Source organism: Phyllobates terribilis, unplaced genomic scaffold (assembly GCF_046119375.1).
Source record: "Phyllobates terribilis strain yellow unplaced genomic scaffold, ASM4611937v1 Scaffold_759__1_contigs__length_708465, whole genome shotgun sequence".
Taxonomy (NCBI): domain Eukaryota; kingdom Metazoa; phylum Chordata; class Amphibia; order Anura; family Dendrobatidae; genus Phyllobates; species Phyllobates terribilis.
Window position 1 is genome coordinate 52398 of NW_027363519.1, and position 72089 is coordinate 124486.

Genomic DNA, 72089 nt, shown 5'->3' on the forward strand with positions numbered 1-72089 from the left:
ATCTGCTCCTCATAGCTGTTTGCTAGGCTTGGTGCTAATGCATTGGGCTGGCAGACGGTCGTGAGACACATTTCATGAGTCCGCAAGCCACATGTGTGCCCTCGAGCCACAGGTTGGGACACCTGCTGTAAAGAGAAAAAAATCCAAAAGCCAGAATTGTAATTTTTCGGCTACAGCAACTCTGTAAAAAAATGCAATAAGCGATCAAAACGTGATATCTACCCCAAATGGCATCAATAAACACGTCAGCTCGCCATGCAAAAATCAAGCTCTCACACAGCAATATTGACGGAAAAATGAAACTGTAACAGGTCTTGGAAAATGGGGACATAATCACATGTTTTTATGAATTTCCAATTTCTTTTTCTTTGAATAAAAAAAATATGCCGGTTGGGATTTGCTGAAAAGTATACAAATAGGGCAACACAAAAAATCAATACACCAGATGTGGACTTCTTATAAGGCTGGTTATTAGTGATGAGCGCGCGTGCTTGTTTAACCCTGTTTGTTAGGCAATCCCTGCATGTGCTGCAGCTATCTAACAGCCGTGACACATGCAGCCGCGGCAGATCAAACATAGATGCCAAGCACGCCGCAAATACTCGGCGAGCACCCGAGGGTGCTCAATTAATAGGTTAAACGAGCACGCTCGCTCATCAGTACTGGTTATCTATTAAGATACTTATGCTCATTTGCTTATTCTGTTTGGTGTCTTGATTTTTTGTGTTTCCCTATTGATATATTTTCCCTGACGACTCCTGATCATTTCTGCATATACTTATAGGGTCAGGGACTTAATAATTGATGCACACTTTGATGTATAACATCTTTGTCTTTTCAAACATGGGCAGTGAATTGCTGTGTATTTTGTTATATTGACACACATCCAGGATTTTGTGATTACTACTACCTGTGCTGCACTTTAGATTAGGGGTGTAATAGGGTCCTATATATCATATCCTGTCAATATATTATATATTTATTGTGGACCCTTATATATATTGGCTGTTAAATGTGTAATTGGATATACACATTATAATATATGTTTTTGTGAGTTTTTAACCTAATCATTAAAAGTTCTATTTTAGGGGTGTATTTTTTGGTGGTTATTGAATAACGGCCATAACTGGTGTAAAATGCTGGGATCAGATGAGTAATCAATAGGTTTTCTTCAGAAAGTGAACTAAGTCCGCACCTCTGACTTCATGGCGCAGGGGAATACAGATTTGTGCGTTGATCCTGTATATTGTACTTATGTGATTGGGCACTCAGATATTGTGTTCTCTCTTATATTCATTTACTCAGCACTTTTCTAGTCTTATGTTATGGTCTCACTTTGTAACTTTTTATTGGTGACTCTGGAATATGACATTCTCACATGTTTAAACATATTTCTAATCTCTGCCCAGGAGCCATCGATGTCCGGATCTACAGCCTCTGATAGCGCGATGGAGCCGCAGGCCGATGCCGAGAGCTACGTGTCCATGATTTCTGACCTGCTGGACAGCTTTATAGATGGTGTCAGTGCCAGGCTCTTTCATCTATTAGATACAGTATGTTTGATTTCATCCACAAAAACAGATGATTTTCATCTCCATTTTCATCCGTATGGCATTTACATGACCGAATACCATTTCCTATGTTAAAGAATTGTTTGTATCCATAAAAATCTTGCACTATTCAGATGATCCGTATTGGATCCAATTTTTTTGCGCACACATAGACTTACATAGGCAAGTCTCATCTGACCTACAGAAGAAACTAACGCATGCTAAGATGTGTTTTTGCATGCAGATTCGGTCCATGAAAAACAAAAAAACCCATGCTCCTATCAACTAATTGAACTGCATTGGTCCTCGTGCCGTCCGTGTGATGTCAGTTATTTCATGGACAGCACTCAGACCGAAAATAAAATTGTGTGAACTTGGCCTTACGTTCAAAGGCGGAGACTGTTTTGCCAGAGTGCTCTGCTAGTTTTGCTGTCAAAATGGCAGAAACTCTGTAGATCGGAGCAAGTCCTTAAAAGGGTTGTCCGGTACTTTTAAAAAAAATGCCAGTGTGTTTTAATGATAAATACAAGCTTCTTTCTAAGTACCTTGTGCTGCTGATGCTGCCTGTGGGCGGCGCTATCGGTGGCCGCTCACAGGCAGCACGTGACACAGGCAGTGTGAGGACCATGAGTGGAGGCAGATCTGCTGTGTTCAAGTCAGTTAGTCAGCGGAAATATCACATATTTGGTCAGTTAATGAGAGTTAAATCATTATAGTTCACCGAGGTCACTCTGCTCCGTGAGACATGTACACAAAGAAATATTCAGAAAAAGTAAAACTGTATGACTAGCGTATTAAGCAACTGACTAAAAGGGCACAAAATCATAGATATTTGTGTGTCTACAATTTTTGTTAAATGAAGCATAAAACTGCATCAAAACTAGAATATCGAAAAAACACAAATACACAGAGAAAAACCCCAATAATACAGTGCAGATCTGAGAGTGCACTAACATTTTACCTATACAATTTGTAATTTTCCTCTTTTCTTCTATTAGGATCAGGATGCGGTGGGTATGACGATGATGACAGGGTAAGAGCCTCATTGCCACCATAGTCTATATAAGTGCTCCCTTACCTATGGCCCTGCAGGCATCTCTAAGCTAGAAGTCCTAGTATGCAATAATATGAGGAATTTATTAAATGACTGAATCAAAGGGGTTGTTCAGCCCTGATGTAATTTTCGACAGAATACAAGCAGTATGTAATGTTCTACTGATAGGACCACTTGTATGAAAATTGCATACTTTTGGTCACATGGCAACTGCTGGAACCGACAGGCGAAAGCCGAATCCTGACAGTGTGTTAGGATACAATGCTTTATGAAAATTCCACCAAGGCTACACAACTCCTTTATGATATTAAAAAAAATAAATACAAACTAATTCTTATCTGTTGTATTGCAGATCATCTACATGAAGCTGGATGATGGCATCAGGATCCCAGAGGATGAGGTAAGTGATGGTGGTGTTTGGCCAGCGTTTATCTTCATACTGAACTGAAAGGACATGATTTACATTAGCATCATGTAGAGGAAGAAAACTTTGCGCCTTTTTTTAAGTTTATTCTTTATGTGCTTGCCTGGTTGTTTTTATTTTGTTTTCCGTTTTGTGGGCAAAGTCTAGTAATTCCAGATGTTTTATTCTGATTCATCAATTGAAACCATTTTAAAATTTGACACCACTTTACTCCAGTCCAACCCTGCTGTATTTTTCAATAAGCCACTATTGGGGGCAATTTTTGCAATTTTTGGTGCCAAAATTTACCAAACATAGTTCAAGACAGAGAAAGACCATTTTTTACTTAATGCCAAATTCATAAACCTGGTGCACCGTTTTGTCAGCACCCGGCGCACCTCGGTAAGTGCCGGGGCCCTGAGCAGGTGGAGGGGACCATTCGCCGTTGGGCACCCCGGCACTCTATGGGACCCATGAGCGGAGGAGAGTAGTGTCAGCGCCCACTCCCCCCCAACTTGCTCAGGGCCCCGGCAGCCAGTGAAACAATACTTACCTCTCCCCGTGCCTCCGCAGCAGCTCCGGTGTCTTCCGCGTCCTCTGACTGTGACATCTCAGGTCAGAGGGCGCAGTGATGTCTTTACACCGCGCTCTCTCCTGAGCCGTCACAGCGCAGAGCGGGAAGACGTTGGCGATGCTGGAGCCCAGAGCAGCGGCAGCAGGTAAAGAGTGAGGTGAGTATTTGATTTTTCTTTTTTTAATGTATGGGGGCATGGGGCATTATAAGGAAGGGGGGAAAAGTGACATCCTGCATGGGGCATTATAAGGGGGGAAAGTGACATACTGCATGGGGCATTATAAGGGAGGGGGGGTGTGATATCCTGCATGGTGCATTATAAGGGAGAGGAGGTGTGTGTGACATCCTGCATGGGGCATTATAAGGGGGGAAGGGACATCCTGCGTGGGGCATTATAAGGGAGGGGAGGTGTGTGTGACATCCTGCATGGGGAATTATAAGGGGGGAAGTGACATCCTGAATGGGGCATTATAAAGGGGGGGTGACATCCTGCATAGGGCATTATAAAGGGGGGGTGTGACATCCTGCATGGGGCATTATAAGGGAGGGTGACATCCTGCGTGGGGCATTATAAGGGGGGGAGTTTATCCTGCATGGGGCATTATAAGGGAGGGTGACAGCCTGCATGGGTCATTATAAGGGGGGAAAGTGACATACTGCATGGGGCATTATAAGGAAGGGGGGGAGAGGTGACATCCTGCATGGGGTATTAAAAGGGGGGGAAGTGACATCCTGCATGGGGCATTAAAAGGGGGGGAATTGACATCCTGCATGGGGCATTATAAGGGAGGTGGGGTGTGACATACTGCATGGGGCGTTAAAAGGGGGGACGTGACATCCTCCATGGGGCATTAAAAGGGGGGGAGTGACATCCTGCATGGGGCATTATATGGGGGGTTGACATCCTGCATAGGGCATTAAAAGGGGGGAAGTGACATCCTGCATGGGGCATTTTAAGGGGGGGTGACATCCTGCATGGAGTGTTATATGGGGGCCAGTATTCTGTATGGAGCATTATATGGGGGCCAGTATTCTGTATGGAGCATTATATGGGGGCCAATATCCTGCATGGAGCGTTATAAGGGGGTCAGTATTCTCTATGGAGCGTTATATGGGGGCCAGTATCCTGTATGGAGCATTTTATGGGGGCCAGTATTCTGTATGGAGCGTTATATGGGGACCAGTATCCTGTATGGAGCATTTTATGAGGGCCAGTATTCTGTATGGAGCGATTCGCCGGTTTCTGAGCTATTGAGCTATTGTGGAATTTACAATAGATATCGATCATGTAATGTAAGAAGTGAAATCTTTGGCATTGTGCTATATATATATTTCTCTGCGGTATCTATGCATCATGAATTGTGGTATGTGTTAAAGGGGCCCACTGAGACTCTTTTGCCAAGAGCCCACAAAAACCTGGAGCCGGCCCTGCTTTGTAGCTCACACATCCCCAAAACATCATCGATCCACCTGACTGGATGAAAGATGCAAGAGTCTGTCTGGATCCCAGAAACTCACTCAGCTTTTATGCACACACATTGATTACAAGCAAACAGGTCACAGGTGAGGATGTTACCTTTAGCAGCCATTCAAACCCATTTGTGTCAAATTATGTGCATGTTATCAGGCCAAAATCACCTGGGTATGTGAACTTTTGATCAGGGTCATTTGGATGCCTTTGGTTGTCATTAAGATTTAAAAAGAGAAAACACAGTAGTTTGACAATAAATGTTCAGTCCTGTTTTTTTTCTGTATTGTGGTTTGGAGAGGCAAGGTCTCCAGACTGGGAGAGCTTCAGCTCAAGACAGAGCTGAAGGCTTGAACTACAACTTGTGTGGGCAAATCCCATACTCATATGGACTCTGCTATCGTTTATTCTTTTGTTTTGTCGTTTTGCCAGTAAGGCCGTGTTTAGTTTGCTGGAGTGCAGAGCTTTATGCCATTTAATAAAGCCTGCAGAGAAAACTGAGTCTACTTCCAGAAGCGGACGAGCGAGTCGTCTAGGACCTGCGGTCTTGTGACCGCGGGCAGGAAGAGGGATATCGGCGGCAGGGCGCCGCAGCCAGTGCCTGCACATGGGACCCGGCGGCCAGCACTGGATTCTGCAGGGGGCAAGGCGCAGCCCCCACTATGCTCCTCCATAACCCATACCATGGGCCTGTCTCTGCCTCCACCTCCCGGCCACTAACAATCACAGCCCGCCCCATTCCCCGGCAGAGCCCCCTACAATGTGAAGCACTCCTCATGCTATCCCCACCTCACCCTGCAGTTTGCACAGGATCCTGTTGCCCCTTTGCTGGCCAATTTGCCTGCTAGTCATATGCAGGTCATGGCAGCCCTCACAATGACCCCCCCGCTAGCCCCAATCTACCCCCTAGACTCACCCAGGGCCTGCCTAGCGCATTTATCACCAGGGATGCCTCCTCAGCGTCAGGAACTCCAGGAAGGACAACACCGTGCGACCAGGGAGGACGACTGGACGCGGGATGTCCGGCCGGTGTGGCGGGAACGCCCACGCGGCCCCGTGAGTATGACTCTTTGTCGTGTCCGTTTACACCCATACTAATGTCGGAGGGCACGGAGCACAGTCAGAGGGCAGGAGAGGTAGATCAGGTAGTAAGGGTAGGGGGGAACCCGGAAGGGGCAGGTATGCAGAACATGACTATCATGACTATCCTAAAAATTGCATAGCCTCTCTGGAGGCGCACAACCTGCCACCAGCTACAGCGTCAGCCTGGGTCCCATTGGGTGATGAGGTGGTGCGGAGCGAAGGGGTAGGGCAGGGAGAGGGGGATCAGCAGCCAGCGGCGACAAGTATGTCACCGGTAGCAGAGCAGACTACGAAAGGGAAAGGGGATAAGATTCACCTGGATGATATGGGGCGAAGTTTACGTCTGCTACGAGGGTTCCCTGGGGGCACACTTAAAGAAGGAGGTAAAAGAGCAAATTTGAAGGGATGAGTACGTCGAAATTTTTTCCCTACTGCTGAGAAATTTAATTTAGACAAAAATAAGAACCACGATAATAGAAAGGAGGATGAAAAGAAATGGAAGTGGCGATTAATCCCACAAACATTCTCGAATTGGTTGCAGGCTTTCTCTATCCTAGCAAGTATCATAGGCGAGAGGGCACGGGAGAACTGCTCGGCACTATTTTGCTACCAAGACGCTATTGGGGAAGCGTATAGAGTGAATGGTGGGCAAACATGGCTGAGATACGACAAACAATTTAGTCAAAGAAAGGCAGAAAAAGAAAGCGAGGTTCGGGCAGCCCTTTCCAAGCAGGGCCGGGTCATCCGGCCACCACGGAAGTAGAGGAAGAGATAGGGGAGAAGGGGGGCAAGCGAGCGGGCAGAGGTCAGGATTATGCTGGTAGTTCAATGAGAGCCAGTGCAAATTCGCCGCCAACTGTAAATACAGGCATGCTTGCTCCTTCTGTAATGGGTCATCACACCGGGCAGATAAATGTTTTAAAAAAGGAAGATGAGGGGGCCACTACCAGCTATTCCCAAAGGGGTGACGCCAGTGAAACTAACAGAAATGCTTACCTTCCGAAATAGGTTCCCAGACAGGAAAATAGCAGAGCTGCTGGCGGCAGGTTTTGAGGTGTGCTTTCAGATCCCCTCCATCACAGTCGAGGTCTCTGTTACCAATAGGATCCTGAAATCAGCCTACCAGTACCCGGTGGTAATGGCGGAAAAGGTAAAAAAGGAGGTTTCGTTTGGAAGAATGGCAGAGCCATTCAAGGAGTTAACATGAAAAAATGTTGTGGTGTCCCCACTCGGGGTTGTCCCCAAAAAAGAACCCAATAAACCAATAAATTTAAATTAATACACCATCTATCGTACCCAAGGTGTAGTTCAGTGAACGACGGTATCGCCGAAGAATTAAGTTCGGTGGTTTATACCTCCTTTGACAAAGCGCTCAAGTGGGTCAAAAAATTAGGGAAGGGTACGCTGATGGCCAAAACAGATATTGAAGGGGCGTTTAGGCTACTGCCGGTACACCCGGATAGTGTTCGATTACTAGGTTGCTTTGGGGAAGGAGCATACTATATAGATCGCTGGTTGCTAGTGTTGAGCATTCCGATACTGAAATATCGGGTATCGGCCTATATTCGCGGTATCGGAATTCCGATACTTAATTCCGATACTTTTGCAATATCGTATACCGGAATCGGAAGTTCCCATAATGCAATGAGCCATTTTCATTTTAATCAGCCAATGAGGATCCTAAGAAGTGTGGGCACATCCTGTTAGGCATGTAGGCATCTTAACTAATGGCATGGCTGTGATTGGCTGCTGAAATGATGTCATGATGCACTATAAAAGCCGCCGCCGCCATTTTGAGCTCACTCTGCTGTGAATTCAGTTAGGGATAGGACGCTGTTGTTCTGAGGGACAGTTTTAGCTACCTATTTGGTCTATTCTGCTTTACCCAAGCTACTTTATAAATCGCTGTGCCTTGCAGTGCTAGTGCACAGTTCTCTGTGCTGTTCACTGCTTTCTGCAAGGTCTCTGTGTGTGAGTGCAGCTCACCCTGTAGTGTGTGCTTCAACCACGTCTGGTTGTAGTGCACTCAGTGTGTGTCACTGCCTCATACATTGTCCTTTTTTGCCAATTCATAATTTTTCCTGATATCTCCTATTAGTGTGGTGGTTCCATCCGTATTCAGCTAAATTGGTTCCAAACACACTATATAGGAGTAGATAGAGAAATTTTTTTGGTCTTGCAGCGCTAGTGCATAGTGCTCTGCATCTGTACTGTTCACCGCTGTCTGCAAGGTCTGGTGTGTGAGTGCAGCTCACCCTGTAGTGTGTGCTTCAACCACGTCTGGTTGTAGTGCACTCAGTGTGTGTCACTGCCTCATACATTGTCCTTTTTTGCCAATTCATAATTTTTCCTCATTTCTCCTATTAGTGTGGTGGTTCCATCCGTATTCAGCTAAATTGGTTCCAAACACACTTTATAGGAGTAGTTAGAGGAGCCTCTCTGCAGCATTGGGCCCTGCAGCCCCAGCCAGATTAGTATTAGCCTATTTTTTGCAGCCTCATCTATTGCATTGTAGGTTACCTTCCTACATTGTAATAGCTACAAAAAGTTTGTGATACTATCGTTATTACATCTTTAGGCACATACAGTGTCTTTTTGTGACAAAAAAAACCTAAATAAAGTTCACCAAACACTCCACTTTACAGTTGTGTAGGCCACATTAGCTCATATTAAAGTCTAGTCCACACTTTATAAAATTAGTGTTTCTTATACCTGTTAGCAGCTGTTCAGGAATAAGCACACTAAGCCCTTAGTACTTTTCTGCCTATCTTTATCAGTCTACCAAGATGAAGAAGGCAGGGAGTAAGGCATGTGGTCGTGGGCGTGGGCGTGGGCGTGGAGTTTCTGCAGGGAGAGGACGTGAGGATTCTGTGCCTGCAGGGAGAGGACGTGGGGATTCTGTGCCTGCTGCGGGCACCAGTGACTCAGCATCCCCCAGTTTTACCAGGGAACAGTCCTTTATGTGCAGCTTTGTGGGAGCTAGCCGTACCCCACTGCTGCGCGAGGACCAAATTGAAGCCGTTGTCGGATTAGTTCCAGATCCTCTCAGGTCCTGAGCACTGAAGAGCACCCATCTGTCTCTTCACCACCTGCCAAATTGCCCAGGCAGTCAGAGAGCCCTGGACAGGAGCCATCTCTACTTCTGTTCTCTGAATCTCTTGGCTTGGAAAGAGGGGGCCAGCCAAGCAGAATTCGAGAATTTGAAGAAGAGGTAGTATGCAGTGATGCGCAACCGTTTTGTCTCTCTGAATCTGAAGAGGCGGGTGGGCCAGTGCCTATGGTCAGCAGCACACCTCAGTACGCATCTGATGATGAGACTCAGGTGCCACTTTCTGGTGTGTACTGTGCTGTCGAGACTACTCAGGAGAAGCTGTTGTTTGAAGAGGGTGGTGTAGATGATGAGGTCCTTGACCCATCATGGCGTGAGGGACAGGAAGGTGGTGGGAGCAGCTCTGAGGAAGAGATTCCCCGAACAGCCCAAAAAGGAGGGAGAGGGAGGGGGCAGACTTGGTTGCCTGTAGCCTCCACTTCGGCACCCATTAGGAGCATGGCTCTTCCAAAATCCAAAGCGGGCGCTCCCAAGACTTGCAGTGCCTGGTCCTTTTTTGACACAGTTGCAGATGACATTTGCTTTGTCAAATGCAAGCTGTGTAATCTGAAGGTGAAAAGAGGGAAAAGTGTCAGCAACCTCAATACCACAAATATGTGGAAACATGTGCGGACCAAGCACATGGTGGAGTTACAAAAACACACTGAAGACCTAGGCCAACCTACAGCGCCACCTACCACCTCTTCAACTCGTGTTGTAGCCTCTTCCTCCAGCTCACACACAGCTGGTTCGGCTTCCTCACAGGATCGCCATGGAAGAATCTCTGGCACTGTTGTACAGAGACACAGTGTAATTCCACCCACAGCACCACTTTCCCAGTCATCCTCACACTCCCAGGCCAGTCTGCAGCCATCGTTAGCACAGGCATGGGAGAAAAGGCGCCCATACTCGGCAAACCACCCCCGAGCACAGGCTCTGAATGCTGGCATTGCTAAAGTACTGGCCCTTGAAATGCTATCATTCAGGCTGGTGGAGACTGACACATTCCGTAACTTTATGGCATTGGCAGTCCCACAATACAACGTGCCCAGCCGATTTTATTTCAGCAGGCAAGCAGTCCCTGCCTTGCAACATCATGTGGAGGGAAAAATTAAACATGCGCTACAAAACGCCGTCAGTAGCAAGGTCCACCTGACCACCGATGCGTGGACCAGTAAGCATGGACAGAGACGATACCTTTCCCTCACTGCCCATTGGGTAAATGTTGTGGAGCCAGGTACAGATCTTGAGTGTGGCGCTGTACGTGTTCTGCCAACTCCAAGGATTACAGGAATCCAGTCTGTACACATTGACTCCTCCTCATACTCCAGTTCCTCTGAATCAGCGCTGCAGGAGCCGTCACGGTCTACCTCCACATCGACCCGTGAACGGTTATCTGTTATGGTGACCAATATGAGCACAGCCGTGGCCAAACGTCAACAGGCCGTATTAAAATTAATTTCTTTGGGGAATCGAAGCCACACAGCGCAGGAGCTCTGGAATGCCATCAAGCAGCAGAGCGACGTGTGGTTTGTGCCAGCGAATCTCCAGCCAGGCATGGTAGTGTGTGACAATGGCCGAAATCTGGTGGCAGCTCTGGGCCTAGGCAACCTCACTCACATCCCATGTCTGGCACATATGCTCAACTTGGTCGTGCAGAGTTTTTTGAGGGACTATCCGGATCTTGATGCACTGCTTCACAAGGTCCGCATAGAGTGCGCTCACTTGCGGCGTTCCAGCAATGCAAGATCACGCATTGCAGCTCTGCAGCGCCGATTACGTCTTCCGGAACATCGCATCATATGTGACCTACCCACCAGGTGGAATTCAACGTTACATATGTTGGAGAGGTTGTGTGAGCAGCAGGCAGCAGTAATGGAGTACCAGCTGCAGCAGGCGCAAACAAGTCGCAGTGCGCGCCGTTCACACTTCACCACCACTGAGTGGGCCTCTATGAAGGACATTTGCCACGTTTTGCATGCCTTCGATTATTCCACGCGGATGGTGAGTGCAGATGATGCACTAGTCAGCATGACTATCCCCCATATCTGCCTGCTTGAAAAAACACTGCAAGCACTAAGGGACGAGGTTTTGGAAGAGGTGGAGGATGAGGAGTCACAAATGCCATCTGCTTCTCTACAGTTTGCGCAACGTGGTTCCTCACAAAGGCCTAGGCAGGGGACACTCTGTGAGGAGGATGAGGAGGAGTCAATGGATGAGGAAGACATCTGTCCAGAGGAGGGAGGTACACAATGCTCTAGTAGTCAGTATCTAGAGCGAGGGTGGGGTGATGCAGAGCAGGCAGAGATCACGCCTCAAGCAGGGGACAGCGTTTCTTGGCCAGTTGGCAGTCTGCAGCACTGTCACGCTGTCTCTGTATACTGGAGGTAGGGGGCCTAAGCTGACCCTAAGCTGGGGCCCTGACTAATCCCTCAACCTGGAGGTACTGTTAAAGGTACAGAGGTCCAGGCCGCCAACGTAACCCCTACCTCCTGAGGATCCCTGCACCTAAGTAATCTAGTCCTGAGAAGGACCCCGATCACAACAAAAGGGGACAAGTAATAATATGCCCACACACAGTACTTAGACGAACGAGACAGTACAAGGGAAAAACCAAAACCACCTTGCATACAAAAACTACACAACTACAACAGAGGGAACACCAACGGGAAAGGAGATAAATGATAAAGCGAGGAAGGGAAAAAACACTCCAAATACACTTATCTCTGAAACTCCAAAAACCACGATCCGCTCTGTTAGTCTGCATGAAATGCTTTCACCGACACTTCCCTAACAGACCAGCAGGCATTTGAAGGAGTCTCACTACAGCAGCATTGATTGCAGCTGGGCGAGGCTGGACCTCGTCTAGCACAGAGAGAGAGAGAATTAACTCCCTCACTGCCGAAAAACACAAAGCACCAAAAAGTCAGCTGCGAGAAGTCAGGCTGTGTAATCGTGACGATCTTCGTGACGACACACCCGTGACAGTACCCCCCCTTCTACGAGGGGCCTCCGGACCCTCAGGGCCAGGTTTATCCGGGTGAGTCGTGTGGAAGGCCCGAACTAATCGGTCTGCGTTAATATCCGATGCAGGAACCCACATCCTCTCCTCAGGACCATACCCTTTCCAATGAACCAGGTACTGAAGGGACCGGCGATTAAAGCGTGAATCGATGACCCTCGATACCTGGAACTCCAAGTTACCCTTGACCACCACTGGAGGGGGAGGTAAAGGTGACGGTACCACCGGCGCCACATACCTCTTAAGCAACGATCTGTGGAACACGTTGTGAATTTTAAACGTAGGGGGGAGGTCAAGACGGAATGCCACCGGATTAATAATAGAACTGATTCTGTACAGCCCGATGGACCTGGGACCCAGTTTCCAGGAGGGAACCTTAAGTTTTATATTCCTGGTAGACAACCATACCCGATCGTTCACACTTAGGTCCGGACCAGACACTCTCCTCCTATCAGCCATACGTTTGTATCGGTTCCCCATAGTATTCAGATTCTTCAGCACCCCTCTCCATACTGAAGCGAGTGATGAGGAAAATCGTTCCTCCTCAGGAACCCCCGAAGAGCCCCCCCTACTGAAAGAACAAAACTGGGGGTGAAAACCATATGCCCCAAAAAACGGGGACTTACCAGTGGACTCGCTCCGCCTATTATTAAGAGCAAACTCTGCCAGAGGTAAGAAAGAAGCCCAGTCCTCCTGGTTCTCTGACACAAAACACCGGAGATATGTCTCCAAGCTCTGGTTCATACGTTCCGTCTGACCATTGGTCTGAGGATGAAAAGCCGCTGAGAACGACAAATGCATCCCCCGCCGTGCACAAAACGCCTTCCAGAACTTGGACACAAACTGAGACCCCCGATCAGACACCACATCAGAGGGTACCCCGTGAAGCCTCACAATCTCCCCAATGAACACCTGCGCAAGAGTTTTAGCATTAGGGAGAGCCGGAAGAGCGATAAAATGTGCCATCTTGCTGAACCTGTCCACTACAACGAGTATGACCGTTTTACCCGAAGATGGAGGGAGGTCCGTAATAAAGTCCATAGACAGATGAGTCCAAGGACGCTCCGGGATCTTCAAAGGTAAGAGGGCCCCAGACGGACGGGTATGTGAGGTCTTAGAGCGCGCACAAACCCCACAGGACGCGACAAAAGTTACCACCTCCTTATGTAAGTTAGGCCACCAAAACCGACGCGAGAGGAGATCCACAGTTGCTCTACTCCCCGAGTGTCCTGCAAAAACTGAGTTATGGTGTGCCTCGATCACCTTTTGTCGCAACTGATCTGGAACAAACAGTCTCCCCGGAGGTCCAACAGGGGCGTCCCCCTGAGCCTCCAATACCTCCTCCTCCAGCTCAGAGCATACTGCCGAAACCACCACCCCCTCCTGAAGGATAGGAACCGGGTCGTCCGTATTCCCGGCCCCAGGGAAACTACGAGATAAGGCATCCGCCTTTACATTTTTTGACCCAGGACGATATGTAACGACAAAATTAAACCTGGTAAAAAACAATGACCACCTAGCTTGTCTGGGATTCAGACGTTTCGCGGACTCCAGATATAGCAGGTTCTTGTGATCGGTGATGACGGTGACCGGATGGACTGCCCCCTCCAAAAAATGGCGCCACTCCTCAAAAGCTAACTTAATGGCCAAGAGTTCCCTATTGCCGACATCGTAATTCCTCTCAGCGGACGACAATTTTTTAGAGAAAAAGGCGCATGGATGCCACTTACCAGGGGACGAACCTTGTGACAATACTGCTCCCACCCCTACCTCGGAAGCGTCTACCTCTACAATGAATGGCTGTGACGCATCAGGTTGAATGAGTATGGGTGCCGAGGCAAAACATTTTTTCAAGGAGGAGAATGCTTGACAAGTCTTGTCAGACCACCTAGAAAAATCCGTCCCCTTTTTAGTCATGTCTGTGAGAGGCTTAACTATGGACGAGAAATTACGAATGAACTTCCGGTAATAATTAGCAAACCCCAAGAAACGTTGTAGTGCCTTAAGATTCTCTGGCCGATCCCACTCAAGAACTGCCCGCACTTTCCCAGGGTCCATACGAAAACCGGACGCTGAAACCAGGAAGCCTAAAAACTGGAGTTCCTGTACGGCGAACACACACTTTTCCCATTTGGCATACAATTTATTATCCCGCAAGATCTGTAACACCTGCCTAACGTGCTCCTGATGAGACACCAGATCCGGCGAGTAAATTAAGATATCATCCAGATATATGACAACAAACTGTCCCACCAGGCGGCGAAAAATGTCATTAACAAAGTGTTGGAACACCGCCGGGGCATTAGTCAGACCGAATGGCATGACAAGGTTCTCATAATGCCCCTCCGGAGTGTTAAACGCCGTCTTCCACTCATCCCCCTCCTTCATCCTAATCAGATTGTACGCCCCCCTGAGATCCAACTTAGAGAACCATTTGGCGCCCACGATCTGATTAAAGAGATCGGGAATAAGTGGGAGCGGATACGGATCTCGGACCGCAATCCGATTAAGTTCACGGAAATCCAGGCAAGGGCGTAGGCCTCCATCTTTCTTCTTAACAAAGAAGAACCCCGCAGCCACCGGTGAAGATGAAGGTCTAATATGCCCCTTAGCCAGACTTTCTGAAATATAATCCTTCATGGCCTGCCTCTCAGGACCAGAAAGGTTATACAACCTAGCTTTAGGTAACTTGGCCTCAGGGAGCAGTTTTACAGAACAGTCATACTCGCGATGAGGAGGTAGTTCCTGACACCCTTTCTCAGAGAATACATCCTCAAAGTCCGCCAGAAATGGAGGTAAGACCCAAGGAGTAACCGCACCGATGACCGTGTTCATGCAGTTTTTATTACAGAATTTACTCCATTGGCTTATCTCTCTGGTTTGCCAATTAATAACCGGGTTATGCTTAGTTAACCAAGGAAGGCCCAACACTATAGGAGTGGGAAGACCCTCCAACACGTAGCAAGACAACAGTTCTTTATGTATCACCCCCACTTGAAGTTTTACGTCATGAACAGCTTGCAAAAAACTTCCCTGACCGAGAGGCTTGGCATCGATCGAGAATATGGGGATGGGTTTAGCCAACTCACTCAATCGCATACCTTGAACCCGGGCAAACCGAGCATCAACCAGATTAGCCCCGGCCCCACTATCCAGAAGAACAGATATCCTCTCAGTTCTCGTACCCACCACCACCTCCGCCGGTACGAGAAACTGAGACGAACCTAGGGACGAAATACCTACTCCCAGATTGCCGTCCACCACACAACCTGGGATCAACAGTTTTCCGACGACTCTTCACTCTGCAAGGGACGGGATGGACACCCACCAATAAAATGTCCCTTTCTCCCGCAGAAGAAACACCTTCCTGTCTTATGGCGCACCACCGGTCCCCTCCCCCGAAATGATGTCCCTCCTAATTGCATAGGCTCCTCTGGACTGACCAGGGGAACCACCATATGAGGGGACCTTGTAGGAGGTGGAGTCATCACAGGGGGTAGAGTTATCCCGCACCTCTCCCGAAGCTGTCTGTCAACGCGAATAGCAAGGGCCATAACGGCTTCCAGTGACGCGGGAGAGTCATACTGTGCCAACACATCCTGTAATTTGTCAGATAAACCTTGACAAAACTGGCTCCTAAGAGCCGGGTCATTCCACTGGGTGTCCGTGGCCCACCTACGGAACTCCGAACAGAATTCCTCCGCCGGACGATCTCCCTGCTGGATCCTACGTAACTTAGACTCAGCAAGGGAGATCCGATCTGGGTCATCATATACGAGTCCCAGAGCAGCGAAAAACCTATCCACTGACTGGAGAGTCGGGGAGCCCGGGGGAAGAGAGAACGCCCAAGATTGTGGGTCCCCTTGTAGGAGCGAGATGACAATTCCCACCCTTTGTTCTTCACTCCCCAATGACCGAGGCCGCAGCCGAAAGTACAACTTGCATGCCTCCCGGAAAACATAAAACTTGTCCCGCCCCCCAGTGAACCTGTCAGGGAGAGCTACTTTAGGTTCTGGTCCGGCTTGCTCCTGAGGATACAAAACCTTGGACCTAACGTCCGCCAGCTCCATGGACAAACTCTGCAACTGCCGAGCTAGACCGGCTACTGGATCCATGGTAGCTGGAGAAAAACTAAGGGGTCGGTGAAAATGTCACGCTGTCTCTGTATACTGGAGGTAGGGGGCCTAAGCTGACCCTAAGCTGGGGCCCTGACTAATCCCTCAACCTGGAGGTACTGTTAAAGGTACAGAGGTCCAGGCCGCCAACGTAACCCCTACCTCCTGAGGATCCCTGCACCTAAGTAATCTAGTCCTGAGAAGGACCCCGATCACAACAAAAGGGGACAAGTAATAATATGCCCACACACAGTACTTAGACGAACGAGACAGTACAAGGGAAAAACCAAAACCACCTTGCATACAAAAACTACACAACTACAACAGAGGGAACACCAACGGGAAAGGAGATAAATGATAAAGCGAGGAAGGGAAAAAACACTCCAAATACACTTATCTCTGAAACTCCAAAAACCACGATCCGCTCAGTTAGTCTGCATGAAATGCTTTCACCGACACTTCCCTAACAGACCAGCAGGCATTTGAAGGAGTCTCACTACAGCAGCATTGATTGCAGCTGGGCGAGGCTGGACCTCGTCTAGCACAGAGAGAGAGAGAATTAACTCCCTCACTGCCGAAAAACACAAAGCACCAAAAAGTCAGCTGCGAGAAGTCAGGCTGTGTAATCGTGACGATCTTCGTGGCGACACACCCGTGACAAGCACATGGTTGATTTCATGCTGCAGTGCCTGAGAAACGACCGCCGCATCGCCCACATTCTCAACACGGCTGATTATTGGGTGTCCACCCTCCTAGATCCTCGCTACCGGGACAACTTACAAAGCCTCATAACACCGTTGAACCAGGAGCGTAAAATGCGGGAGTACCAAGTCGCACTGGTGCATTCCATCATGTTCTCCATTCCAACCGAGAGCAGTGCTGCTAGTGCTTTACAAAGCAGCTCAGTGCGTCGAGGCAGTGGAGGAAGCTCTGCACAAAGAGGGAGCAGAAGCAGCGCCTCAGCACAAGGCAAGACCAGTAAGGCCGAAATGTGGCAAAGTTTTGTGTCCCCGCCGCCACAAATGTCTACACCATCACAGACGGCTCCAGTCAGCAGGAGGCAACGTTTCCGTCAGATGGTGACAGACTACATGTCTTGCCCTCTTTGTGTACTCCCAGACGGCTCTTCTCCCTTCAAGTTTTGGGTCTGTAAGCTGGATACATGGCCAGAGCTTAGTCAGTATGCATTGGAGGTACTAGCTTGCCCTGCTGCTAGTGTATTATCGGAACGCGTCTTTAGTGCCGCAGGTGGTGTACTAACAGACCGTCGCATGCGACTATCCTCCGATAACGTTGACCGGCTTACTTTTCTCAAAATGAACAAGGCCTGGATCTCTCATGAATTTGCCAGTCCTCTTCCAGAATAAATAATTAGTTGGCAACAGTATCCAGGTCTCCTGTTCTGTTCATGTTTCTACCACCTGAACTGTAATCCCTGAGCTCCAACACCGCCAGTTGGCGCTTGGAAGTGCCGTCTGCACAGTCAACACTTGCTGCCGTGTTATTGGGGTTCAGTAACGTCAGCTGTTCCCCTGCTGTGCGGACGGCAATTTCTCCTGCTCTGTCCACATCCACTGTACTACTGATTTAAAACCTCCTCCAAATACACCTCTGGCTCCTCTGTTTTCAGTATTATCCCTGAGCTCCAACACCGCCAGTTGGCGCTCGGAAGTGCCGTCTGAACAGTCAACACTTGCTGCCATGTTATAGGGGTTCAGTAACGTCAGCTGTTCCCCTGCTGTGCGGACGGCAATTTCTCCTGCTCTGTCCACATTCTCACTACTACAAATTTTAAAGTTGCTCCAATTACACCTCTGGCTCCTCTGTTTTCAGTATTATCCCTGAGCTCCAACACCGCCAGTTGGCGCTTGGAAGTGCCGTCTGCACAGTCAACACTTGCTGCCATGTTATAGGGGTTCAGTAACGTCAGCTGTTCCCCTGCTGTGCGGACGGCAATTTCTCCTGCTCTGTCCACATTCTCACTACTACAGATTTTAAAGTTGCTCCAATTACACCTCTGGCTCCTCTGTTTTCAGTATTATCCCTGAGCTCCAACACCGCCAGTTGGCGCTCGGAAGTGCCGTCTGCACAGTCAACACTTGCTGCCGTGTTATTGGGGTTCAGTAACGTCAGCTGTTCCCCTGCTGTGCGGACGGCAATTTCTCCTGCTCTGTCCACATTCTCACTACTACAGATTTTAAAGTTGCTCCAATTACACCTCTGGCTCCTCTGTTTTCAGTATTATCCCTGAGCTCCAACACCGCCAGTTGGCGCTCGGAAGTGCCGTCTGCACAGTCAACACTTGCTGCCGTGTCATTGGGGTTCAGTAACGTCAGCTGTTCCCCTGCTGTGCGGACGGCAATTTCTCCTGCTCTGTCCACATTCTCACTACTACAGATTTTAAAGTTGCTCCAATTACACCTCTGGCTCCTCTGTTTTCAGTATTATCCCTGAGCTCCAACACCGCCAGTTGGCGCTCGGAAGTGCCGTCTGCACAGTCAACACTTGCTGCCGTGTTATTGAGGTTCAGTAACGTCAGCTGTTCCCCTGCTGTGCGGACGGCAATTTCTCCTGCTCTGTCCACATTCTCACTACTACAGATTTTAAAGTTGCTCCAATTACACCTCTGGCTCCTCTGTTTTTAGTATTTACCCTGGGCTCCAATACCGCTAGTTGCTGCTCAGAAGTGCCGTCTGCACAGTCAACGCTTGCTCCAGTGTTATTGGGGTTCAGTAACGTCAGCTGTTCCCCTGCTGTGTGTCCGGCAAATTCTCCTGCTTTGTCCACATCCACTTTACTACTGATTTAAAACTTGCTCCAATTACACCTCTGGCTCCACTCTGTTTTTAGTATTTACCCTGGGTTCCAGCACCGCCAGCTGGTTCTCGGCAGTGCCTTTGGATTAGGTGCCTCCTTCTCGGTATCCAAGTTCCACCAACGTCTGCTGGTCCTTGGTAGTGCTTTCTGGCACAGGTACCTCCTGCTTAGTAACCGAGTTCCAGTACCGTCAGCTGGTCTTCGGCAGTTCCATTGGCTCTTGTACCTTCTGCTACCCATCCGGGTTCCAGTACCGTCAGCTGGTCCTCGGTAGTTCCATTTGCTCTTGTACCTTCTACTACCCATCCGGGTTCCAGTACCGTCAGCTGGTTCTCGGCAGTGCCTTTGGATTAGGTGCCTCCTTCTCGGTATCCAAGTTCCACCAACGTCTGCTGGTCCTTGGTAGTGCTTTCTGGCACAGGTACCTCCTGCTTAGTAACCGAGTTCCAGTACCGTCAGCTGGTCTTCGGCAGTTCCATTGGCTCTTGTACCTTCTGCTACCCATCCGGGTTCCAGTACCGTCAGCTGGTCCTCGGTAGTTCCATTTGCTCTTGTACCTTCTACTACCCATCCGGGTTCCAGTACCGTCAGCTGGTTCTCGGCAGTGCCTTTGGATTAGGTGCCTCCTTCTCGGTATCCAAGTTCCACCAACGTCTGCTGGTCCTTGGTAGTGCTTTCTGGCACAGGTACCTCCTGCTTAGTAACCGAGTTCCAGTACCGTCAGCTGGTCTTCGGCAGTTCCATTGGCTCTTGTACCTTCTGCTACCCATCCGGGTTCCAGTACCGTCAGCTGGTCCTCGGTAGTTCCATTTGCTCTTGTACCTTCTACTACCCATCCGGGTTCCAGTACCGTCAGCTGGTTCTCGGCAGTGCCTTTGGATTAGGTGCCTCCTTCTCGGTATCCAAGTTCCACCAACGTCTGCTGGTCCTTGGTAGTGCTTTCTGGCACAGGTACCTCCTGCTTAGTAACCGAGTTCCAGTACCGTCAGCTGGTCTTCGGCAGTTCCATTGGCTCTTGTACCTTCTGCTACCCATCCGGGTTCCAGTACCGTCAGCTGGTCCTCGGTAGTTCCATTTGCTCTTGTACCTTCTACTACCCATCCGGGTTCCAGTACCGTCAGCTGGTTCTCGGCAGTGACTTTGGCATGGGTACTCCCTCCTGCCCAGCCTGGTTCCAGCACGCCAGCTGTTTCCGGGTAGTGTCAACGTCACTTTGCCTCCAATGCGTTGTCCTGTCGTACTGCGGTCGGGTTAGCCGACTCTATGGTGCCTGCAGTTTAGGTGACTCCTATGTGGGCTGCGGGATCTGGCAATGAAGGCTGGTTCCATAGTGCCAATAGGACAAGCACCCCCTGTAGGACTGTGGGTTTTGGTAACTGCGGCCGGCTCGCGGCCTTGAACTTTTTTTTACATGGGTACCTTCTGCTACCCATCCGGGTTCCAGTACCGTCAGCTGGTTCTCGGCAGTGCCTTTGGATTAGGTGCCTCCTTCTCGGTATCCAAGTTCCATCAACGTCTGCTGGTCCTTGGTAGTGCTTTCTGGCACAGGTACCTCCTGCTTAGTAACCGAGTTCCAGTACCGTCAGCTGGTCTTCGGCAGTTCCATTGGCTCTTGTACCTTCTGCTACCCATCCGGGTTCCAGTACCGTCAGCTGGTTATCGGCAGTGACTTTGGCATGGGTACTCCCTCCTGCCCAGCCTGGTTCCAGCACGCCAGCTGTTTCCGGGTAGTGTCAACGTCACTTTGCCTCCAATGCGTTGTCCTGTCGTGTTGCGGTCGGGTTAGCCGACTCTATGGTGCCTGCAGTTTAGGTGACTCCTATGTGGGCTGCGGGATCTGGCAATGAAGGCTGGTTCCATAGTGCCAATAGGACAAGCACCCCCTGTAGGACTGTGGGTTGTGGTAACTGCGGCCGGTTCGCGGCTTTGAATTTTTTTTTACATGGGTACCTTCTGCTACCCATCAGGGTTCCAGTACCGTCAGCTGGTTCTCGGCAGTGCCTTTGGATTAGGTGCCTCCTTCTCGGTATCCAAGTTCCACCAATGTCTGCTGGTCCTTGGTAGTGCTTTCTGGCACAGGTACCTCCTGCTTAGTAACCGAGTTCCAGTACCGTCAGCTGGTCTTCGGCAGTTCCATTGGCTCTTGTACCTTCTGCTACCCATCCGGGTTCCAGTACCGTCAGCTGGTCCTCGGTAGTTCCATTTGCTCTTGTACCTTCTACTACCCATCCGGGTTCCAGTACCGTCAACTGGTTCTCGACAGTGCCTTTGGATTAGGTGCCTCCTTCTCTGTATCCAAGTTCCACCAACGTCTGCTGGTCCTTGGTAGTGCTTTCTGGCACAGGTACCTCCTGCTTAGTAACCGAGTTCCAGTACCGTCAGCTGGTCTTCGGCAGTTCCATTGGCTCTTGTACCTTCTGCTACCCATCCGGGTTCCAGTACCGTCAGCTGGTCCTCGGTAGTTCCATTTGCTCTTGTACCTTCTACTACCCATCCGGGTTCCAGTACCGTCAGCTGGTTCTCGGCAGTGACTTTGGCATGGGTACTCCCTCCTGCCCAGCCTGGTTCCAGCACGCCAGCTGTTTCCGGGTAGTGTCAACGTCACTTTGCCTCCAATGCGTTGTCCTGTCGTATTGCGGTCGGGTTAGCCGACTCTATGGTGCCTGCAGTTTAGGTGACTCCTATGTGGGCTGCGGGATCTGGCAATGAAGGCTGGTTCCATAGTGCCAATAGGACAAGCACCCCCTGTAGGACTGTGGGTTTTGGTAACTGCGGCCGGCTCGCGGCCTTGAACTTTTTTTTACATGGGTACCTTCTGCTACCCATCCGGGTTCCAGTACCGTCAGCTGGTTCTCGGCAGTGCCTTTGGATTAGGTGCCTCCTTCTCGGTATCCAAGTTCCATCAACGTCTGCTGGTCCTTGGTAGTGCTTTCTGGCACAGGTACCTCCTGCTTAGTAACCGAGTTCCAGTACCGTCAGCTGGTCTTCGGCAGTTCCATTGGCTCTTGTACCTTCTGCTACCCATCCGGGTTCCAGTACCGTCAGCTGGTTATCGGCAGTGACTTTGGCATGGGTACTCCCTCCTGCCCAGCCTGGTTCCAGCACGCCAGCTGTTTCCGGGTAGTGTCAACGTCACTTTGCCTCCAATGCGTTGTCCTGTCGTGTTGCGGTCGGGTTAGCCGACTCTATGGTGCCTGCAGTTTAGGTGACTCCTATGTGGGCTGCGGGATCTGGCAATGAAGGCTGGTTCCATAGTGCCAATAGGACAAGCACCCCCTGTAGGACTGTGGGTTGTGGTAACTGCGGCCGGTTCGCGGCCTTGAATTTTTTTTTACATGGGTACCTTCTGCTACCCATCCGGGTTCCAGTACCGTCAGCTGGTTCTCGGCAGTGCCTTTGGATTAGGTGCCTCCTTCTCGGTATCCAAGTTCCACCAATGTCTGCTGGTCCTTGGTAGTGCTTTCTGGCACAGGTACCTCCTGCTTAGTAACCGAGTTCCAGTACCGTCAGCTGGTCTTCGGCAGTTCCATTGGCTCTTGTACCTTCTGCTACCCATCCGGGTTCCAGTACCGTCAGCTGGTCCTCGGTAGTTCCATTTGCTCTTGTACCTTCTACTACCCATCCGGGTTCCAGTACCGTCAACTGGTTCTCGACAGTGCCTTTGGATTAGGTGCCTCCTTCTCGGTATCCAAGTTCCACCAACGTCTGCTGGTCCTTGGTAGTGCTTTCTGGCACAGGTACCTCCTGCTTAGTAACCGAGTTCCAGTACCGTCAGCTGGTCTTCGGCAGTTCCATTGGCTCTTGTACCTTCTGCTACCCATCCGGGTTCCAGTACCGTCAGCTGGTCCTCGGTAGTTCCTCAGCTTTCTTGTACCTTCTGCTACATTTCCAAGTTCAAGCTTTTTGAAATGGTTCTTGGTAATCACTCTAGATCTCCCTGACGAGGACCCTGAAGACGAGGACCCTGAAGACCAACCCTAAGAAGACGAGGACCCCGAAGACGACGACCCTGAAGACGAGGACCCTGAAGACCACCCCGAAGAAGACGAGGGCCCTGAAGACCACCCCGAAGAAGACGAGGTCCCTGAAGACCACCCCGAAGAAGACGAGGACCCCGAAGATGAGGACCCAGAAGACCAACCCGAAGAAGACGAGGACCCCGAAGACGAGGACCCCCGAAGACGACGACCCTGAAGACCACCCCGAAGAAGACCAAGAAGATGACCCTGAAGAAGTTGACCAAGAGGACAAAGAAGAGAAGACAAGCACCAAGATACAGAAGAACAAGAGACAGAAAACCAAGAAGCAGAAATACAAGAAGCTGCAGAACAAAAAGCGGAAGAACATTAAGCATAAGACTAAAAATCAGAGCAAAAGATAATATCTAAATTATAAGCAGAAGATGACTAAGCAGTGTATGGGGGTGAGTCCGTTCCTCCTCGTGATGCCCCTGGAAAAGACCTGCTGCTGCAGGCCAAACTGAACGCGGACAAATCCTGTTGTAAATCTTTTGTGACGGGCAGAACGAAAGGTGTAATGTCCAACCTTTTATAGATAACAACTAGAGGAATGCCTGCCACAAATAAGAATATGATGAAGAAGAAGAAGATGAAGAAGATGAAAAAGTAGAATATGATGAATGTAAAAAAAAAGAATAATACGAAGAAGGTGAAGAAGAAGAAGATGAAGAAGGTGAAGAAGAAGTGGATGAAAAAGATGCTGAGGATGATGAAGGAGAAAGTGTGGGAGAAGTAAAAAAGAAGGTGAAGAGCATGGAAGTAGTGAAACATAAATATCTGACAAAATATAAAAATACTTAACATAGTCAATATTTCCGTAACTCAGAACGTCTTAAAAAAAAAAATTAATTCCTGCTATTCCATTTGATAGGGCTAAACCTCTATGCCTTTATTGTCTCCCCCACCTCCCCCAATACATTCTACATTATTCTTAGTTGTTTTCCTTCATGTAGAATTAACCTACAAGGAAAGAAAGGGTTTATTTTCATTCCGATATTTCTGTCCCATTGACTTGCATTGGTTTCCGGTATCGGAATCGGCGATATCCGATACTTTTTCGGTATCGGTCCGATCCAATCCGATCCGATATTTCCCGATATCGGAAGGTATCGCTCAACACTAGCCAAGAATAAAGCTGCTCAAAGAAAAAGGAAGGATATAAATAACCTACGCGTTACGCCAAGTGATTATGGCTTCATCAGGGGTATGAACATCAACTCAGACATGAACTTGCTTTCTTGTAATTTCCTTCTGTGTTCTTTTCCCAATAGGCTTAAGCAGGTGGCGCCCAAACTACAAGTGAAGAACATAGGAAAAGTTAGAACCAGATATACATTCATATATACACTGGGAAAATCGTGAAGGATCAGTCAACGATTCAATTAGTTAAAACACTTCTACCCAATAAGGGTATGTGCCCACGATGCAGAAATGAAGCAGAAAATTTCTGCAGCGTTTCTGCATCTCCCTTGCCAGAAAAAATGCATGCAGATCGTGCATTTGACTCGCCCCCTGGGCCGAGGGACACCCGGAACCGGGCTTCTGGGGGTTGTAGTCTCCGTGGCGGTGACCCGGGCCCGTGGCTCAGTGTGGTCAGGCCAATGGCGGTCTTTTGTGGGGGCTTTTATGGGATAATGTCCGACTACGCCACCCGTGGATTGCGGTCAGTGCGAACCGCCGCTGCAAGGCAGACCGCTGGGGCTGATGGTGTATGCAGCTGAGGTAGTGTGACTCCCGACGGGAAGAGTGAAGCCCCAGGGCAGTGTAGTAGACGGTGGGGGTTATGGTGCACGGGCGTCCCAGTACCAGTAGTGCTGCATACGGTGAGAAAGCACAGAGACAAGGCGTTGCAGTTCAAGCTTTTTACTCACAGTTCTCATCCAGTTCACTTGTGCACAGGTAGGACCGCCCGAGCCGTGCTGCTTCCACCAGGCAGGGGGCTCGGTCAACCCCCAGGTAATTCCAGAGTGTGGCACAGGACTCCCTTCTATCCTTTCGTCAGCCGTGCCCCACCAATGACACTACTTTTGTCCAGCTGCCTCTGATCTTCTCCTGGGAGGGCTGGGTACCCACTTCCCTGACCCTATGTGGTGTGCCTTTCTAGTAGGTGTAGTAAGGGGTCGCACCACTAAATGATTGCGACCACCGGTTCTTGGTTAAGGATTAGTCGCCTCCACCAACTTGGGATCCGGTACCCTGTTCTGCCAACCCGTCACCTGTAATCTCCTGGGTCCTTAGGTTTCCTTCTGCCTTCGTGTCTCTGGGCCTCTCTTGGTGTTCTGTTCCTTCTTACTTTCCTTTCTGTTCCTTTCTGTTTCTGTCCTTTCTTCTGGCTCTGGCCTTCACTCTAGGCCTGCCTCGTGGAGCTGGGCCCAGACTGAGCCACAGCTCCCTGTCAGCCCTCCTGGTTGAACTCCTTTTCTCTTCTCCTCCTGACTGAACTGACTCTACTCGACTAAGATGAAGACACCTTATATACCTCCCTCTCTGTGTATGAGCCCAGGTGACTTCCAACCAATGGGCTCCTACCTATGCCCAGAAACCATCCCCCCCTGCTCCTACATCACTGGGTGTGCTTCCCCCTCCCCACTCCAGCCAGGGACATGATTTGTCGTGCCTGCATTACTGTACTAATGGGAGCACCGTTGAGCTGTCCCTCGGAAATGGGGTGTGTGTGATGCATGCAGCTAACCGAGCCCCGATAGCATCACTTGGAAAGTGCTTGACAACTAGGTCACACTATATAAATCCATGCAAACAGCATGGATTTATATAGTGTGACTGTAAAAAATAAAGCTATACTTACCGATCCCCTGCCGCATGTGCTGCCGCGTGTGTTGTCGCGGTCCTTCCGGGTTGCCGGCATATCGCGAGACAGCCTGCGGTCACATGATCGCGACGTCATCTCAGGTCCTGGAAGATAAGCGCTGCCGGCCGGCCCGCGAGAAGGTAAATATAAACTTTATTTATTATTTTATTCTTTTTTTCACAGGTACAATGGTACCCAGGTCTGGATGAGAGTCTTCTCTCCTCCAGAACTGGGTACCATCCGCACATAGAAACGCATATAATCCACATGTACAAACGTATAGACACGGATTATATGCGTCTCAATGCAAGTCAATGGCGGCAATTCCGCTGCGCTTCCGCAAAATTAATGAACATGCTGCGGATTTTTGAGCGCCGCAGAAACGCTGCGGAATAATCCGCAGCATGTGCATTGACATTGCGGAATGCCATTGAGGACCATGTGGTGCAGATTACCAAGCGTTTTTAATGAGTTTCCACTGCGGAAATTCCGCAGTGGAAACGCATGAAAAACGCATCGTGGGCACGCAGCCGAAAGGTCTAGATTTTAGAGTATGTGGGTTGCCTTAAAAGGGTTATATAGCATCTATAAGAACTATGTTTTTTTTACTATGTAGTATCAACAGTGTAAAAAATTGGTTTCGATGACGAATGCTTCAGCAAAGGCACATGCTTGACAGCTGCTCCATTCATTCCCTAGGTAGCTGCTCGGCTTTTTCCGGTAGACTCCCAGCGGTCATGCATCTGACCTGCGGCACATATTTTGTAACAGGGATAAAAGTTCTCCATTGGGGATAAAAATTCCCCGTTCTGCCAATTGGTGCATGTTGCATCTTTGTGGACTTAAAGATATATTTTGTGCATTTTGGTTTCATTAAATATATTGCACCATTTGGCTTTTACAGACTATTTGTTTCCCTGCACATTCAACTTTGATGTGGTCAGTGGTCTTAAACCAGCTGAGATGATGTCAGAAAAAGACATAAAAAAAGGTACTCTCCTTCTCTTGTTATAACAGTTCTCTCCTATTGAACTGTTATAATAAGCTCACTGATGGATTCTTAGACAGTGCAAGATAGAGACTACAAAAGGCAAACGGTGCAAAATTTTTAATCAAATCCAATTCCAAAAAATTATTTTTAGCTAAAAATGCATGCATTTAAGTATTTAAAAAAATTGTCTTTATTGATGGACAACCCCTATAGAGCAATTAGGGTCTATATCTGTAGCTAGTGCCGCCAACATTAGGAACCATATTTCAAATAAATGGGGTTGTCCGTGCTTTTATACTTTCTTATCACTGGTCAGTAATAGACCATGTTATACAGTCAAGGACCATGTTATACAGTTGACTTAGTCTTATGGCCACGTCACACGATAGATAATTGCTGCCAAGTATATAATGTTAAAAGGGGTTATCTAGGACTATTACATTTTTTTAACTATTGACCTAAGAACTAACAGGTAGGTAGTTGCTAACTACCAGTCTGTTGTGCCCTGCACAGATCTCTGCTGACACAGAGCGGTCACAGCAATTCAGCGGCTTCTGCTAATATCATGTCTACAGAGCAGCGGCTTCTCTTCTGCTCTGGTCTCTTGATGGATCGTGACTGCTGACGTCATGCTGATTGGCAGCCGACTCACAAGTTGCCTAACGTCGGTAGCCACGCCCCATCAACAGAGCAGCCTGGAAGAAGAAGAGCTGCTCTGTTGACTTGGAGCAGCTGAATCGCCGGCGACAGTGGTCGGTGACCTCTCCGAGCCGGCACCGGATACAACAGGCAGGTAGTTGCCACTGTTAGTAACAACCTGCCTGTTAGTTTTTAGGCTTATAGTAAAAAGATAAAATAGTCCTGGATAAACCGTTTAAAGATCCAGCAACAAACCTTCCATTCACGATCTTTCATAAGCCTGATTTTTGGTTGGTCAGTCATGTAAGATTTACAAACAGTACCATTGGGGCTTCAGGACTGGAGAACGGAGACTCCTCATGAGATCTATTTTCTTTATTGACAGCGTCATCACCATTTCTGTGCGCAAACTTCTGCTTCAAGGCTTTGGCTATAATGGCTGCAGGGTCTGTGGGTTCATTAAGTGAACATCTCTTCTTGTCTTTCCTGGTTGAGGGTTTCCCACCAGGGGATCTAAAGTGAAAAAGCAGTGAAAATAAACATCACTGCCATTCTGTAACAGACGGGCTGACAGGCTATAACTTAGCTCTTCATACAAACCACTTTTCGTTCATTGCTGCTATGTCTAATAAGATTTTTTTTTACAGACTTTTTCTAAAAAAATGAATCAATCACCTGCTATCCATTTTCTGAAAAGACTTGTCTAAGATCCTATTAGTGGGGCTAATACAGCATATTTATGATTAGGGACAGACTACTCTGAAATGTTAAACCTAATATAATTATTGAAATCATGTTTGCATAAGTTAATTTTAACTTTGCAAGTTATCACCTATCTGTGAAGCCCAGCTGTGCTTGGTATCACAGACCCAGGAGGGTGTATTGAAGGATTCCTCCACAAGAGGCCCCCATAACCATTCACACATCTCCACCTTCCACCTCAGACCACCAGAGGGAGCTCCTTAGGGAGATATATAAGGGAAGGTGGAGCCAGGCAGCAGTTAGTCTAGACTGGAGACGACAGAAAGCAAACCTGTTGTGAGAGTTCCTGCAGTGCAAAAGCCTGAGAGAGGTCAGTCTGCAGTGGAGCACGTTCTAGACTCACGTGTAGCTCAGTGAGGTGAGCTTTAGGTGTGCCGGCGCCATAAGATCGGTGAAACGCGGCACGCTGCCGTTAGTGTGAGTAGCCTATTGAGGGTCCGAGTAGGCCGAAGGCGAAGAGTAGAGAGTTAGTTCATAGGGGGCAGAGGAGCTTAACTAGCTCACCCCGAAGAAGAAGTAGTTACCGGACACCGGGTCCGAAGCTTGCCAGGATCTCCACGACCCAGTAAGATAAACTGGAATCCCTGGAGAACTACAGGTCCCAGGAGCGCTAAAGTGCTGATATGTACCAGAGCCAGGAGACACATAGGCCCCGTAGGTTGGGAGCGTGCACTCCAAGAGAAGGCCCTACCACAAGGTCAGCCAGCGCAGGACAGAGACAAAGTTAGGCCTAGCTCCAGGCAGGTCAGAAACTTACTACGCAGAAGCCAGAACCAGGAGGCCCAAAACCTGCTCATTGGGGAGGATCCGGACATACACCCTTCACCCTACAGTGCTCCGGGGAGTGCCTGAAATTCCACCAGTAAAAGGTACTGAAGTGACTATTGTGTCCGTCCCTGTTCTTGATCTGGCCCGGCGGAGTCTCTTTGTCCTGCATCCCCGTTCCTATACTGCCCTGAGGCCCAGCTCTACCTGTGGGGAGCTATACCATCAAGCTGCCTTATCACCAGCCTCAGTGGACTGCGCAGCGCTGGTGATCCTCACCAGAAGCCACAGGTGGCGTCACGAACTCTTTCTTTTACAAGACCAACCCTTTTAAAAGAGAGGCTCAGAGTACGGGCCCGGGAGCCGACCACCGCGACATCCCTAAAGGCCCGGGTACCGAGTCATCCCCATTCCCCTGGGCTAGTCATCTCTTTCCTGGCGTCGCAAACAGGATCACGTGCCCACTGCAACGACACCGTGTTTTGCCCGTTGCCACCGGGTACTGTGCGCCTTTATTTTGAACTGTGTACGAAAAGTTGTGGTGAAGATAGCCGCCATTGTTGGGCCGTTGAGCGAGAAGAAGGGCGTAACCGCGGGAAAATAAGGGGCGTACCTGCAAAAGAGCACGAAGTCCCGGACACACCCCACGCCTTGATGTCAAATCAGGAAGCGCCAGGTCCTGTACGGAGCGTCGCTGAACGCTCTGACGTAGGATGCAAGCGACGCAAGGTCCTGAAGACAACCGTCACCTGCGGAGCTGCGGCCTACCGGAAGAAAAACCAGAAGGTAGGCCACGGTTAACTAGGGGGGCGCTAAGATGTCCGTCGAACAGCAGAACGCCGACCTACCGGTCAACGTCCCCGATAATGGGCAGGCCGAAGCCGCCGCTCCACCAGCAGCGCCTGTAACACCTGTTATTCCTATGACTTTACCGTACATTCCTGGAGAAAAGTGGCTCCGCCAGTACAACGGCAAACCAGATACCCTGTCTGGATTTAAGCGGAAGATATGTGGTATTTTGGACATGTACTCTATGACCGGCAAACAAAGAGCTGCCGTTGTATTAGGACAGCTGACCGGTGCTGCGGAGCGGGAAGTGGAAACATGGTCGGCCGCAGACCGGGGATAGTGTCCGCAATATTCCAAAAACTACATACTGTCTTTGAGGACCTTACTGAGGCGGACCTCCGGATGAGGTTCTACAGCTGCTCCCAACAACCAGAGGACTATGTTCGTGACTACGCCTGGCATCTTCAAGGGGCCCTGCGGGCTCTGAACCAGGTTAGTCCGACCAGCTTTGAGAATGAGAACAAAATGCTGAAGGAACAGTTTGTCCGGGGACTGAAGTCTCCAGAGGAGAGCAGGACTGTGCGTTGGTGGTCCCTGGATCATCCAGATGCCACCTTTGACAATCTAAAGGACATGGCTATAAAAGGACTACAGCCCCTGGAGACAAATGCCATCCAATGTTACCAGGGTGGGGCAACCCCAGAGCCTGCAACGCCCACCTTTTCTCCAGTGACTGCTGAAGCTAAGGTTCCAACAACGTCCCCTAAAGACCTGGACAGTCTGCGCTCAGAGGTGCGTCAGTTGAGTAAAACCCTGACCACCGTGCTGAGTGCCCTGCAGCTGCGGACGGAGCCTGAGGGAGGAGGGAAGATCCTGCTAGCTGATAGCCCTGAGGATGTCCCCTGGATGCGGAGGAGGAGGAGGCCAACACCACCCTCGCCGAGGACCAGTGACCAACGCCGTCCACCAAGGGAACCGATCTGTTACCGATGCCATAAGACAGGACACATCGCCCTGAATTGTCCCTTAAACGAGAAAACCCTGGGTCCGAAGGCCGCCACCCAGGAGTAGACTCACCAGGTCCATCAGACTGGTACAACAGGTTCGTCGGAGGAAGACCTTTCCTGTCCATTGTATTGGACGGGATCCCGATGCATGCCCTGCTGGACACAGGATCTCAGGTAACCATCATACCTGAAGTCCTCTACAAGAGGTACTGGTCCATGGACGATCTGCGTCCGCCAGCTCCAAATTTGTCTGTATATGCATCAAATGGACTCCCCCTTAACCTACTCGGGGTTAAGAATGTGACTGTAAGGTGGGGAGAGTGGAGCTGAAGGACCAGGGACTTATTGTAGTGGAGACTAACCCTGATGACAGCAACCCATATATGGTACTAGGCACTAATGTTGTTGGTAACTGTTTGGGAGAGGTTGTGTTCTTGCTCCAAGAGATCGCTGACACTGCCAGACCGAGACAGAGGAGGGCGCTGCAGAGAGAAATCCGCGTCTTGATGTATCAACAGCAAGTACAATTAACAGATGGTGAAATCGGTAACGTGAGGGTAACAGACCCTATACCCATTGTTGTTCCCCCAATGAGTGAAATGCTCATCTGGTGTAGAGCTGCCATAGGTCTTAGAGGACAGAGCTACCAGGCGGTAGTAGAACCCCTTTGCTCTGAGCACAGACCCACGCTCTTAACCGCCAGGGGGGTGGTAGATGTACGTAATGGGAGGGTGCCTGTCCGTCTTCTTAACCTAGGGGAAGATGAGGTCAAACTGCCACGTTATGCCACTGTTGCTAAACTACATGCTGTCAACAACAACTGTATCCATGTGGCGGAGTCCTTAACTTCACCAGAAGAAGTGGAAGATAATGACCCTGCAACCCAGGTGGAGGATTGGTGTCAACAGCTCCATGTTGGGACAGACACCACTCCTGCCCATCAAAAACAGGGTGTACACCGGGTGGTTCAAGAATACTCGCAGGTGTTCAGTAAACATCCACTTGACTTTGGGAGGGTTAAGGGGGTTCAACATCATATCTCCACAGGCAACCATTCCCCAATTAAAGAACGTTATAGGCCTATACCCCCAGCTCACTACCAGAAGGCAAAAGAAATGCTGCATGACATGAGGAAGGCGGGAGTAATTAGGGATAGTTGTAGTCCCTGGGCGGCTCCCCTAGTGCTGGTTAGGAAAAAGGATGGGAGCATGAGAATGTGTGTAGATTACCGTCAAGTAAATCGCATTACACATAAAGATGCATACCCTTTACCACGCATAGAAGAGTCCCTAACTGCCTTAAAGTCTGCAAATTACTTTTCTACCCTTGACCTCACTAGTGGTTACTGGCAGGTCGCTGTGGCTGAGGAGAATCGGGAGAAGACGGCCTTCACCACCCCGATGGGACTCTGCGAGTTCAACAGCATGCCGTTTTGACTCTAAAATGCCCCCGGAACGTTCCAGAGACTGATGGAGTGCTGCCTGGGACACCGCATCTTCGAGACTGTGTTACTTTACCTGGATGACGTAATTGTGTACTCCAGAACGTACGAGGACCACCTGAAACACCTGGCAGAGGTATTTGAGTCACTGTCCCGGTACGGGATGAAGTTGAAGCCCTCAAAGTGCCACCTGCTCAAGAGAAAGGTACAGTACCTGGGGCACATTGTCAGTCCGGAAGGGGTAGCACCAGACCCGGAGAAAGTTACTGCCATCCAGAAGTGGCCGGAGCCGAAGAACCTCAAGGAGGTGCGTCAGTTCTTGGGACTAGTCGGATACTACCGGAGGTTTGTAAAGGACTACACTAAGAAGGCAGCTCCTCTGCAAGACCTCCTGGTAGGGCAGTCCCCCAAAAGCAAAAACCCTCCATTCCACTGGGGTAAAGAACAGGCTGAATCATTTCAAGAGATGAAGGAGATCCTGACAGGTGATGAGATCCTAGCCTACGCTGACTACAGCCAAACATTCCTGCTGTATACAGATGCCAGCAATGAAGGCCTGGGCACTGTCTTAAGTCAGAAGCAGAATGGCCAGGAGAAAGTCATCGCGTATGCAAGCAGGAAGCTCCGCCCGACCGAGAGGAACCCAGAGAACTATAGCAGCTTCAAGTTGGAGTTCCTGGCCTTGGTCTGGGCCATCACAGAAAAGTTCAAGCACTACCTAGCCTCCAGCAAGTTTACTGCCTACACTGACAATACCCCCTTAACTCATCTTCAAACAGCCAAGCTGGGAGCCATGGAATAGCGATGGATGGCTCGGCTGTCAAACTACCAATTCACCATAAAGTACCGGGCGGGCCGCAAGAACGCCAACGCCGATGCCCTGTCCAGGATGCCTCACCAGTCAGACACAGAAGAAGAAGTGGATGACCTGGAAGAGGTTGAACTACCTGCCTTCCACCGGAATGGGATGGCCCACGAGCTACGAGCCTCCAGGAAGCAACGCGGTAAGACGTTAAACCCCTTGCCTCACCACAGCTGGAAAGAGACCCAGGACAGCGACCCGGTTGTCAGCCGTATCAAGGAGCTGATAACCCAAGAAGGTTCCTCCCTGGAGAAGGATGCGGCTCTCCAAGCAAAGCAGCTGTGGAATGAGAGAAGCCGGCTGTTTATCTACCGTGAGAAGTTGTGCCGGAGGTACGTCAATCCCAAAACCCTCGAGATGGTGTGGCAGATAGTGGTCCCCAAGACGGACATCCAGATGGTGTTGGAGACCTACCACGATCAGGCGGGGCACTTTGGCTAGAAAAAGCTAGAGACCCTGTTGAAGTGTCGATTCTACTGGGTGGGGATGCGCAGCTTCATTGAGAGGTGGTGCAGAGACTGTGGACCCTGTAGCCTCAGAAGAAAAGACTACAGCAGCCAGAAGGCACCCCTGCAACCCATCAAGACGACTCGCCCTCTGGAGATCGTGGCCCTGGACCATGTCAAGTTGTCACCCAGTCGGTCAGGATACTCCTATGCCCTGACCATGGTGGATCACTACTCCAGGGTCCTGGTGGTCTCCCCTATCAAAGACCTGACAGCAGAGACAGCAGCTAAGACGTTCCAAGCGTACTTCTGCAGGTCCCATGGATAGCCTGGACAGGTACTGACTGACCAAGGCACGGCCTTTGAGGCTGAATTGTTCAAAGAGTTCTGCCATCTGTACGGGTATAAAAAGATCAGGACTACACCGTACCACCCCCAAACTAACGGTCTCTGTGAAAAGATGAATAACATCATCATCGATCTACTGAAGACCATACCACTAGAAGAGAGAAGCCAGTGGCCAGACCTACTACCTGACCTAGTGGATCTGTATAATCACATACCAGTAAGTTCCACCAATTGCACTCCGGCATATCTCATGCGTGCAAGACCAGGGAAGTTGCCCATGGACCTGAAGCTTGGTGTGGTAGAACCTGAAGCTGATGTGACCACTGAGGACTGGGACACGACCAGACAGGAGCAGTACAGGAGAGTCCAAGCCTGTGTCGAAGACAGTCTCACTCGGGTGAGGGATAAACAAGAGGCACAATACAACAGAAGTGCACCAGCAGAACCCTTCACACCAGGAGAAGTGGTATTGAAAAGGAAGCGGAGGAAACACAAGCTTGATGACCAGTGGGAGAGAGAACCCTACACTGTGTTGAATTCAAGGTTTGACAACAGGAAGACGTGTTTGATCAGCAAAGATGGAGGAAGAACAACTGCGACAATATCTAGGGACCACCTGAAGTTGTGTCTACATCTACTAAAGACTCAGGAAGAAGTGTCTTTCACAACCCAGGAAGAACCTAAAGAAACAGTGATACACACTGACCTTGGAGACTTCCCAGCGGATTGGCCTCAAATAGGAGGTGCAGTAATCATTCCAGTACTCCAATTCTATGAACAGCCAGAAAACCCTCCACAGCAAGTTGAACCTGTAAGTGCTGCAGAAGAGCCAGCTCAAGAAGTATCCCCAGATGAAGGATCCCCGGCAGGAGCGGAGCAAGAGGGCCCAGCCAATGGTAGACTTGCCAGTCCAAGAGAGAGGTTAAGGCAATTTTACAACATGGTTACATGTAAAACTGGTAGGGTAACTGAGGATACAGATACTGACACTCCACTAACCACAACACTATGCAGATCAGTACGCAGCACAAGAGGTAAACCTCCTGCTAGGTACACTGAGTAAAGTAGCAAAATTTCAGAGAATGTAGATAGTTACCCCTGGGGTATTGAGTATTAAATTGTAATGTATTGCGTAACTGTTTGTTTTCATGCATGCTTATCAATTTGTGCTTTTTCCTATTAATTCTTTATTTGCATAATGAACTGCATGGCTGAGGACTGTGTGCAGCCCAAAAACTCTTATTGTATATAATTGCGCTCCCTGGAGTGCCCCTTTCAGGTGACCTCAGAAGGAAAACCTATCTGGAGTGGCTCTTTTGGAGGTCCAACTCGGATCTTCATGCCCTGCAGCCACCCCAGGGCCTGCGTAGAGGGTTTAGGACAGGTCCCTCAAAACTACCAAAGTACTCTACCTTGTGAGATGGACATCCTGTATGGGAACCTCACCATAGGAGACTTGGATTCTGAGGACACTCTGTATTTGTATTGTTTCTGCAACGTTTAAGATCCGTGCCTCCCATAAAGGGAAGAGTGTTCTAGTATTGCTTATGTTTCCTATTGTTACTGTTGTTATAAAATGTACTTCAGCCCGGGAGTGCTGAGTTTAACTAGGGGGGAATGTGAAGCCCAGCTGTGCTTGGTATCACAGACCCAGGAGGGTGTACTGAAGGATTCCTCCACAAGAGGCCCCCATAACCATTCACACATCTCCAACTTCCACCTCAGACCACCAGAGGGAGCTCCTTAGGGAGATATATAAGGGAAGGTGGAGCCAGGCAGCAGTTAGTCTAGACTGGAGACGACAGAAAGCAAACCTGTTGTGAGAGTTCCTGCAGTGCAAAAGCCTGAGAGAGGTCAGTCTGCAGTGGAGCACGTTCTAGACTCACGTGTAGCTCAGTGAGGTGAGCTGTAGGTGTGTCGGCGCCATAAGATCGGTGAAACGCGGCACGCTGCCGTTAGTGTGAGTAGCCTATTGAGGGTCCGAGTAGGCCGAAGGCGAAGAGTAGAGAGTTAGTTCATAGGGGGCAGAGGAGCTTAACTAGCTCACCCCGAAGAAGAAGTAGTTACCGGACCCCGGGTCCGAAGCTTGCCGGGATCTCCACGACCCAGTAAGATAAACTGGAATCCCTGGAGAACTACAGGTCCCAGGATCGCTAAAGTGCTGATACGTACCAGAGCCAGGAGACACATAGGCCCCGTAGGTCGTGAGCGTGCTCTCCAAGAGAAGGCCCTACCACAAGGTCAGCCAGCGCAGGACAGAGACAAAGTTAGGCCTAGCTCCAGGCAGGTCAGAAACTTACTACGCAGAAGCCAGAACCAGGAGGCCCAAAACCTGCTCATTGGGGAGGATCTGGACATACAACCTTCACCCTACAGTGCTCCTGGGAGTGCCTGAAATTCCACCAGTAAAAGGTACTGAAGTGACTATTGTGTCCATCCCTGTTCTTGATCTGGCCCGGCGGAGTCTCTTTGTCCTGCATCCCCGTTCCTATACTGCCCTGAGGCCCAGCTCTACCTGTGGGGAGCTATACCATCAAGCTGCCTTATCACCTGCCTCAGTGGACTGCGCAGCACTGGTGATCCTCACCAGAAGCCACAGGTGGCGTCACAAACTCTTTCTTTTACAACACCAACCCTTTTAAAAGAGAGGCCCAGAGTACGGGCCCGGGAGCCGACCACCGTGACATCCCTAAAGGCCAGGCTAAAGGCCCGGGTACCGAGTCATCCCCATTCCCCTGGGCTAGTCATATCCACAGGATAAGCCTGCTGATCGCAGGAGGTCCGCATGGAAGACCCCCACCATGAATGGGGCTTGGAAGAGACACATTATATTTGAGCCTTCTCAAGCATTCACGCCACTGCTACATTCATTATATGTGGGACTTCCAGAGAAGGGTACAGCATTGTTAACCCCATTCATGACCTTGCAATTTTCTGTTTTTGCCCTTTCATTTTTTTCTACTCTTATTCCCAGAGCCAAGTTTTTTATTTTTTGTCAATATACAGTACAGACCAAAAGATTGACACACCTTCTCATTTAAAGATTTTTCTGTTTTTTCATGACTATGAAAATTGTACATTCACACTGAAGGCATCAAAACTATGAATTAACACATGTGAAATTATATACCTAACAAAAAAGTGTGAACCAACTGAAAATATGTCTTATATTCTAGGTTCTTCAAAGTAGCCACCTTTTGCTTTGATGACTGCTCTGCAAACTCTTGGCATTCTCTTGATGAGCTTCAAGAGGTAGTCACCGTCAATGGTTTTCACTTCACAGGTGTGCCCTGTCAGGTTTAATCAGTGGGATTTCTTGCCTTATAAATGGGGTTGGGACCATCAGTTGTGTTGTGAAGAAGTCTGGTGGATACATAGCTGATAGTCCTACTGAATAGACTGTTAGAATTTTTATTATGGCAAGAAAAAAGCAGCTAAGTAAAGAAAAACGAGTGGCCATCATTACTTTAAGAAATGAAGGTCAGTCAGTCCGAAAAATTGGGCAAACTTTGAAAGTGTCCCCAAGTGCAGTTGCAAAAACCATCAATCGCTACAAAGAAACTGGCTCGCAAAAAAGAAGCAAGACAAAAATATATCTCATACCCTACCATAATTATATATAAATGTAAAGCAAAATTGCATAATAAATATAGGGTACTTAGTGAACTATTTTTGATCAAAAAAAGTATACAAGCCGTCCCACCAGCGGCAAGGTGACCCTAAATTGGGACGGTACCTATACTGCCTATATTAAAAACCTTACTGTATATCAAAGTTGAAGTAATGCATATAAAAGGGTAGACAAATAGGACCGGGTCCCAACTCCAGACCACCTAGGCCTGTGGTAAGCTACATATATACCAATCAGCTCAACAAAGGGCATGCCACACCCTTAAATTGCACAGAATGCAAACAAGTCAAAAAACCAGACAATGTGAACTGAGGTCTAAGATGGCAGACATACAAGAAACAGAGGCATGTTCACACTAGCAAAAAAGAAGCAAGACAAAAATATATCTCATACCCTACCATAATTATATATAAATGTAAAGCAAAATTGCATAATAAATATAGGGTACTTAGTGAACTATTTTTGATCAAAAAAAGTATACAAGCCGTCGCACCAGCGGCAAGGTGACCCTAAATTGGGACGGTACCTATACTGCCTATATTAAAAACCTTACTGTATATCAAAGTTGAAGTAATGCATATAAAAGGGTAGACAAATAGGACCGGGTCCCAACTCCAGACCACCTAGGCCCGTGGTAAGCTACATATATACCAATCAGCTCAACAAAGGGCATGCCACACCCTTAAATTGCACAGAATGCAAACAAGTCAAAAAACCAGACAATGTGAACTGAGGTCTAAGATGGCAGACATACAAGAAACAGAGGCATGTTCACACTAGCAAAAAAGAAGCAAGACAAAAATATATCTCATACCCTACCATAATTATATATAAATGTAAAGCAAAATTGCATAATAAATATAGGGTACTTAGTGAACTATTTTTGATCAAAAAAAGTATACAAGCCGTCCCACCAGCGGCAAGGTGACCCTAAATTGGGACGGTACCTATACTGCCTATATTAAAAACCTTACTGTATATCAAAGTTGAAGTAATGCATCTAAAAGGGTAGACAAATAGGACCGGGTCCCAACTCCAGACCACCTAGGCCCGCGGTAAGCTACATATATACCAATCAGCTCAACAAAGGGCATGCCACACCCTTAAATTGCACAGAATGCAAACAAGTCAAAAAACCAGACAATGTGAACTGAGGTCTAAGATGGCAGACATACAAGAAACAGAGGCATGTTCACACTAGCAAAAAAGAAGCAAGACAAAAATATATCTCATACCCTACCATAATTATATATAAATGTAAAGCAAAATTGCATAATAAATATAGGGTACTTAGTGAACTATTTTTGATCAAAAAAAGTATACAAGCCGTCCCACCAGCGGCAAGGTGACCCTAAATTGGGACGGTACCTATACTGCCTATATTAAAAACCTTACTGTATATCAAAGTTGAAGTAATGCATATAAAAGGGTAGACAAATAGGACCGGGTCCCAACTCCAGACCACCTAGGCCCGTGGTAAGCTACATATATACCAATCAGCTCAACAAAGGGCATGCCACACCCTTAAATTGCACAGAATGCAAACAAGTCAAAAAACCAGACAATGTGAACTGAGGTCTAAGATGGCAGACATACAAGAAACAGAGGCATGTTCACACTAGCAAAAAAGAAGCAAGACAAAAATATATCTCATACCCTACCATAATTATATATAAATGTAAAGCAAAATTGCATAATAAATATAGGGTACTTAGTGAACTATTTTTGATCAAAAAAAGTATACAAGCCGTCCCACCAGCGGCAAGGTGACCCTAAATTGGGACGGTACCTATACTGCCTATATTAAAAACCTTACTGTATATCAAAGTTGAAGTAATGCATATAAAAGGGTAGACAAATAGGACCGGGTCCCAACTCCAGACCACCTAGGCCCGTGGTAAGCTACATATATACCAATCAGCTCAACAAAGGGCATGCCACACCCTTAAATTGCACAGAATGCAAACAAGTCAAAAAACCAGACAATGTGAACTGAGGTCTAAGATGGCAGACATACAAGAAACAGAGGCATGTTCACACTAGCAAAAAAGAAGCAAGACAAAAATATATCTCATACCCTACCATAATTATATATAAATGTAAAGCAAAATTGCATAATAAATATAGGGTACTTAGTGAACTATTTTTGATCAAAAAAAGTATACAAGCCGTCCCACCAGCGGCAAGGTGACCCTAAATTGGGACGGTACCTATACTGCCTATATTAAAAACTTTACTGTATATCAAAGTTGAAGTAATGCATATAAAAGGGTAGACAAATAGGACCGGGTCCCAACTCCAGACCACCTAGGCCCGTGGTAAGCTACATATATACCAATCAGCTCAACAAAGGGCATGCCACACCCTTAAATTGCACAGAATGCAAACAAGTCAAAAAACCAGACAATGTGAACTGAGGTCTAAGATGGCAGACATACAAGAAACAGAGGCATGTTCACACTAGCAAAAAAGAAGCAAGACAAAAATATATCTCATACCCTACCATAATTATATATAAATGTAAAGCAAAATTGCATAATAAATATAGGGTACTTAGTGAACTATTTTTGATCAAAAAAAGTATACAAGCCGTCCCACCAGCGGCAAGGTGACCCTAAATTGGGACGGTACCTATACTGCCTATATTAAAAACCTTGCCGCAAGGTTCTTTTTTGCTAATGTGAACATGCCTCTGTTTCTTGTATGTCTGCCATCTTAGACCTCAGTTCACATTGTCTGGTTTTTTGACTTGTTTGCATTCTGTGCAATTTAAGGGTGTGGCATGCCCTTTGTTGAGCTGATTGGTATATATGTAGCTTACCACGGGCCTAGGTGGTCTGGAGTTGGGACCCGGTCCTATTTGTCTACCCTTTTATATGCATTACTTCAACTTTGATATACAGTAAGGTTTTTAATATAGGCAGTATAGGTACCGTCCCAATTTAGGGTCACCTTGCCGCTGGTGGGACGGCTTGTATACTTTTTTTGATCAAAAATAGTTCACTAAGTACCCTATATTTATTATGCAATTTTGCTTTACATTTATATATAATTATGGTAGGGTATGAGATATATTTTTGTCTTGCTTCTTTTTTGCTAGTGTGAACATGCCTCTGTTTCTTGTATGTCTGCCATCTTAGACCTCAGTTCACATTGTCTGGTTTTTTGACTTGTTTGCATTCTGTGCAATTTAAGGGTGTGGCATGCCCTTTGTTGAGCTGATTGGTATATATGTAGCTTACCACGGGCCTAGGTGGTCTGGAGTTGGGACCCGGTCCTATTTGTCTACCCTTTTATATGCATTACTTCAACTTTGATATACAGTAAGGTTTTTAATATAGGCAGTATAGGTACCGTCCCAATTTAGGGTCACCTTGCCGCTGGTGGGACGGCTTGTATACTTTTTTTGATCAAAAATAGTTCACTAAGTACCCTATATTTATTATGCAATTTTGCTTTACATTTATATATAATTATGGTAGGGTATGAGATATATTTTTGTCTTGCTTCTTTTTTGCTAGTGTGAACATGCCTCTGTTTCTTGTATGTCTGCCATCTTAGACCTCAGTTCACATTGTCTGGTTTTTTGACTTGTTTGCATTCTGTGCAATTTAAGGGTGTGGCATGCCCTTTGTTGAGCTGATTGGTATATATGTAGCTTACCACGGGCCTAGGTGGTCTGGAGTTGGGACCCGGTCCTATTTGTCTACCCTTTTATATGCATTACTTCAACTTTGATATACAGTAAGGTTTTTAATATAGGCAGTATAGGTACCGTCCCAATTTAGGGTCACCTTGCCGCTGGTGGGACGGCTTGTATACTTTTTTTGATCAAAAATAGTTCACTAAGTACCCTATATTTATTATGCAATTTTGCTTTACATTTATATATAATTATGGTAGGGTATGAGATATATTTTTGTCTTGCTTCTTTTTTGCTAGTGTGAACATGCCTCTGTTTCTTGTATGTCTGCCATCTTAGACCTCAGTTCACATTGTCTGGTTTTTTGACTTGTTTGCATTCTGTGCAATTTAAGGGTGTGGCATGCCCTTTGTTGAGCTGATTGGTATATATGTAGCTTACCACGGGCCTAGGTGGTCTGGAGTTGGGACCCGGTCCTATTTGTCTACCCTTTTATATGCATTACTTCAACTTTGATATACAGTAAGGTTTTTAATATAGGCAGTATAGGTACCGTCCCAATTTAGGGTCACCTTGCCGCTGGTGGGACGGCTTGTATACTTTTTTTGATCAAAAATAGTTCACTAAGTACCCTATATTTATTATGCAATTTTGCTTTACATTTATATATAATTATGGTAGGGTATGAGATATATTTTTGTCTTGCTTCTTTTTTGCTAGTGTGAACATGCCTCTGTTTCTTGTATGTCTGCCATCTTAGACCTCAGTTCACATTGTCTGGTTTTTTGACTTGTTTGCATTCTGTGCAATTTAAGGGTGTGGCATGCCCTTTGTTGAGCTGATTGGTATATATGTAGCTTACCACGGGCCTAGGTGGTCTGGAGTTGGGACCCGGTCCTATTTGTCTACCCTTTTATATGCATTACTTCAACTTTGATATACAGTAAGGTTTTTAATATAGGCAGTATAGGTACCGTCCCAATTTAGGGTCACCTTGCCGCTGGTGGGACGGCTTGTATACTTTTTTTGATCAAAAATAGTTCACTAAGTACCCTATATTTATTATGCAATTTTGCTTTACATTTATATATAATTATGGTAGGGTATGAGATATATTTTTGTCTTGCTTCTTTTTTGCTAGTGTGAACATGCCTCTGTTTCTTGTATGTCTGCCATCTTAGACCTCAGTTCACATTGTCTGGTTTAAAGAAACTGGCTCGCATGAGGACTTCCCCAGGAAAGGAAGACCAAGAGTCACCTCTGCTTCTGAGGATAAGTTTATCCGAGTCACCAGCCTCAGAAATCACAGGTTAACAGCAGCTCAGATTAGAGACCCGGTCAATGCCACACAGAGTTCTAGCAGCAGACACTTCTCTTCAACAACTGTTAAGAGGAGACTTTGGGCAGCAGGCCTTCATGGTAAAATAGCTGCTAGGAAATCACTGCTAAGGACAGGCAACAAGCAGAAGAGACTTGTTTGGGCTAAAGAACACAAGGAATGGACATTAGACCAGTGGAAATCTGAGCTTTGGTCTGATGAGTCCAAATTTGAGATCTTTGGTTCCAACCACCGTGTTTTTGTGCGACGCAGAAAAGGTGAAAGAATGGACTCTACATGCCTGGTTCCCACCGTGAAGCATGGATGAGGAGGTGTGATGGTGTGGGGGTGCTTTGCTGGTGACACTGTTGGGGATTTATTCAAAATTGAAGGCATACTGAACAAGCATGGCTATCACAGCATCTTACAGCGGCATGCTATTCCATCTGGTTTGCGTTTAGTTGGACCATCATTTATTTTTCAACATGACGATGAACCCAAACACACCTCCAGGCTGTGTAAGGGCTATTTGACCAAGAAGGAGAGTGATGGGGTGCTACACCAGATGACCTGGCCTCCACAGTCACCAGACTTGAACCCAATCAAGATGGTTTGGGGTGAGCTGGACCGCAGAGTGAAGGCAAAAGGGCCAACAAGTGCTAATCATCTCTGGGAATTCCTTCAAGATTGTTGGAAGACCATTTCCGGTGACTACCTCTTGAAGCTCATCAAGAGAATGCCAAGAGTGTGCAAAGCAGTTATCAAAGCAAAAGGTGGCTACTTTGAAAAACCTAGAATATAAGACATATTTTCAGTTGTTTCACACTTTTTTGTTAAGTATATAATTCCACATGTGTTAATTCATAGTTTTGATGTCTTCAGTGTGAATGTACAATTTTCATAGTCATGAAAATACAGAAAAATCTTTAAATGAGAAGGTGTGTCCAAACTTTTGGTCTGTACGGTACCTTTTTTTTTTGCGGGACAAGTTGTTCTTTTGATTGACATCATTTATTTTACCATATCGTGTACTGGAAAACGGGAAAAAAATTCCAAGTGCGGTGAAATTGCAAAAAAGTGCATTTCCACAATTGTAATTTTTTTTTTTTATTTACCATGTTCACTAAATGCTAAAGCTGACCAGCCATTATGATTCCCAGGTCAGTACGAGTTCATAGATACCAAACATGTATTGGTTCTTTTATATGTGAGTGGTGAAAAAAAAAATCAGAAGTTTGTAAAAAAAAAATTAAAAAAAATCGCTTATGTCGCCATTTTCCGAGACCCGTAGCATCTCCATTTTTCGGGTCTAGGGCCAGGTTAGGGCTTATTTTTTGCGCCCTCAGCGGACGTTTTTATTTATATAATTTTGAGGTAGATACAATGTTTTGATCGCCTGTTATGTTTGCGGAGGCAAAAAAAGAAAAACATAATTCTGGAGTTTAGATTTTTTTTGTCGTTACGCCGTTTACCGATCTGATTAATTTACTTTATATTTTGATAGATCGGAGATTTCTGAATACAGCGATACCAAATATGCGTATATTTTTTTAATGGTTTTATTTTCAATAGGGCAAAAGGGCGTGATTTAAACCTTTATGTTTTTTAAAACTTTTTTTACTTTTTACTGGCAGCAATAGTCCTCTTAGGAGACTTGAAGCTGCAATCATCTGATTACCTGTGCTACACATAGCAGGGCTTCAGCACTGCTATGTATAGCAGAAATCACAATCTCCTATGAATGCCGGCCACAGGGGATCTACAATGACAGCCAGGGGTCTTCTGCAGACCCCCGGCTGTCATGACAACACATTGGCACCCCGCAATCACATGACAGGGACGCCTATGGGTGTGTCTTGTGACGAGCTTCTGGCAGGTGTGTATTAAATGCCACTGCTAGTGATTGACAGCGGTATTTAACTGGTTAACAGCTGCGGGTGGATCTCGGATCCGACTGCGGCTGTTAAAGGCACATGACAGCTCATGAGATCAGCAGTCATGTGCAGGGAAAGATGCAGGCTCAGTGACAGATTTTTTTTTTTTTTACAGTTTTCTCCTTCATTCTATTTCACGCATGTCTGTAATAAAAAATATATATTTAAAGAAAATCTATAAAATGACCTTTCGACCGCCCGAAGCTTGATGGAATTCATGCCTTTTAACACATCCATCATACTGGGGAGCTGATCCACACTGCCTTTCTCTGAAGCCTCACTTTCCGTCGGGCTGCATTTGTGAGAAGCTTTACGTTCTCTTATAATATCAAGTGCAGATTTTAGTTGGGAAGATGGGACTGGGGGTGGTGGAGGAGGAGGAGGAGGAGGAGGAGGAGGGGGCAGCGGAGCTACTGGGGTTGTAAATTGCAAAAACTGTGCGGAAAGTGGTGGAGAAGCTGAAGATGGGGGTGAGAGGGCATTACCTGGGCAGCTAAATGAGCACATTGATTCTGTATCTGAGAAACAAAAACGAGATCAAATCATACCAAATACATAGCAAAAGCTTGACCTGTTTAACCCATTAAGTGATTTATAAGGATTACAAAAACAATGGCTTACGAGACTGTGCGGCTTGTGACGGTTGTAGGGCAACAATGGCAGCAATCTGTACTCTCTGCTGCAGCAGCTCATCTTCCAAAGCTGAAAGGCATGATCGTCTGCAGGAAGGAGACTCTTTTCACACACTCTCCTGGCCAACATCATAGTCAGAAATCCTGAGTCTGAATTATTCGGGTCCATTGACTTGTTGGATGGAAGATCGTGTCTGATGTTACTAAAGGGAATCTGTCACCAGGTTTATGCTACCTCATCTGAGAGCAGCATGATGTGGGGGCCGAGACCCCGAATCCAGTGATGTTACTGGGCTCCTTGCTGTAGTTTTGATAAATCATTGTGACGCGCCCCCTGGGCCATGTTGTGCTGCGTTGCGCATGCGGGGGATACCCGGAGCCGGATCTGACAGGGGTAGTAGTCCTCGTGGCGGTGACCCGGTCCGTGCCCAGGGTGGTCAAACTAAGAGGCAGTGCTCGGCATTAAGATGTTATAGAGTTCGACTACGCCACCCGTTGATTGCAGCTATGAAGCCGCCGCTGCAGGGCAGACCGCTGAGGCCGGTGGTGTGGTTGTGCAGCGTGGATGGTATAACCCCCAACGGGAGAGGTATAGCCTCAGGGCAGCTGGTGAAGCAGGGAATGATGATAGTGGTAGTGGTGTGACAAGGAAGCTCAGAGACGTGCATTGCAGTTTTCACAGCTTTACTCACAGTTGGTATTCAGATCACTTCGGCCAAGAGTGACCACCCGAGCCGTGCTGCGTCCACCAGGTGCGGGACTCGGCCAACTCCCAGGCAGTTCCAGAGCGTGGTCCTGAGCTCCCCTCTCTTCCTTCCTACTGGCCGTCCCCACCAGGGATCCACCTTTGTCCAGCTCCCTCGAGCCTTCTGGTGGTGAAACCTTTCCCGGCTTCCCTGACCCTATACGTGGTATGCCTTCCTGGTGGATATGGCGAGGGGTCGCGCCAAAACTTGTCCACGACCTCCGGTTCCTGGCTGAGGATAATTGGCCTCCACCAGTTTGGGATCCGGTACCCTGTTCTGCCAACCCTTCACCCGTTAACTCGTGGGATCTCAGGGTTCCCTCTTCTCTTGCATCTCTGGGCCTCTCCTGGTGTTTCTGTTCCTCCTTCTTCTCCTTTCTCTCTCTCTCTGCTTCAGGCCTCCTCTCCAGGCCTGGCTCTGGAGCTGGGCCCAGACTGAGCCACAGCTCCCTGTCAGCCCTCTCTGGCTGAGCTCCTCTCTGCACAGAGCAGACCAAAAAGACCTTGTCCTAAGATGGTGCCCACCTTATATACTCCCTCTGACACCTGAGCCCAGGTGACAAGCACCCAATGGGCTCCTACCTATGCCCAGAGTCCCTCCCCTATCTGCTCCTACACCACTAGGATGTTCCTCCCCCCTCCCCACTCCAGCCGGGGACAGAAGCTGTCGTACCTGCACATCTATCTGGTGGGAGTACCGTTGGTCTGTCCCCCGGAAATGGGGTGAGTGTGGTGCATGCAGCTAACTGAGCCCAGTTCCACACTCCATCCTTACCCGGGAGTGGAATACCACACCTCTGGATCGAGGTGCAATACCCCTGTAGCAGCCGAGTCCTCGGGGTGCTACAATTGTGTTATCTGCTGCAGCTCTGCTAGTCCTCTCAATGATCAGCTCCTGCTATGCAGTCCTTAATATTCATGAGCTCAGGCTAACCATGTCCCTCTCCACTGTCAGCGTTGTCTATGCACAGTGTAGACAGAAAGCTGTAAATCAGTGGTGCAGGCAGGGCTGTGGAGTCGGTAAGCCAAACCTCCGACTCCTCAATTTCCATGACACCGACTCCAACTCTGACTCCAACACCCTCATACATGGCTCATGTTTAAGAGATAAATTTACTGTAGCACAGATTCATCTCAGCTAAAAGTCTAGACCCTTAGATCAAGAATAGGACAGACATTTATAGGACATTTCATAACTTTCCCAAATCCTTATGAAATAATATTCTCCACAAACTGCATTGAACTACTACACCCAATTTGTTATATATTTTAGGAGTCGGAGTCGGTCCATTTTATCACGACTCCGACTCCACAGCTCTGGGTGCAGGTGGGGTTAGACTGAGCTCATACAATATGGGAGAAGACAATCAGAGCTCACCAGAAGTAAGAAGTATCTTGGTATATTTATTTGTCTTATTAGTCACACCAAACGAAGCAGCACAATAACAGGAAATGGTCGGCACCTGCATGCACCCACGCTCTCCTGTAACAGGTCAGCTGCTATTTTTTAGCCAACAAAAATACCAAGACCCTTATGGTGAGTGTCATCTTTCTTCTCCCATATTGTATTACTGGGCCATTTACTATTGTCACTGAGCATCATCTATGTAATTACCTGACAGAGGCCATAATGATAATTGATCAGTGTCATATATACTCAAGCCGTTACAGTAGTAGCCTAACCAGTGTCTACACATACTTACATATATATATTGTAAGGCAGTGCTAGTCATCACGCTGGGGGACCCTCGCTTCACCGGGTCAATTAAAGCACACATGCAACGTTTTCCAGTAACATGAAATCCAGCAGTTTATTACACTTCATAACTGCTTATCACACAGTCCATCTCAGTGGCTCACTGGCATGTTTACACACATAACATCCAAGAGCCTTTCAAGTGGCAGACAGGCCCACTTGGCTCCAGTTACAGCCTTCAGCCAAGTAACTATATCAATGTCCATATAACGCACCACTTTTACCTTTTGCCGGGTCTAGCGGTTTCCATCAGATTTGTTCTGCCACAGCTGTGGCTTTACGGCTTCCCAGATGGGGGTCTCCAGCCCTCTTACCTTCCAAGGCTACTGGCATCTCTTTGCACACACAAGGAAACCAGCCTCTGCCTTTCAGGACTCTTGTCTTCCAAGCCTCTTGCCCTCCAAGGCTACTGGCATCTCTTATACACAAGGATCCTGCCTTTGCCTTTCAGGCTTCACCCGGCTTCACTAGGCCTCACACTCTAATGGTGTCCCACACACGGGGAACAGGCCTCATGCCTTTCACACCCTGTTTCAAAAGCACCAAGATTTATATATCCTCCAGTGCACACAGGTCCTGTGCTGATGTCACAATCATGTGATCAGTCCTTCTGTGTGCACAGGACCTGTGATGATGTCACAGTCATGTGATCAGTCACCTGAGGGAGAGGTACATGGTCAGCCAGAACACACCCTGGACCATTACAGTAATGCCGCAAGCCGCTGCATTACATATCCCCCCTCTGTTCAAACTTGTGGGGTTGAACACATAATATACACAATCACATTATAACCCACAGTTCACACAGAGACCAAGTACTTGACAATTGCGCTGCTCAGCCCCTGGAACACTAATCATCAACATTAGCCCATTCCTTAGGGACCTACCTTCTGTCATTGTCACTGCCTTCGTCAAGTCAAATTTCTGGGTCGTAACCTTGTCAGACCTCCCCCGCTCCCAATGGTCAGTCGTAACCTTGTCAGACCTCCCCCCGCTCCCAGCGGTCAGTCGTAACCTTGTCAGACCTTCCCCACTCCCAGCGGTCGGTCGTAACCTTGTCAGACCTCCCCCGCTCCCAGCGGTCAATACAGCAGTGTGACTCACATACCCTGGTATCTAAGGTCCGGTTCGACTCCCTACTGTCCCGTACTCTATTGGGTCGTTTGTATGGGCCACTCAGACCTGAGTTACTGGAAGTCTCACTACCTCTAAACCCACGCCCACTATCCTCAGGACATCTTGGAAAGTCTCTAACTTCTACTGTAGCCGTTCTATTATTTGAAGGGTCCTTTCTCTGTCTGGTCTCACAATTTCTAGACGGCTGCCATCTTCTGCTGCTCAGGCGATTCTGTCTTTCCACTCGCAGTCTAGCGAGATTCAACTGTTCTACCTCTCGCAGGTAGGTCACTCGGTACTCCAACAGTATGCGAATATATAAAAGACTTTCTTCTGTTCCTACAGCGGAGAATGACACCATGCCGTCTTCATCTGGTACCGAGTCCTGTCGATCACGTGGACTGCTTACTTTCATCACACCGGACTTCTTTACCATCATCTGCATGGCTCGGCCATTTCCCACAATGAGCTTTCTTACCAGAGCATGAGGCACCCAGATGACCTCTTCATGCAGACTTTGAGCTTTACTCATAAGCTCCAGTTGTCTAATGGCTTGTTTCGTCTTCAACCGGACAAACCGCTTTGTGCGAATACATCGCCAGTGCATGTTACTTAGGATAGCCACCCTCTTCATTGTGACTTCGGTTGTGGACAGGACCAACAGCTGTTTAGCTTCTGAGGTCGAGTATACCTTACAGGCTCCCATGGCCTTCTTAAACTCTTCATGCACGGACTCACTGGTGCATTCTTCTCTCAAATCCTCGGGTACATCTATGAGGCACTTGTACCGAGACATTTCTGTTTCACCAGTGGTTTTCAGTCGATCAACCGGCTCAGGTTTCAGGGGGAACTGACTTTCAGCTTCTTCACCCTGTATGCTTCCCCTGAGCTGACTCACAGCTACAAATTCAAGAATTTTCGTCTTGACCTCTTCTTCCTCTAGCTCAGCCACTCGCCTCTCTGCAACCAATCTCTGAAGCTCTTCCGGCTTCAACTGCTCCTTTATCAGCAGAATTTTCTCAGAGCTCTCTGTCTCCAATGCGCCCACTCGGCTCTCGACAGCCAGTCTCTCAAGCTTCTCTTGCTTCCAATGGGCTTGTAGCAACTCCTTGAGTTCCTTGATCTTGGCTCTCACATCCACCGAATCACCCAAGCTCGCATTATCTGAAGAGGCATTTGCTTCATACCTCCCTTCTTCGATGGACTCCTCCATCTTTTTCCGCTCAGCTTCCATCTTGCTGATTCTTTCCTTAAGGCACGTCTCTGCCCTCTGGAGATTATCAGAGAACGTCTGCAGCTCCTTCACCTGAGCTACCAGACCTAGGGTCTTTCTGCGGAGATCATCATTTTCATCACGGGTGTCCTGTAGAGTGGTCTCAACCACTTGGCGCATGTGCTCTGCATCAGCCTTATCCTCCTCTAGTTTTTTCTTAACCTTGAGGAGATCCTCATAGTCTCTCTTAATTTGTTGCAGTTCCTTACTGAGTTCACTACACTCCTTCTTGGATTCACACAGCTTCTGGTTGAACTGTTCGCGCAGTCGTTCTAGGTTTTGATCACGTCCAGAAACTTCATCCTGCAGCGCCTCTTTTAGGGCAGACAGCTCCCTATCCTTCTGGTGTAGACCCTAATCCAGCTTTTGCTTCACTTGCCTCAGCTCTAACCATACCAGGGAGAAGCGATCTTTCACCTCTCACAACTCATCTTCACACTCCGCTTTGTCAAGCTCCAATTGAGAAACCTCCTCTTTATTTCTCTGAAACCTTTCTTTCCATTTGTTGATTTCCTCGCGGCTTTCTTCCAGTTCTCGCTGCAAGTTCCTTACAACCTTGTTTATTTTCTGCTGTTCAGACTCCAGGCTCAGCTGGTCTGAGGACACGTTCTCCAGGTTTTCCCTTCGTTGCAGCATGTCACGCTGACACTGCTGCCTGATAGGCTCCAGCTCTTGGTCATGACTGGCCGCCTCCTCTTTCAGGGCTGTCGGATCCTGATCCTTCTGTCTCAGTACTGTATCGGAGGTTGCTACTGGCAACGTCACCTCCTCTTCTTCTAAAAGAGGATCCAAACTCGGAATAAAGGCACACAGCCTTGCATTTTCTTTATTTGCCCTTTCAGCAAAATCTACAGGAGCAACTTTTTTGTGGCCTTTGTGCCATCGACGACGAGAGTGGGACTCTCTCCCCTCATCTAGCCCCTCCTGACTGAACTCTCTTTCTACTTTCATAGTGTCACCGTCAGTTGTGGGGTCTGTGTCACTCCCCATGGAGTTGTGGGCCAACAAGTCACCTCCCACCTTGACGTCAACCCCTTCTACTGAAGCTACCCCGTTATCAATGGTTAAATTGTCATTTTTAGGCGGTACCAACCCACAACCAGTAACAAATTTTAGTTTTCTATACTCCATGCTCTTTTGAAAATCCGCCCCTTTTTGAAACTCCCCCCCTTTTTGGACACCCACACCTGTAGGGGGATTTTTACAAAAAAAATCAGCAATAGTCTTAGGACCCAATTCACAACATCTCTTACCACCTCCCCGGGCACTCTGGGACAATAATGGCGCCCCAGAAGAACTCACATAATGGTCCGTTGTCGCCTTTCTGTAAAGGGCCAACAGCTCCTGCCCTTCCTGCACCATGACCTGCTGTCGTTTCTCAAATGCCTGCGGCTGCGATTTTAACAGGCACTTTAATTGCTCAATAGCTTCAGTCTCATTTGCTGCTCCCTTCACAGCCATCTTTATCTGTTCCTGCATTGCTTCAGGACACTCCATTTCGCTCCAAACCATTTGCAGACGGTCATCTAACCCCTTCTCCATTCCGTCTAGAGGTACTGAACCATTCATGGTCATCACGGTACACTGTTCACACTAGACACTTCACACTGCTCTCCCCGGAAAATTTTCATGGTCCTGCTGAGCCACAGCAAACCAGGTTTGAGTGCGAGGACAATTTTTGTAACCCTGCCGAGTTACAGCCAGATGCTTTAATCTTCGTGACCCCGCCCAGCCACAGCAAACCAGGTTTGAGTGCGAGGACAATTTTTGTAACCCCGCTGAATTACAACAAGATGCTTTAATCTTCGTGACCCAGCCGAGCCACAACAAGATGCTTGTATCCACACTCGTCGTCCTGTGCCGTTACCCCTAGCAACCGGGCTGCAGTTGCCCCTAGCAACCGGGCTGCAGTTGCCGCATTCTCCAACCACATGTAAGGCAGCGCTAGTCATCACGCTGGGGGACACTCGCTTCAGCGGGTCAATTAAAGCACATATGCAACGTTTTCCAGTAACATGAAATCCAGCAGTTTATTACACTTCATAACTGCTTATCACACAGTCCATCTCAGTGGCTCACCGGCATGTTTACACACATAACAACCAAGAGCCTTTCAAGTGGCAGCCAGGTCCACTTGGCTCCAGTTACAGCCTTCAGCAAAGTAACTATATTAATGTCCATATAACGCACCGCTTTTACCTTTTGCCGGGTCTAGCAGATTCCATCAGATTTGTTCTGCCACAGCTGTGGCTTTAAGGCTTCCCAAGCCCTGATCTCAATACTATGGAAAATTTATGGGCAAAGCTGAAAAGGCAGGTGCAGGCAAAGCGACCTACAAACCTTGATCAGTTACACCAGTTTTGTCAGGAGCAGTGATGAGTGAGCATGCTCGCTACTGCTCGGTGCTCGCCCGAGCATCTCGGCAGTTTTGTCTGCTGTTGCTGTTAGATATTTCTAGAAATAGGCCCAGGTCTCAGGGGCCAGGAATAATTTTTTGGGGCATCTTAATCCTCATTATTTGCTTAAAAAGCAATCCAGAGAACACCGTTGTTCTGCGCCATTTGCGTGTTGGCACTGCAGAATACAGCCAGTTCCTTTCCATATTACAGCGCTAAAAATCCAGCTATTTAAAACTGTGGTTTGTCCGTCACACGGATCACATATAATTGTGCTGACAATACTGCCATTTCTGGCCTCCATTAAAATTTTGTTTCAGTGTGTCAGGGAAGAAATTGACAACAGTTTGCTGTTCAAAATAGTTAACTACATGCCAGGTATTTAAAACTGTGTTTTCTCCGTCACACGGATCACATATACGTTTTCAGACAATACTGCCATTTCTGGCCTCCATTAAAAATTTGTTTCAGTCTGTCAGTGAAGCAATTTACAACAGTTTGCTGTTAAAAATAGTTACCTACAGGCCAGGTATTTAAAACTGTGGTTTCTCCGTCACACGGATTACATAAAACTTCGCTCCAAATTCAGCCATTTGTAGTGAGTGTGGAAGTGTGGCGCCCCTGAGGGTTCAGTCGCCACAGCGGTACTGCACTTCACCCAGAGGTATGGCATCTCCTTCTCTCAGGTAAGGATGGAGTGCTGCCCGGGACCCTAACACCTGCACCCAACACTACACTACTCCAGACCATCTGGAAGGGCAATATGCACTGCTTTCTGCTGCCCCTGGCTGGAGTGGGGGGGACCAAACTGATGGGGAACCATGTAGTGGGTGTGGGTGGAGGACGCAGATCAGGGGAGCACTTGAAGAAGAGGCATATATATATAGGGAAGCCATATTTTTAGAGAGTTGAACGAAGAGAGAGGGAGTGTGAGGACGTCGGGAGCGGAGGCTTTTCAGGAGCTCCACTCGGGAGGCAGGTCTGGCCTGTCATGGCCAAGACTGAGAGAGGAGTGGGAGCAAGAGAGAAAGGCTCCAGGAGCAAAAGGGGTCCCACTGGGTACGGTGAGTGCCGGACCGTCACCCGTATGCCCGAATCTGCCAGGCGGTAGAGGGATCAGGCCACAAGAAGGAAACCGGTCCCTGGGCTAGCCAAGTTACTTTAAGTCTCAGCTAGAAAACCGGAGGCTTCTGCACTTTCAAGGTGCAGTTGCCACATCCGCACCTAAGCCACCGAAAAGGGCATCAAGTAAGGTCCGGGAACTTCAAGTTGCCAGAGGGATCCCAAGGTACCTGATCGGTACTTTGTGTGGCGGGGAACAGGGCAGGAGGGAGAGACCCAGCACGGGAAGTCGGCTAAGAAAGGAACATACAGAAAGGGGTCCCATTAAGTGCCCTTGAGATACTTGAGGGAGTGCTGGACCCCTGCCTGGTGAACGCAGCGCGACGTGGGAGGCTGTCACCTGTACAGGCAACCTGAGGAACTTGATAACTGTGAGTAAACTCGGACGACTGCACCCCACTGTCTCAATCAGTTATTGCTGCTATGTTATCACTCCTGCACTACAACGCCCAGCATTACCATCTGCACCTACACTGCCGTGGAGCTGAGCTCTGCCTGTGGAGAGCCGCACCAACCCAGCTGCCCTAACATCTGCTCCAGAGGTCTGCAGCAGCGCTGGTACTCATTACCAGGAACCACAAGTGACGTCACGAGACCAAACTATTATTCATCCCTTCAAGCAACAACCCCCTTTTTAAAGAGTGACTCCAGTGTACGGGCCTGTGTGTCGACTGCCGTGACATCCCAAGAAGGTAAAGGCCCGGGTACCGAGTCCCCCATATCCCCCTGGGTGAGTCAGAAGATATTGTCCTCCATTTAAAATGGACAAGGCACTTGGCAAGGGACAGGGAACTGGACATGATGGTGATGATGCATGCAGACGCTGAAGCCGAGGCCGTGGGCAAACTGAAATTGTGCCACAACAAACACCCACATCTTCTCGCCTGACCTTCTCGTCCCAATTCTTAGGGGACCGCAGCACACCACTATTGAACCAAGAGCAGTGTCAAAAGGTTGTTTGTTGGATAGCGGATAATGCTTCCAGTCACTTTGCCACCACCACCACCACCCTGTCTTCCACACGGCCAACTCTCAGTAGCCGTGAGTCTGGACTGCATATTCCTCACCCTAATCCTCCTTCCTCCACCATGCCGAGTGCCCAGAGACAACTGATCCCACACTTGGAGACTCCGAAGAGCTGTTCACTTTTCCATTTAAAGATTCGGGCCTCTCGCCCGGTCCACTTGAAGCAGGGCAAGAGGAGATCGGATGTAGCGATGCCCAAATGTTTGAGCAGCCATGGGGATGGTGGGAAAGTGTCGCAAGAGGTGGATGATGATGAGACACAACTGACAGAAAGTTAAGAAGAAGACCAGGGTGCAGAAGTGGAACACGAGGTGGTGGATGATATAGTAACTGACCCTAGCTGGTAGGAGGACATGCAGAGCGAGGACAGCAGCACACAGGGGGAGGGAGGCAGAGCACCCCAACAGGCAGGAAGAAGCAGTGTGGTGGCCACAGACAGAGGCAGGCAACCGTGCCCCGTAACACCAACACGAAGGAAGTTGCCAGTACAACTGTTAGGTCTTCCTGAGTCTGGTTGTTTTTTAAACACTCTGCCGATAACTCCAAAAAGGCCATTTGCACCACCTGCCAGGCCAGCATCAGCAGGGGTAGCAAAACTAGTAAGCCTATCTGCCTAACATATAATACATGGTCAGCAAATCCCTATAGTAGAAGTAAAACCAAAAAGATCTATTTTGGAGAGAGAAATTCGAATGTGAAAGAGAAAAGATTTTTTTCCCCCCTATACAGGTAATGATTTTAGTCTACTTATAAGTACTCTCCAAACAGACACACATGAGGGATTTAAATGATAAATATATACTGTACTTTATTGAAAAAATATTAATATCATAAAAATTACAATAGTGAAGGACAAAATGAGGGCAACAAGGGAAGGTGGGAGAAGACAGCTAGAGAGTAGTGGAGTAGGGTGGATAATGTAGCAAAGAGACTAACACCCCAAAATGTAAATATGCTGCCAATGGATGAAAATCCTAACACTGACCATATCTGGTGATAATGGTTACAAATCCTATGAGGGAAGCTGAGAAAATATCTAGCATAAGACTGATAGCCCTGTATATAAAATACATACAGGTAGATACCAGAGCGGTTACATGCAATCAAATGAGCAATAAATCATAATAGTTACGCTATGAAATGTACGTGTCAGTAAATCATGAATACAGGCATTAAGCTTCCATTACCTTGAGTCATGTCAATGGGATCTAAGGCAGCGTGGGAGAGAATGCTGGGGGTGTAAAGCAGCCTCGACGCGCGTTTTTCCCGGAAGTGGCTTCGTCAGGAGGCGTGGTTATCATGAGGAGAGGGGACACCTTATGTACCAGAATGTACCAATCGGAATTCGGTACGTTGTAATGTCCCGCCCCTGGCGATGACGCGGACGCCCGCGCGTCACACGCGGCCAGGAAGGGGCTGGAGTACCTCCCACATTACACAGCAACGCGGCCCGTCGGAGACGCCGCCGGGACGGAGGCATATGCACACAGAGACAGGTGTGTTAAGGTTCAGAGGGCGCATCAGAAAGCCTGAATGAGCAGGCAACAGGCTGTGGGAGGCTCAGCACCACGCAAACACACAGAGTGGCCACCTCACTGCGTCGCAAAGTGCTGGGCGTCCATCAGCGCTAAAGCAACAGTCATGAGCAGCCCTGAATGGTAGGGGGGGGCATATTAATATCTCTGTATAGGGGGGAAAAAAATCTTTTCTCCTTAACATTCAAATTTCTCTCTCCAAAATAGATCTTTTTGGTTTTGTAGCATAACTAGAAGCCTGACCATCACCAGCATGTTCAGGCACATGGCAGCAAAGCACCCCACTAAGTGAGCTGAACACCAGGGTCTAGAAACAGTGTCTGCAGGTGACACCACTGCTTCTTCCGCTGTTGTGCATGCACCCCAATCCCCTCTCCATGGCGCATGCCAAGATGCCTCCTGCCCTGCACCTGTCGTTGCACACTCTCAAGTAGCAGCATCAGGAAGCACGTCGACGTCCTTGTTCAAGCACAGCATTCAGTAGTCCATACCCCAGTGCTTGGAACGTAAGCGCAAATATGCAGCCAATGCCCCACAGGCCACACTAGTAAATTCCAACATTTCACGACTGCTTGCGCTTGAAATGTTGCCTTTTAGGCTCGTGGAGATGGAAGGATTCCGCAACCTGATGGCGGCAGCCATTCCTCGGTACTCGGTGCCCAATCGCCACTATTTCTCCCGGTGTGCTGTCCCCGCATTACACAAGCACGTGTCCCAAAACATTAGCCGTGCCTTCAACAACGCAGTTACTGGGAAAGTCCACCTAACCACAGACACGTGGACAAGTGCTTGTGGGCAGGGACGGTATATCTCGCTGATGGCACACTGGGTAAACATAGTGGAAGCCGGGACGCAGTCGGATCTTGGAATTTAACACGTCCTCCCGACGTCAAGGATCGCGGGCCCTAGATCAATCAGGGTTGCCCCAACAGTCTACAGCTCCTGCACCTCCTCCTCTTCAGCCTCCATCTCTGAAATGACTACATCAGTCACAAGCTGGAAGCACTGCAGCACTGCCTCGGCCAAGCGGCAACAGGCTGTGCCAAAGCTAATATGCGTAGGTGACAAACCCCACAATGCTGAAGAGTTGTGGACAGCTCTGAAAGAGCAGGCAGATCTGTGGCTCACACCACTGAACCTACAGCCAAGCATGGTCTTGTGACAATGGCCGGAACCTGATGGCGCTCTGAGGCGAGGCGAGCTCACACACGTACCATGCCTGGCCCATGTGCTTAATCTCGTGGTTCAGCGATTTCTCAAATCCTACCCGGAGCTGCCGGATCTGCTTGTCAAAATACGCCACCTGTGTGCCCATTTTAGAAAGTCAGCTACAGCTTCCGCTGCACTTGACGTGCTTCAGCAGCGTTTGCAGCTTCCGGCTCACAGACTGCTGTGTGATGTCCCCACGCATTGGAACTCAACACTGCAGATGTTGGGAAGGATTTGTGAGCAGAAGAGGGCAGATATTGAGTACCAGCATCAACAAGGCCATCGGTATTCAGTTCAGACTCCACACATAAGACCTCAGGAGTGGACATGGATGTCAGACATATGTACCATCCTCCAAAACTTTGAGAACTTCACCAAGATGGTGAGCGGCGATGACGCCATAATTAGTGTAACATACCTGGTGGTGGGCTTGCATGCTGCACCATCTCTCACTGTGCAAGATCGCAAACTCAATCTTCAGTCCAGTCTGCTAGCCTGGCTTCTATTCATGCTGTCTGTTTGTCTCTGTTCTGACTGCTTAGGGCGGCGGCCCGGTTACTTCCTGTTTCTTGTAGCTGCTGTGGGCACACCCCTAATGCGTCCTCAGCCTATTGCTGTCTGTCACTGGATATTTAAACCAGCTTCACCTGGAAGCTGGTGCCTGAGCAACTCTATCATTCAGTGTGCTCCTTGACTCTGAATGTGCCAGGTCCTGTTCTGTTTCTCTTGCCTGTCTGTCTGCCTTCCTGGAGGCTGTATTTCCAGGCCTGTCTGAACACGCTCCTAGCCTGTTCGTCCCGCCTTCTAGGGGCCGCATACCTAGATCTGTTATCTGTGTTTTCTTGCCTGTCTGTCCGCCTTCCTGGAGGCTGTATTTCCAGGCCAGTCTGAACTCGCTCCTATCCTGTTCGTTCCGCCTTTTCTGGGGGCCGCATACCCAGACTCGCTCCTGTATCTCGCTGCAGTGTCAGTTCCTGTCTGAACACTCAGTTCCTGTCTAAACACTCTCCTAGCCTGTTACCTGTCTTTATGTTCATACCTTCCCTTTTTCTGCAGAGTCTGAACCTGCACCTAACTCTTACTCATTGTCGCTGTACTTCCGTTTGTGAGTTTAGAGTACACTCGCTACTTCATTGCAAGTATCTTGTGTGTATCTGGTTCTGCCTTTCTCTTCCAGTCTGTTCCGTGTGAACAGTGCCCTGTCTGCTCTGCTCTGCCTTTGCTCACCGCTCCAGCGGTTTATCTCTGCTGTGCCTTGTTCACCGCTCCGGTGGTTCCTGCCCGCTCTGCCTTGCTCACCGCTCCGGCGGTTTCTGCCCACTCTGCCTTGCTCACCGCTCCGGCGGTTCCTGCCTGCTCTGCCTTGCTCACCGCTCCGGTGATTCCTGCCTGCTCCGTCTTGTTTACCGCTCCGGCGGTTCCTGCCTGCTCTGCCTTGCTCACTGCTCCAGCGGTTCCTGCCTGCTCTGCCTTGCTCACCGCTCCGGCGGTTCCTGCCTGCTCTGCCTTGCTCACCGCTCTGGCGGTTTCTGCCCGCTCTGTCTTGCTCCCCGCTCCAGCGGTTTCTGCCCGCTCTGTCTTGCTCACCGCTCCGGCGGTTTCTGCCCACTCTGCCTTGCTCACCGCTCCGGCGGTTCCTGCCTGCTCTGCCTTGCTCACCGCTCCGGTGATTCCTGCCTGCTCCGTCTTGTTTACCGCTCCGGCGGTTCCTGCCTGCTCTGCCTTGCTCACTGCTCCAGCGGTTCCTGCCTGCTCTGCCTTGCTCACCGCTCCGGCGGTTCCTGCCTGCTCTGCCTTGCTCACCGCTCTGGCGGTTTCTGCCCGCTCTGTCTTGCTCCCCGCTCCAGCGGTTTCTGCCCGCTCTGTCTTGCTCACCGCTCCGGCGGTTTCTGCCCACTCTGCCTTGCTCACCGCTCCGGCGGTTCCTGCCTGCTCTGCCTTGCTCACCGCTCCGGCGGTTCCTGCCTGCTCCGTCTTGTTTACCGCTCCGGCGGTTCCTGCCTGCTCTGCCTTGCTCACTGCTCCAGCGGTTCCTGCCTGCTCTGCCTTGCTCACCGCTCCGGCGGTTCCTGCCTGCTCTGCCTTGCTCACCGCTCTGGCGGTTTCTGCCCGCTCTGTCTTGCTCCCCGCTCCAGCGGTTTCTGCCCGCTCTGTCTTGCTCACCGCTCCGGCGGTTTCTCCCTGCTCTGTCTTGCTCACCACTCTGGCAGTTTCTCCTTGCTCTGTCTTGCTCACCGCTCCGGCGGTTCCTGCCTGCTCTGCCTTGCTCACCACTCAGGCGGCTCCTGTCTGCTCCGCCTTGCTCACTGCTTCGGCGGTACCTCTCTGCTCCGCCTTGCCCACCTCTCCGGCGGTTCCTCTCTGCTCTGCTTGTCTACCGCATCTTCAGTTCTGTTCCTGAATCCCAGTCTGTACTGGACCCTATCCAGCCTGTGCTCCAACCTGCTAGTACCTCCCCGTCTGTACGCCAGCTGTACTTGTCAGTACCCTCCTGTCTGCATACCAGCCGTGCCTGCCAGTATCCTCCTGTCTGCACTCCAGCAGTGCCTGCCAATACCCACCTGTCTGTATGCCAGCCTAACCTGCCTGTTCCTGTATTCCCCGGTGTGGGCGTAAACAGCCGTGTCAGGGGTCTGACCTGGAGTCACGCCTGGTCCCTCTTCTCGGTTCCTCTCTGGCGCATGGCATCGTAGCCGTCGTGCGACCTTGGTCGGATCGGGTTGATACTTAGTTACGCCCCTCCAGGCACTCTCCGGTTCATGGCACAGTGGAATCACTAAATCACGCACACGCCAGTCAGCCCGGGCGTGTGCATAACAATTAGCATCACCATCCCGCTTCTCTGTCTTCTGAAACGCTCTTTTCTCACAATCAAAGAGGATGCATTGCAGGTGGAGCACGATGAGATGAAGCAAGGAACCATACAGGGTGATTACACACAGCCAAGCCTCAACTCATCCCAATGTGGATTGGGTGACAATGAGGAAGAGGAGGAGGAACAACAGGAGCTAGTTTCATGAGCTATAGACGGTACTACCTGCATAACTGTCATCCCATCTGTTCAGTGTGGATGGCCAGAGGACAGAGAGGAGGAGGAAGAGGAGAGCATGGTCAGTCATCCTCTTGCCTGTTAGCAGTCTGGCACGTATGGCTAAGTTTATGTTACGCTGCCTTTCCCATGACCCTCGCGTTTTCAAAATTTTGGGCGACAGTCATTACTTGTTGGTGACACTTCTAGACCCACGCTACAAGGAGAACTTTATATCTCTTATTTCTGAGGCTGACTGGTCTACAAAAATGGGGCAGTACCAGAAGGCCCTTGCTGCGGAACTATTAAAAAAATTCCCATCTGAAAACGCTGGTGGCAGAGGTCACAGTTCGTTGGACAACCAAGGAGTACAGGCAAGAGAAACACAACTTCAATCCAGCAGAGGCAGGGGAACACTGTCAAAGTTCTGGGAGAATTTTCTCAGCCCCTCCCATCGCACAGGCCCTGAGGCGCGGGGTACTCTCACAAGGAGTGCAAAGTTTGGGAAGATGCTGAGGGAGTACCTTGCCGACCGTACCAACTTCCTCCGTGATTCCTCTGTGCCTTATAATTATTGGGTATCCAAGCTGGATACGTGGAATGAACTGGCTCTCTATGCCTTGGAGGTCCTGGCCTGCCCTGCTGCCAGCGTTTTATCAGAGCGGGTTTTTAGTGCCGCTGGTGGAATTATAACTGATAAGTGCATCCGCCTGTCAACTGAAAATGCTGACAGGCTGACTCTTATAAAAATGAACAAGGGTTGGATTGGGCAAGACTTCTCAATGATAGCAGCGTAACATAAACTCAAATCCAGTGTCTTTTTTTGGGAGGTGTATTCCCATGCACCTCTTCACACCCACACATGGGTATACGCTTCCTGATTTTGTCTATTTGCTCTTGTCCTCCTCCTTCTCCTCATCCTCATCCTCCACCACCATATCACCAGGTAATTTTTTTAAAGGGTGTTTATGATGCATGTAGTTTTTATACAGTATGTTCATGTATACCCCCTAGGGGTAAATGTTTGTCAGCCCATACACTTAGGGCATGGGCATTACAAGTATAGGAGGCCCGCTCCTTTCTAATGAGGACATTTTTTATGAGGCCCTCCTCCATGTGTCTTCCAAGGGGTATTGGAGTGCCTCCTAGTTTTTAGCAGCCCTTGCATTCACTGCATAGGCAAACACAATGGGAGGCCCACTTTCTAATAATGGGAACATTTTTTTTCAAGAGGCCCACCTCTACGTCTCTTCCAAGGGGCATTGGAGTGCCTCCAAATTTTTGGTAACCCTTGCATTCACTACATAGGCAAACATAATGGGAGACCTACTTCCTAATAATGGGAACATTGTTTTCAGGAGGCCCTCTGACCTCCACGTCTCTTCCAAGGGGCATTGGAGTGCCTCCAAATTTTTGGCAACCCTTGCTTTCACTGCATAGGCAAACACAATGGGAGACCTACTTCCTAATAATGGGAACATTGTTTTCAGGAGGTCCTCCTCTAAGTCTCTTCAAGGGGGTATTGGGGTGCGTCCAAATTTTGGGCAGCCCTGCCACTCACTGCATACGCAATAACAGTATAAGAGACCCACTCTTTAGTAATGGGAACAATAAAACATAGCCGGCTGATGGCTCTCTAAGAATAATGAGGGCCGACTGCTGGCCCTTTAAGAATAGTAAAGGCCGCCTGATGGCCCTATAAAATAGGCTTTGTGACTTTCAGAGTCCCTCCTTCATAAATGAAACACGATGTGTCTGATCATGTCTCACACACCACATGGCCAGATAAGGTTGTAAAATGTTAAAATGACATTTCCTGGTGAATGCATTTGCCACGGTTGAAAGCAATGCAAAAGTGCAAAAACGCATCAAAAACGCTAAGTGTGAACATAGCCCAAGGTGTGGAGGAGTATTTTTGTTTTTGGCTATTCATTTTTCTTTATATACAATACAAGTCATTACAATGGAAAGCATGTTCCTTAACATATTTCCCAGGAAAATCCATTTTGGTTTCGTTTTTGTATGTTTTATTGTGAGTCTGTAAAAGTGGTGTAATACCTCTGATAACGTTGGTGACAGCAGTGACCTGGGAGTCAGAAATGCTTCCAGGGGTCTTCCGCATGCTGTTCCCATGTCATTTGAGCACTGTTCCCATCGATTTGGGCAATTTTTAGGCCCTCTGCAGACTGCCGGGGGGAGGCGCCTGAAAAATGCTCGAGTTTCCCATAGACTTACATTGGGCTCGTTGCTGTGGTCGAGCACCCGAGTATTCCAATGTGCTCGACCCGAGCAACGAGCACCCGAGCATTTTAGTGCTCGCCCATCACTAGTCAGGAGGAATGGGCCCAAATTCCGACCAACTATTGTGAGGAGCTTGTGGAAAGATATCCCAAATGTTTGACCCAAGTCATTCAGTTTAAGGGTAATGGTACCAAATTTTAATGAAATGTATGTAAACTTTTGATTTTGCAGCAAGTAGTAAAAATGCCTTAAAACATTCTCTCTCTCTCATTATTCTGTCATTTGGCAAATATTAAAAATTATGGTAATCCTAATGGACCTAAAATGGGAAAGGTTTATTCTGATTTCATGTCAGATATTGAGAAAAACATGCATATGTGTCTTTTTATATAGTGTATGTGTAAGGGGGAAGACTGGGGTGTAAGTACTTTCAGAGCAAGGGATCCGGAACTGCCGGGGCCGTACCTCGTGTTGCAGGGGGAAGACAGACTGCAAGCAGAGGAGTCATGTGACAGGGAAGCTGGGGGTGTGTCGAGAAAGAGAGCTGGGAGGTCTGGTGACAGAGGGACTCCTGGTGTGACGAGAGAGAGGGAGAGACGAGGACGTTTGCGTGGGAAAGCAGAGCTGAGTCCTGCGGAGCAGAGCAGTGTGAGAGGGTCCAGGCTCCTGGCTACAGGACTTGGAGCAAGGGATCCGAGTGCAGTGGACCGGAGGAGTCAATCTAACTGTAGGGAGAAGAGACGCAGGGTCCGTGGAGCTGAGCACGTGAGGTGCCGTGTTATGGACTATGGGCTCAGCGGGTAAAACCGGAGACCGCCCGCTGCCGCTAGAAGACGGAGCATTGTTTGGGCGGGGACGCCTGAAGACAGCGTCACCAGCACCAGCTGGCAACTGCCTTGTAGAGGATACAAGTCAGCTAAATGAAAAAACTGTCGTTTGTTACTGGTTTGACTCTGCTACATCTAGTTAAACTGTAAACTGTCAGTTACAGACTAATATCTGCTATTTCCCCATATTTTCCCCTGTTACTCCTTTTTATTCTTGATGCTTATGAGTGGCTTGCACCGTGCAGTGAACCCTCTGTATTTACTTTCACGCAGTCTTCTCTTTATGGTAGATTTGGATATTGATACGCCTACCTCCTGGAGAGTGTTGTTCACTTGGTTGGCTATTGTGAAGGGGTTTCTCTTCACCATGGAGATTATTCTGCGATCATCCACCACTGTTGTCTTCCGTGGGCGCCCAGGTCTTTTTGCATTGATGAGTTCACCAGTGCTTTCTTTCTTTCTCAGGATGTACCAAACTGTAGATTTTGCCACTCCTAATATTGTAGCAATTTCTCGGATGGGTTTTTTCTGTTTTTGCAGCTTAAGGATGGCTTGTTTCACCTGCATGGAGAGCTCCTTTGACCACATGTTTACGTCACAGCAAAACCTTCCAAATGCAAGCACCACACCTCAAATCAACTCCAGGCCTTTTATCTGCTTAATTGAGAATGACATAACGAAGGGATTGCCCACACCTGTCCATGAAATAGCCTTGGAGTCAATTGTCCAATTACTTTTGGTCCCTTTAAAAACAGGGTGGCACATGTTAAGGAGCTGAAACGCCTAAACTTTTCATCCAATTTTAATGTGGATACCCTCAAATGAAAGCTGAAAGTCTGAACTTCAACTGTATCTGAATTGCTTTGATTAAAATTCATTGTGGTAATGTCTAGAACCAAAATTAGAAAAATGTTGTCTCTGTCCAAATATATATGGACCTAACTGTATATTCAGGTATTTAAGTGCTTTATACAGCTTCAATTTTCCAAAGACTTCAAGCGGTTAACAGAAGTGGGCTCACCATTCTTCAGGCATTTTCAGTTATTGAATGAAGTTAAAAAGAAATAGCCAGAAAATCTCAGTAAAAAAAAATGTTAGTGGCCAAAAACATCTAATAAGCAATCAGGAAGTGACCAAAAGACTCTAAATACAGTTCAGGGAAAAAAAGTCAGCGTGCCCTTGAGCATCTTCCTTCTGACAAACTTGATAATGTCGCCCGCCTCGAAAAGACATCATATGCACATATCCTAATGGTGGTTTTGATCCTCTATTTTGTATGTTACTAGATATACAGTGGGGGAAATGAGTATTTGATACACTGTCAATTTTGCAAGTTTTCCCACCTACAAAAAATGGAGAGGCCTGTAATTTTTATCGCAGGTACACTTCACCTGTGAGACAAAGAATCTAAAAAAAATCCAGAAAATCACATTGTATGATTTTTACATAAATAAATTGGATTTTATTGCATGAAATAAGTATTTGATTACCTACCAACCAACAAGAATTCTGGCTCTCACAGACCGGTTAGTTTTTATTTAAGAAGCCCTCCTACTCTGCACTCATTACCTGTATTAATTGCATGTGTTTGAACTCATTACCTGTATAAAAGACACCTATCCACACACTCAATCAATTACACTCCAATCTCTCCACCATGGCAAAGACCAAAGAGCTGTCTAAGGACACCAGGGACAAAATTGTAGACCTACAAAAGGCTGGGATGGGCTACAGGACAATAAGCAAGCAGCTTGTTGAGAAGGCAACAATTGTTGGCTCAATTATTAGAAAATGTCAGAAACATAAGATGGCTGTCAATCTTCCTCAGTCTGGGGCTCCATGCAAGATCTCACCTCATGGGTAAGGATGATACTGAAAAAGGTTAGGAATCAGCCCAGAACTACACGGGAGGACCTGGTCAATGAACTGAAGAGAGCTTGGACCAAAGTCTCCAACATTACCGTTAGTAACACACTACGCCATCATAGATTAAAATCCTGCAGGGCATGAAAGGTCCCCCTGCTCACACAGGCACATGTCCAAGCCCGTTTGAAGTTCGCTAATGACCTTGTGGATGATCCAGAGGAGGCATTGGAGAAGGTCATGTGGTCAGATGAGACCAAAATAGAACTTTTTAGTATCAACTCCATTCGCCGTGTTTGGGGAAGAAGAAGGATGAGTAGAATCCCAGGAACACCGGCCCAACCGTGAAGCATGGTGGGGGAAACATCCTACTTTGAGGGTGCTTTTCTGCAAAGAGGACAGGATAACTGCACTGTATTGAAGGGAGGATGGATGGGGTCATTATTGCGAGATTTTGGCCAACAACGTCCTTCCCTCAGTAAGAGCATTGAAGATGTAATTACTGTGTCGGGGTAAAAGAGAATATATATTTTTGTAACTTTTATACTTTTGTAACTTTTATACGCTTTTTTGCTAATGTACTAACCACCATTTTGTGTCTTATAACAATAAGCTTTCCTTGCTACGTATTACTTAAATCGAAACTTAAACTAAGACAGTTCCAGTGTTGCCAAGACTTATTTCAGAGAAACGAAACAAGATTATAAGCTGACGGCTGCAATATCTGCCCAGAGAATGAGATAAGGAGATGTGGACCAATCAGGAGTGGCCAGACACTGGACTTTCATGGCTTACCCCGCCCCGGACAACCCCTTTTCCCTCCCCATTATGTAGTGTATTTAGGTTTGTGTATGTAGGAATAAACACAGAACATTGCTGAGAGCGTTGTCTGTAGTAGTCTTTTGAGCGTGCTCTGAGTTTGAACCAGCTTGTTGTCTGACTCATTCTTTGAATGGTTGACCCATGCTCATAGCCTTAATTTGGAGTGACTGGAGGACGAGTGGAATGTCATCACGACCCCCACAAATGGCGCTCAACGTGCGGCGTGGCTAGCGGTACGCCGCCCTCCCGGACCCATATTGCTGACTTCCCTGGTGGTGACCGCGGTGGCTGAATTTGAGGCCTGATCAACCTCCATCGAACATGGTAAGTTGAGATATATATAATATATGTGTTTCACTTGCCTGTGTGTCAGCCGCAGCGGTTTCTGTGGGGCTGTCAGGTTGGATCTGGGTGGGTGACCGGTCGAGTGGTGAGACCTCAGGCGTCCCGCACCACGTCCTGAACCAGCAAGTGTTAAAACGAGTGACGTCGCATGCCTGCGCGTGCTCGTGTGAACACCACCTCCTCCTCCCCCGGTCACTGTACTTTTCTTAGATAGCTGCCTCCCGTGACTGATAATCGAGGTTTCAAAGCATTCCTGAATTGTAGTGTAAGGGAGAAAGAATCTGTGACGAATTGAGGTGTACTCTTCGTCTTATACAGAGAAACCTCATAAGGAGGTGTTCTGCTGTCAGAATCTGTGACGAATTGAGGTGTACTCTTCGTCTTATACAGAGAAACCTCATAAGGAGGTGTTCTGCTGTCAGGGTCCATGACGGATTGAGGTGTACTCTTCGTCTTATACAGAGAAACCTCATAAGGAGGTGTTCTGCTGTCAGGATCTGTGACGAATTGAGGTGTACTCTTCGTCTTATACAGAGAAACCTCATAAGGAGGTGTTCTGCTGTCAGGATCTGTGACGAATTGAGGTGTACTCTTCGTCTTATACAGAGAAACCTCATAAGGAGGGGTTCTGCTGTCAGGATCTGTGACGAATTGAGGTGTACTCTTCGTCTTATACAGAGAAACCTCATAAGGAGGGGTTCTGCTGTCAGTCAGGGTGCCGTGGTGAGTCGTACTGTAAAGTCGCCATTCAAGGTTAGGAAAAAGGGATAGATGAGGGGTCTCTCTGTCTTATCAGTGTATTGAGGAGTACTCTACACTGACGGGTGGCGACCTGTCGGCTGCACCAGTGATCTGAGTCGCGACAGATCATTGCATTCTATAAGAAAATGTTGCGTATATTCAAATTTGAAAGATCTCGTAAGTTGCGGAATGCTGCTGTGGGAGTTAAGCCAATTAGTGGAGTTACGGGAAGGCAAGAAGGCAAGAAGAATGTTAGGAATTTGTATAACATGATAAGCTTATCCAGTACAGGCAGGCTTTAGTTTTCAGTGTAGAAAGAATGTGTTACACAGAAATTGGGAAAGCTGGGTGAGGACTTCTGCACCAGGCTCAGACACATCTTAGAGTAGATGGTGCAGGGGGGAACAGAGAATGCCGAGCCTTTGTTCGGATACATGAAAGCTGCAGAATGTGATTTGTTATGTGACCCTAAATTGGCCGTAACCCCGTTGATGCCTGTCACTACACCTTTCCCTGCCCCCAAGAACAATCCCACCCCCACTCCCCCCTCCTTCCTCCAACGGCCATCTTACTACACCTTTCCCTGCCCCCAAGAACAATCCCACTTCCACTCTAACTCCTCCCTCCCACGGCCATCTTGCTACACCTCTTACTTGTTGTGGGAGGCCCGGAAAGCCCCAATCCGGCCTATATCCACTACTAGATCCGTCCGGTGCATATTACCAGCCACCAGCACAGGTGGAAAAGCCCGCAGTCCCAGAGCACCCATCTGAAGTTAATGTGACACCCTCTGCTCCAGTCCACGATGCTGAGACGCTTCCCCTGTTTCCTATGGGAGTCACCCACAACCCTGGGGATATCCTCCTCAACTCCCCAGAATTTCAGGCCAGACTGCTCTCCCTCCGCCAACATACTGTTACTCAAGACGATACGGAGCCAAATGAGGCATGGGCTCAAGATACTCCAGCCCCCCCTCCTTTACCCCATACGTCTCCTATGGCATCCTCCACCCCACATTCATTGCCCATACTCCGACCCTTGCTCCAAGCAACTGCTGAAAGAGCACCACCCCCCCAGCCCCTCAGAAGTCTGGGACCCCTGCCGCTCCCGAAACCTAGTAGACCCATCAGGACGCCCCGTCACTCTGTCAATAGGCTATGGTGACATCCTTACACATCGGGTGGGGGCCATAATCAACCCTGCAAACACCCGTATGAGCCATGTTGGAGGATTGGCTCGTAAAATTGCCCTTGCTGCTGGTTCTACTCTGGCTGCAGAATGCCAGGCTCACTTAGCCGAAAACGGAGAGCTTTCAAAAGGCCATGGATTCCACAAAAGCAGGATCTCTTAGTACGTATGAATCCGGCCTAGAATACATGAAACAGTTAAAAACCTGGGCTCAGGATCGCTTGTCAGATCAAGCTGGGTCTGTACAAGATGTTCAACAAGACCCTGATGAATCTGTGGAAAGATATGCTGCAAGACTCAGCATGCATTTTGAGGATCTCGGATACAGTCCTCACGTCAAGACGCAGGCCGCCCTGTTGGTTCAGGCCCTAGTAGATGGCCTACAAGACGCTCTCAGAGATGAAGTCCTGAGAGTACGGCCCGAGATTCGTTCTTCTTCTTTCAACGACTCGGTGGACATCGTTAAAGCTTTCCAAAAATCAATGCTAAAAATGGAAAAGGATACTAAGCCAAAGAAGAAAACCGCTCCTGCCATGGTATATCAAGCTCAAGAAAGCTACCCACCTCCTGGCAACCAACATGGAATCAAGTGGGTAATGGTTAAAGGCACAGGTGATGATACTCCTCCCACATATAGAAAACAAGACAGAAGAGATGACAAGGGACCATCTAGAAACAGAAGACAATCTCGTGATTCTGGAGGACGAATGTTGTGTTGGGAGTGTGGTAGCCTTGACCACATCCTCAGAGACTGTCCAACCCGCAGACAGTACCATGACCGGTCGTTCCGTGACGGTCCACACAACCAGGGACCTTCCCGTGAACCATCTCATCCACGCCAATGACAGCTCGGTCAACCAGTGTCCACTTTCCCGGCTACGCATCTCACGGCCGCCTGTGGGACTGTCACTTTACAGGTGGACCATCAACCACTGGAGTTCCTGGTGGACACTGGGGCGGCCACATCTGTCATTTCCTCTGCACAGCTCCCTCCTTCTGTATCCCTATCACCGGATACCCTCACCTGTGTTGGGGTGGAAGGCCAACATATTTCCTCTCCACTCACAGTCCCTGTGTCTGCAGGACCGTTCACCGGAGTACTAACAAGATTCTTGGTCTCTGAAACTTGCCCTGTCAACCTGTTGGGAGCCAATCTCTTAGAGCGGATGAAGGCAACAATTACCTTCGGAAACCATGGTATGGAGCTTCTTTTGCGGGACCCTCATTCCGAACAAGGGACTGAAGACCGCTGTGTTCTTAAAGCCTTCCCTCTCATGATGATGACCATACAACCTCACACTTTTCTTGATACCTCACAGTTCCCTCACTCTCTGTGGTCCAGTGGGCCGGAGGACGTCGGCCTCCTGCAGGTTCCCCCGGTCCGAGTACACCTCAAGCCTGGACACAGGTACCCACGGTTGCCACAATACCCCCTCAAGGCTGCACAAGAACAAAGCTTGGGTACCCAAATCGTTTCCCTCCTGGAATCAGGAGTCCTTGTCAGATGTGTATCTCCATGCAATACACCCCTCTTTCCTGTAAAAAAGAAAACCGCTCCGGGAAAGCCTCCAAGATACCGGTTGGTTCAGGATCTCAGAGCCGTCAATGCAGCTACCATTTTAGAAACTCCAGTGGTACCCAACCCAAACACCCTCTTGTCTCAGCTGCCTCCAACGGCCACCTTGTTTACGGAGTTAGATCTGGCCAACGCCTTCTTCAGTATACCCTTACATGAAGATTCGTGGTTTCTTTCTGCCTTCACCTTTCAAGGAGCACAGCTTACATGGACCAGGACTCCGCAGAGCCCAGAACTCTCCTAACCAATTCACTCATTCTATGAAGTCTATTCTGGAGCCATGGGTTCAAGAGAACCCTCAGGTCACCCTTCTACAGTATGTGGATGATCTTTTACTCTGTGGCACTGAAGCAAATTTGCCAGAGATGTCAGACTGTCTCAAGGATGAAGGCTCAGTTTGGCTTCATGCTGAAGATCCACGTGTTTCTCTTCAACACAGACTATATTTTGACAGCCTTAAACAGGCTGTTTTCTCTGCCCCGGCCTTGGGCTTACCAGACTATACTCAGCCATTTCACCTTTTTGTCTCGGAATCGGAAGGTCATGCCTCTGGAGTTCTAGCACAACGCTATGATCATAAGTATTGGCCTTTGGGCTACTACTCAGCCCGCCTGGACCCTGTCGCCCGAACTGCCCCCACGTGCCTTAAGGCGGTCCACGCTGCTCACATCCTCCTTGACAAATCAGCTGATATCGTCCTTGGACATGATCTAGTTATACAGGCCGGTCATGATCTCTCAGCTGTTCTGCAACAAACATCTCCGAAACATCTAACCAACCAAAGACACCTGCGGCTGCAGTGTTCCCTATTGTTGCCCTCCAATATAACATTTACCAGATGTCTGACTATCAATCCTGCCACTTTGCTTCCACCTTCTAGGGGGGAAGGTGAAGAGGGTGAAGGTCCATTGGTGGAACCTCATGATTGTATAAAAATTTTGCAGGAAGAGACTTCTGCTCCAGAGAATATGGTGGCACATCCGCTCGCAGACCCTGCCTTGCACCTATGGACTGATGGATCCCGTTTCGCAGACCCTCAAGGGAAGTTCCACACGGGATATGCTGTCACAACAGACCTAACAGTCCTCAAGGCTGAAGCTCTACCACCATACATGTCTGCACAAGAAGCTGAACTTGTGGCTCTCACAGAGGTCTGCCACCTGGCAGCAGGAACAAAGGCGAATATATATATACCGATTCCAGGTATGGACATGGAATTTGCAATGATTCTGGACTCTTGTGGAAGTCTAGAGGATTCATCACAGCTGCAGGTACACCAGTGAAACATGTCTCATGGATTAAGGCCCTAATGAAGGCCCTGGAGCTACCCATTCAGGTTGCTGTTATCAAGGTCAAGGCCCATGGAAGACTAGATTCCAGGGAAGCCAGGGGCAACCACCTAGCTGACCAAGCAGCCAAGACTGCAGCAGTGGAGAATGTGTCATCAAAGTGGCAGGAAAAGGAAGAAGAGATGGGGGAGACCCTGCAAACCGTAGCTGTGGCGCTCACTAGAGCAAGAGCCAAAGAACAGCCGGCGGAAGATCATACAAGTCCAGCGGAGACACGAGTGGAATCCAGGGGGGTCAGGATGCCTGAAGAAAAATTGTGTGAGGAACAAAGGAAGACCCCCACTGAAGAAGTCAAGCAATGGAAAGCGGCAGGAGCTGTGCTGGCAGGTCGCAAAGATTCAAAGGTCAACTCGACTCTTTACCAAGTGGATGGGAAGCCTTGCTTGCCTAGACGCATGTACTCAGCTGTGGCAGCATGGGCTCACGGGCCTACACACAGAGGAAAGAATCAAGCCTTGGCATGTATCAAGAAACTGTACTTTGCACCCGGAATCTCTTCCACTGTGACTGCATACTCAAAATCCTGCTCTGTCTGCGCTACCTGCAACCCAACGTGTACGGCACGGGTCCCTCTCCAACACCTGGCTAAACCAGACTACCCTTGGCAGAGAATACAAGTCGACCATATCCAAATGCCTAAAGCAGGAAAATAGGAGTACGTTTTGGTAGCCGTGGATATGTTCTCAGCCTGGCCCGAGGCCTACCCGGTTGTCAACATGAC

The 72089-nt window shown here is 48.4% G+C and overlaps 1 protein-coding gene across 1 annotated transcript; it reads right to left on the reverse strand.

Moving 5' to 3' along the window:
- Positions 1-24411: 24411 nt before the first annotated feature.
- On the reverse strand, positions 24412-47584 carry LOC141238547 (mitochondrial fission regulator 2-like). The gene is made up of 5 exons (XM_073668444.1): positions 47571-47584; positions 45200-45297; positions 44766-45096; positions 27956-28145; positions 24412-24486 (listed from the first exon to the last, which is right to left on the reverse strand). Exons 1-5 carry the CDS (start codon positions 47582-47584, stop codon positions 24412-24414), a joined length of 708 nt encoding a protein of 235 aa, XP_073524545.1.
- Positions 47585-72089: the final 24505 nt, after the last annotated feature.

What these genes read in the sequence shown, in the direction of transcription:
- LOC141238547 (XM_073668444.1), bottom strand. An exon ending in GTCACAAGCCGCACAGTCTC is followed by an intron (nt 45,097 to 45,199) that starts GTAAGCCATTGT and finishes TTTGTTTCTCAG; the next exon opens with ATACAGAATCAATGTGCTCA. An exon ending in AAGCTTCGGGCGGTCGAAAG is followed by an intron (nt 28,146 to 44,765) that starts GTCATTTTATAG and finishes TTTTCACTTTAG; the next exon opens with ATCCCCTGGTGGGAAACCCT.